The sequence below is a fragment of the Triticum aestivum genome, chromosome 5B (assembly GCF_018294505.1).
Source record: "Triticum aestivum cultivar Chinese Spring chromosome 5B, IWGSC CS RefSeq v2.1, whole genome shotgun sequence".
NCBI lineage: Eukaryota > Viridiplantae > Streptophyta > Magnoliopsida > Poales > Poaceae > Triticum > Triticum aestivum.
In genome coordinates, this window is record NC_057807.1 from 176,642,861 (window position 1) to 176,714,949 (window position 72,089).

The 72,089-nt window shown below is 47.0% G+C and overlaps 1 protein-coding gene and 1 long non-coding RNA gene across 6 annotated transcripts; both read right to left on the bottom strand.

Annotated features, from left to right (window-relative positions):
- Window positions 1–8,309: 8,309 nt before the first annotated feature.
- On the bottom strand, window positions 8,310–23,468 carry LOC123115884 (uncharacterized). The gene is made up of 3 exons (XR_006456798.1): window positions 23,260–23,468; window positions 22,983–23,189; window positions 8,310–8,546 (listed from the first exon to the last, which is right to left on the bottom strand). It is a non-coding gene; the product is annotated as an uncharacterized lncRNA (long non-coding RNA).
- Window positions 23,469–24,751: 1,283 nt separating this feature from the next.
- LOC123110949 (uncharacterized) lies at window positions 24,752–57,060 on the bottom strand. 5 transcript variants are annotated; one of them, XR_006453879.1, is made up of 8 exons: window positions 56,612–57,055; window positions 56,438–56,517; window positions 54,514–54,574; window positions 36,646–36,703; window positions 25,862–25,919; window positions 25,705–25,777; window positions 25,309–25,609; window positions 24,752–25,011 (listed from the first exon to the last, which is right to left on the bottom strand). XR_006453879.1 is itself a non-coding variant. In XM_044531607.1 (7 exons), the coding sequence occupies exons 1-7, from the start codon at window positions 56,957–56,959 to the stop codon at window positions 24,919–24,921; spliced, it is 771 nt and encodes a 256-aa protein (XP_044387542.1). In that variant the 5' UTR covers window positions 56,960–57,054; the 3' UTR covers window positions 24,752–24,918. The 5 variants fall into 5 exon arrangements, 3 of the variants coding, with proteins under 3 accessions (XP_044387542.1, XP_044387541.1, XP_044387543.1); XR_006453878.1 differs by having other exon boundaries at window positions 25,705–25,919; window positions 56,612–57,060; XM_044531607.1 differs by lacking the exon at window positions 25,309–25,609 and having other exon boundaries at window positions 56,612–57,054.
- Between the last annotated feature and the right edge of the window lie 15,029 nt (window positions 57,061–72,089).

The window sequence follows — 72,089 nt, forward strand, 5'->3', positions numbered from 1 at the left end:
TATGCATCACACTCATGTGCATGAGGATCTCTTGCTGATGTACATATTGTTTGCAAGAAGAACTCATGATCATGAAGGTACATTTCCTATATTCACACCATTTGCTCTGATGCATATAGCCAAGATACATGTAACTTATTGCTTGCTCTGTCATGATTATGCCCTCGCATGCTCTTATGTTCCATATTTACATGATTGCATACATGTTAGGGGGAGCCTATGCATGTTACATGTCTTTCCAAAGCTTTATTTTCCTTTCTCTGTATCTTTATATAAAGCTTTGATGTACGTTGTCATCAATTACCAAAAAAGGGGGAGATTGAAAGCACAAGTGCTCCCTGGGTGATTTTGGTAATTAATGTCAACATATCTCTTGTTGGACTAATACTTTTATTTAGTGTATTTCAGATAAGTCCAACAGTGGAGTGGCATGGACAACAGGATGTGGAACCCCTTCAAGATGCTAAGGACAAAGGATGCTCAAGCCCTCATAGCTCAGGACTCCACATTTTATATTTTCAGTGATCCAAGATCACATTGAGTCCATAGGAAAGCCAATACTATTAAAAGGGGATGATGTGTTGCTTAATGGCTTGCTTGCTCAAAGTGCTTAGTGATAAGCTCCAAATCCCTCGGCTACTTTCTCATATCCACATATGTCCCAAACCAAAAGTCAAACTCGGCCCCACCGATTTGATCTATCCGGCGCCACCGAGTTCATTTGACATAGCCACTGCCAGAAACCCTAATCAATCCGGTCTCACTGATGGGTCTCGGTCTCACCGAGATGGTCTTGCAAACTCCCTGTTGCCTATTGCAATATTTTCAGTCTCACCGAGGAGATGTAATCGGTCCCACCGAGTTTGCTTGACCAACTCTCTGTTTTGCTTATTACCAAATCGGTCCCACCGAGTTTGTGTAATCGGTCAAACCGAGATGAGGTTTTACCCTAACCCTTGCACATCGGTGCCACCGAGTTGATCATATCGGTCCCACCGAAATGCCTAATGGCCACATTATGAACTAAATTGGTTCAATCGAGTTTTTTGATTCGGTCCCACCGAGTTTGGTAAATTGTGTGTAACGGTTAGATTTTGTATGGAGGCTATATATACCCCTCCACCCTCTCCTCATTTGTGAGGGAAGCCATCAGAACATGCCTACACTTCCCGCATTTATTTGTTGAGAGAGAGAGAACCACCTACTCGTGTGTCGAGGACAAGATATTCCAATCCAACCATATGAATCTTGATCTCTAGCCTTCCCCAAGTTGCTTTCAACTCAAATCATCTTTCCACCAAATCCGATCCTATGAGAGAGAGTTGAGTGTTGGGGAGACTATCATTTGAAGCACAAGAGCAAGGAGTTCATCAACAACACACCATCTATTACCTTTTGGAGAGTGGTGTCTCCTAGATTGATTAGGTGTCACTTGGGAGCCTCCGTCAAGATTGTGGAGTTGAACCAAGGAGTTTGTACGGGCAAGGAGATCGCCTACTTCGTGAAGATCTACCCTAGTGAGGCAAGTCCTTCGTGGGCGATGGCCATGGTGGGATAGACAAGGTTGCTTCTTCGTGGACCCTTCGTGGGTGGAGCCCTCCATGGACTCGTGCAACCGTTACCCTTCGTGGGTTGAAGTCTCCATCAACGTGGATGTACGATAGCACCACCTATCGGAACCACGCCAAAAAACTCCGTGTCTCCAATTGCGTTTGCACACTCCAATCCCATCCCTTTACTTTCTTGCAAGTTGCATGCTTTACTTTCCGCTGCTCATATACTCTTTGCATGCTTGCTTGATATGTATTGTGAATGCTTAAATTTGTGCTTAAACTCCACCTCAACTTGAAAACCCTAAAATCTGCCAACTTTGTGTGTTGAGGGTCTATTCACCCCCCCCCCCTAGACACCTCTTCTCGATCCTTTCAGCTGCCACTTTCTTCTTATCGACCCAGTCTCATGCTGCTTTTCGGCCGTCCTGGGCCATGGTTGAGTTATTTCAGTAATGTCCAAGATCTGAGTTGTAAAGACCATTTTGGTGGCTACTGATTTATTTGCCGATTTCTTGCAAGGGTTCAGATGATCATTTTCCTACGGTTAGAACTTGAGAGGTGATGAACCTGCCATTTAACGGGTTCCATGTCCGAAGATGAGGATAATGGTATGCCTGCCAGAATATTGCACCCGATAAAACCTATGGTCACACGGAGAAACAATATGACCCCGCTCCATTCCGCAAAGGATCCGGATCAAGAAAACAGTAATGGAGGAGCAAGACTGATGATTGTTGCATGAACCACATGGTGCAGATACCCCGGACAGTCTGAGTCAGTGAACAGATCACCATCAATATTCACCTGTGAGTTCTACTCAATTTTGGTAAGGGACCCATGTCGAGACAACCCGCTCAGTTATTAGTATATGCTCAGATTGGTCAGTATCGAATATCTGGGTCTGGCAAGTCCGACCAAAGGTCAACTCAATAGCTTAACCTCAGTGACCATGGTGAAGCATCGCACAACCTACTATCCACATGGATAACCTGACAGGATGAGCAATCAGAATGTTGAATGACAGTCTCGAAGCATGTGCCCTCACTTACGTGAACCATGGATAGCCTGTCGTGGGCAAAATTCATCTGTCAGAACCACCATCAGTCAAGTCTGAGGATATTATCATATAAGGTCATACCCCTTCATGTTGGCCATGACAAGCCATAGTCGCGCATTTGGTATAGATATGATACTCCAGACAGTGGAACCAGTCAGGACGATTCAGAAATTCCTATGATATGTCAGAATCTGTCAGGAAACGTTTATGCCTCAATTCACTGTTTGGAACCAGAAGGACCTGCATTTAGTGGAGAAACCCAATGCAAGGCATCAAAGCTTGGGTGTGCATTAGAACAATACGGTCACCACTTCATGGAAGGTTATCAGTACAGACACAAGAATCAGGGATCACTCTCAGATTTGTGAGACGGTCATATATTGCAGTCATGATAATCTATCACAGTCAACTAAGTCAGCAGATATAAAAAGAATTGGAGCCAGTATAAGCATGAACATATGAGGTAAGTATGTCAGATACGGTGAAGCAGACCACCCCATATCAAGGCAGTCAGTCAGATCCAATTCAGTGGGAATATTGTATGAGAATGAGTAAAAGAAACCCGAGTTGGAAACGGTTTCTTCAAGTCAGAAAAATTATATATCCCTGAGCAACCAAATCTCGAGGACGAGATTTCTTTAAGGGGGGAAGGTTCGTAACAACTTGGATTTTTGCCCTTTTCTTTTTCTGAGGATTTTCTTGGATTTCTGGTTTTAATTTGCTTTTTCGTGGTTGTGTGGTTCTGAAACATGGGAAGATCATGTCTTCCTAGGTTTTCTAGTGGCTTGTCATCCCGAAAACCATCCCTAGCTCATGTCATTTCCATCCTAGCCCAAATCCCAATATTCTTTTTATTAGGAATATTCCTTTTTTGATAAAGGAATTATCATATTTACCCTAGGTTGTGAAGCAACCTTTCTGTCACTCCTAAAATCTCCCCGGCAACGGCGCCGGAAAAGGGCCTTGATGACCCACAATTATAGGGAATCGATCGTAGTCCTTTCGATAAGTAAGAGTGTCTAACCCAACGAGGAGTAGAAGGAAATGACAAGCGGTTTTCAGCAAGGTATTTTCTACAGGCACCGAAATTATCGGTAACAAATAGTTTGATAGCAAGGTAATTTGTAACGAGCAAGTAATAGCAACGGTAAAAAAATGTAGCAAGGTCGCCCAATCCTTTTTGTAGCAAAGAACAGGTTGGAACGGTCTCTTATAATAAGCAAAGTGTTATTGAGGACACACGGGAATTTCATCTAGTCACTTTCATCATGTTTGTTTGATTCGCTTTCGCTACTTTAATAATTTGATATGTGGGTGGACCGGTGCATGGGCGATGTTCTTACTTGAACAAGCCTCCCACTTATGATTAGCCCCTCTCTCAAGCATCTGCAACTAGGAAATAAGAATTAAGATAAATCTAACCATAGCATTAAACATATCGATCCAAATCAGCCCCTTACGGAATAGCACATAAACTAGGGTTAAGTTTCTGTCACTCTGGCAACCCATCATCTAATTACTACTCCATAATGCATTCCCTTAGGCCCAAAGATGGTGAAGTGGCATGTAGTCGATGTTCAAATAACACCACTAAGGGAATCAACAACATACATATCATCAAAATATCAAATGAATACCAATTCACATGATTACTTATGACAAGACTTCTCCCATGTCCTCAAGAACAAGTAACTACTCAGAAATCATATTCATGCTCAAGATCAGAGTGGTATTGAATAGCATAATAGATCTGAACATATGATCTTCCACCAAATAAACCAACTAGCATCAACTACAAGATGTAATCAACACTACTAGCAACCCACAAGTACGAATCTGAGGTTTTGATACAAAGATTGAATACAAGATATGAAGTAGGGTTTGAGATGAGTTGGTGTTGTTGAAGATGTCGATGAAGATTGGCCCTCCCATGATGAGAGGGTTGTTGGTGATAATGATAGCTTCGATTTCCCCCTCCCAGAGGGAAGTATCTCCGGCGGAGTCGCTCCGCCGGAGTGCAAAAGTGCTCTTGCCCAAGTTCCGCCTTGAAACGGAGGCGCTCCGTCCCAAAAGTTCTCTCTTTATTTTATTTTTTCTAGGGCAAATGGGCTTATATACCAGAAGATGGGCACCGGAGGTTGGCCGGGGGCCCATTGCCCACCAGGGCGCACCGGGGGGCGCCCTAGTGCCGAATGGGCATCTGGGTGGCCCCCTCTGGTACTTCTTTTCTCCAATAATTTTATATATTCCACAATAAATCTCCGTGAAATTTCAGCTCATTTGGAGATGTGCAGAACATGTATCTCTGACGTAGCTTTTTCAGGTCCAGAATTCCAGTTGCCGACAGTCTCCCTCTTCACGTAAATCTTGCATATTAAGAGAGAAAGGGCATTGGAATTGCTTCATAATGTGTTATATTGATTAAAAGCACTATAAATAGCAGTGGGAAAACATGATGCAAAGTGGACATATCAACTGCTTGTGCAGGTTTTTCTACAATAGCTTCAATAGTCTTTTCCTTGTCTGGGGTGTTTGGAGCTGTATGATAAACTTGGTCCTGCATATTGTTATCTTCTGTGTTTTCACTGTCCTTATCTTCTTCTAGCTCTTGTAGAATGTGAAAGTTTTTCCAGTTTTGCACTTATGTTTTCTTGTCCATGTTTCCCTGCAATACCAACAAGCTCTTACATCTATAGGAAATGGTACTATGTATTTGTCCTATGCTGGTCCTTGAACTTGCAGAGAATTAGCAGGTTGCTTGTAGTGAGCCTGATATCCTCTTCATTTGTAAATTGGTTGTTGATGTACTTTTCTGGCTGCTGCAGCTTTTTCATACACTTTGGCATACTAGTATGCTTCAATAATTCCAGTAGATTTCTGACCACAAACCTCATGTTTAATGTCAGATCTGAGTCCACCAATGAAACAGCTTAACAGAAAAAAATTGTAGACATGGATGATCTCTTTTGGCCAAAGCTACACATTGTTCAAAGTTATCAATGTATTGGGCCACTGTATTTGTTTGCTGAATATTTTTCAACAACTCTACTGCTTCATGGACACTGGCTTCTGAAAATATGTCAGCCAACATCTGACAAAATTGCTGCCATGTCACCATTTGCCATGGAACACAAATATTTTTCAGCCAATTAGAAGCTCTTCCCTGTAAGTGACCTATTGCTAGATTTTCCCATTGTTCACAAGGAGTACCTGACATATCAAAGAACTTTTCACATGCTATCAGCCAACCTATAGGATCTCCACCACTGAACAGAGGTATTTCTAACCTTGGACCTTTTACGACTGCTTTAGCAAAGTAAGAGGGCCCTCCTAACTGTGTGGCATATTGATTTCTTTGAGCCACATAAAGATTTCCAACAGCTTGATAAACTGGTGGCATTCCTTGACCAGTGGTTGTCATGTTTATATATTGTCCAGTAATAGGATTGTATGTGTGTGGAGGTGTGTATAATGGAGCACTGATGGGAGCAAAATACCCACTATTCCCAGCAAATCCTAATGTATGAGCTTGCTCTGCACTAGTGGTGTTACTAGCAGATAACCTGAATGGTGGCTGCTCTTGAGCTTCTTTCTGCTTTTCTGTATTCACCTTTATGCTCTCTATAAACACACTACCACTTGGCAACCCTGTGGTTAGCCCTTGCATCTGAGAACAGGGTATATTCCTGTGTGTTGCAAACTCTCTTTCTAGATTTCTCTCATGTTGAGAGTGATTTGGTGTTGTTATATCTGGCACACTGTTTATCACTGTTGTTGTTGGGGCTGTTTGAACTCTTGTTTGCTAATCAGAGACTTGAGTGTGAGGTATTGGAGTAAATGCCTCTGCTTTCTGATTACTGATCCTCATGTTCTGTAAAATTAATTGCAGAGTTTTTTGAAAGTCTGAATTCATATCTGCCAACTTCGCCTTAGCTCTTGGCATTGTTACCATCTCAGCCCTCAATTGTGTTACTTCTTGTTTCAGATCTTGTAAATCATCTAGTTTGGCTCTAAGATCTACCACCTCCTTCTCTACTTTGTTGACAGTGATCTGCACCTATGGCCCTAGAGTCTGCCATTGCAATTTTGGAATTCAGTTGACAAACGAAAACACCTGTAGATCCACCAATTGATGCCCGTAGAACCTTGACACACGAACATCTTCATAGACCGGGATTTTACCACTAGGAGGATGTCTCCCAACAACCGTCTTGGACTCGAGATCTGCGCCCGAATTTCACCGCCATCGTGTCGCCTCCATCTGAAGCGCTCCGCCGCCGTGAACAGGGAGCGACGGGAAGGATTTTACGAGATATCCCAACCTCCTGCTCTCCTGTGTCTGAATCATCGTCGTTCGTCGTTGCCAAGGACACGATCGGCGTGCTCATACCTTTGTGTGAACCGGATCACCAAGAATTATTCGATCTATTCGAATTTAGCAAGAACAGAAAGGATTCATGATCGAATTTGATACAAGTGCCAGTGTTGAAGGGCAGATACCCTGGCTTACAATACCAGACTAGGGTTCTAGCTAAACTATAAAATGGGGAATTACATCTTAGCATTTATCTCATGTGATCTGGGCTACTTGTACTCTGTCCAGCTCACCGCGGTAATAACCCACTACAGTAATAAAACGGTTACAAAACAGTAGAAGGTTTGAATCTACTGATGGACGGTGAGGAATCATCCGAGCCGTTGATTTCCCTGAAATGCCATCTTCTCATCTACGCCATTGCTTGACTGAACTTGCTCTGGTGCTGATCTTCAAAGCTCGTGGTTTAGGGCCTGACACCCGGGTGAGGAGAAGAATCTATTTTTCTGATATGCTCTCCACCGGAGGTGTCCTTCCCCAATGATGGCAAACCGGAGTTGGCCCTACCCGTCGTCAACCTCATCGGCAACCTCGTCCAAGAAGTCGTTCGCCGCCAGATCGCCCACCTCGCCGCCCAGCAGCCACCACTGCCGCCTGCCGCGAAGATAGAGCAAAGGTAAGAATTTCACTGTGTCCAAACTTCGTTGGATTCAGTCTCTACTTGAAGGATTGCATAGGCGCTGTAGTAAGTGGTCGTGCCTGCGCTGCTACTGCCTTGTGTGCCATTTAGATTGAAGTTTGGTTGGGTGTGAGCGCACGGGAAGAGGTGAGCAACTCCAAATCAGATGCTTTCCAAAATTGCATTTTCAGATAAGCTGAGTGGCATTATGTAGTGCTAGATCAAAACTCATGTTTTTTTGTTACTTTAGGTAGCATACTAACAATTTTAAAAAATGTGAACTTTTTCAAACAGTTTCTAAAGCATCAAGTATCCATTTAGAGTATCAAATTCATATCCAATTTGTGTTGGGAAAACCGCAAAGAATATTGTTGCAATTAAATTTAATACAAGTAATATGGTCTATGCATGCCCAAGAAAACTATCCTTGTGAGTTGAGCTATCTGAATATGCAAGTTTCCACATACTCCCTCTGTTCCGTAATATAGGCCGCTGGGGTATTTGTTCCAACCAGGTGAAAATGGGCAAATGGACAGTTATACCCCTAGTTCAAATTTGAACCAGCTCGTCTTCTACCCCAGCGTCTTCCACCTCCGCCCCCGCCCTCCACCTCGTCCTCCCCCTCCGCCTCCAGCCCCGCCCTCCACCTCCGCCCCCGGCCCAGCCCTCCACCTCGACCTCGACCTCGACCTCCACCTCCTCCACCCTCCACCCCCGCCCAGGCGCTCCTCCTCTCCCACGCCTAGGGGATCCTCTCCTACGCCCGCACGCCCAGGTGGTAGGCGAGTTGGTGCTCTGCTGCCGCCCGCTGGTGGAGGCGAGCTGCCACCCCCGCGCGCCCAGGGGTTGTTCCTCCTCACACACAGGTGCTGCTGCCGCTGAATTACTCACCGTTGCGCAGGAGCTGCTCGCCTAGGTTCATCTCCTCGCCTACTACTTGCTCTGCATCAAATTGATGATCATAAAACAATATGATGATCATAAACTGGGACTTGCTCATCTGAGTAAACAATTTGATGACCATAAACGAGAGTAATTCAGAGAGATATTTGCTGCCAATAATTCGAGACAGTAATTTTCCAATAATTCGAGACAGTAATTTGCCAATAATTCAAGACAAGAGTAATTCAAGATATAATTGCTTCTAATGATTCAAGTGATACTCCATCATTATTTGTTCAAATTATTGCATAGTGTATAGACTTGCTACTAAATTTGGCATAATTTTCAAATTATTGTACACTATACAGTGTACAGACTTGCTACTAAATTTGGCTAATGATTCAATGTGAGCAGCATTGTACATATACTGGGAGTATACTAATGGAGTATGAATTAACCTGCACTGTGCATAAAGTGCAAATCAAGAGTATATGAATTAACCTGTACTACATCAACGTGAGCAAATTGTGGCAGAAAGCCGAAAGACATCAATCTAGAGCAAATCCCTACCATCTGATGAGGACATGACTACCATGTATACGACCAAAAATATTGCATACATGTGTATTTGTGAGGTGATTTCTAATGCAAACTATGCAATAATTTATTTATGTCATCCATGACAAAAATACTTCACAAACTTTTATGTCATTTCCAATTGCAGGTATATGGTACATTTGTACAATCCACATATGAAGATAAGGGGAAAAGAGATGTTTAAGTGATGTTCAAAAAGTCCTCTCACGTCACTTTTGGGCCAAGAAACATAGAGTCCAAGTCTCTCACGTTCTGGATTCAGATTTGGACTTCACAAACACATCTGATTCAAAACACCAAGAACTCTTTCATACGAACTCCAAATTGGGTGATTCTCTTTTTGTTGGAAAGTAGATTTCATGCTCTTTCCAACCCAATGGGAATCACTTTAAAATCTGTCTGGAGCGTTGAGTTATGGACGAAACAATTTGATGCTGCAGCAGAATCCGAGTCAAACTACAAGTCCAAAGGTGTTACGTCACCTCCACTTGGTCCCATTGGCCTTGTACGACCTAGGGTTAGTTTTAGGCTGCCTTGGGACGTCCTCCCACCTCCTTGACCGCCACCCCTTGCTCCTATATAAGTAGATCCATCTAGTAGCTTTTTCTTTGGGGATTTGTTTAGTTAAAAGTTAGCCATTGCAACTTCGTGTACTTCATTTGTGTCCAACGACCAGATCAAGACCGCTTACGGCTCCCCGCCTTTATCAATACTTCATATATACTCGCAATATTCAGATTGCTTTTATCATATTCTTGCTTGTTCTTCGATTGCTTGCAGGAATAGACCTTCGTGGTCAGGTTGATTGTGCTCTGGCGTGGTCAATAACCTCTCGGAGTTGGTTTAGTGATTGCTAAGGCGCAACGTCGTGCATGTTTGTAGTCGGATCGTCAAAGTCATCTTCACCAAATCGATAGTTATCATCTCATCGAAAGATCGGGACACCTCGCCTCTATCAAGTGGTATCAATTTTCAGGTTGCTCGGTAGTCATCCCTAGTTTAGATTTATTTTTTCTTACCTATTGTCCAAGAAAAAACCATAAAAAAAAGTTAGATCTATTCATCCTTTGTCCTAGCCAGTCTGAGCCTTTGCAATTTTCTTTTCATTGTTTGCATTATTGAATTATCGGTTGCATCGTCGTGTCGAGTTGCTGGTCTTAGTGTCTAGTTCGTCTAGAGTTTTGAGTTCTGTTCACATTAGTCACGTCGCCGCTGCATCATTATCCCTTCCGCTGTCCACCACCCATCCATCAATTCTCATCATGTCCAACCCACCGTTCATGGTCATAATCATAGTTGAGGTCGTTCACATCTTCGCTTGATCCAATCTGCATCTTATCTAGTTTTTTTTTGGAAAGAGGGAGAAAAAAAGACGGAAAAAAGAGAGAAAAAAGTCAGAGAAAAAAAAGAGAAAGAAATAGGAAAAAAATTGTGAGGGAAAAAAAGAGAGAGAAGAAAAAAATTGTGAGGGAAAAAAGAGAGAGAATAAAAAAACAAAATTCGGATCTATCTATTCTCAATCTCGTAGTTGAATTCGGATTGGAATCTGTTTTGTGCACTGTTCAGTAAAACATGCATAACTTTCTCATACGAAGTCCGTTTTGGCTCCACGAGTACTCAAATGAAAGCTAGCGACGAGACGCATCTAAATAGTTGCGGAAGCTAGTTCCATATTTGGCACCTCAAAATAGGTCTTTTTGCCCTCCGAAGTTCGCGAACACAGTTTATTCTAGTTTTTCAAGCCAATTTTAGAATTTTTTGACTCCTCATATCAACTCGGAATTGAGTGATTCTTTTTGCATTAGAAAGCTTGAGTTAGTAGCATTCTTTGAAAAAAAAATTATCAGAAAATTGACTCAAACTTTTCAAGAGGAAAGTTGAAGAGAGAGTTGTTGTATATCCTGCTTGGTAGTTGTTTTTCATCATTATCTTTACTGCAGTTGTGATCTTCACTTATATCTTGTTGTCCAGAGCTACTTAGTATTCTTCATTGATGCTAGTTGTTCTACGTCGTGACCTCATTAGTGTTCTAGGCTCGCGTCTCTAGTCCGGTCTAGCCTAGGACCAGCACAGTACCGTCGTTGAGCGTTTATTCAACATTGCATCTTTGAATTGATTATTGCTAATTTTTTGCTACCATATATAGCCAACCCAGCTCCACATATTTCTACACCGTGTATACATACATTCCCCTGGCAATCGCTTTACACAATCTTCAGAGTTATTTGACACTGCTGGTTGCCTGTCACCACCTGTTGCATGGTAAGAACTTGTAATATATTGATATTTGCTATACTGTGAGCGTTTTACCACCACATCCTAGTAGTTCATAGGAACATTATTTTCGGATTTTGTTTCTTGTTTTCTACTAACTATGGCAGGTTCCGGAGTTGTTAGTTCTTGGGCTTCATCGATCGTGGGAGATTTTCCATCACCTAAGAAAATGCAACAACCGTCACAAGAGGAGCAACAACATCAGAATGCACATGAGGTTAATGTTTCCATGCCACCATTTACTGGTCGTTTTAGGCCTGATTTATATATTCAATGGGGGTACGAAATAAATGCTATATTTGCTTCCCACTCTTTTGATGAGCATGGAAAATTTCAAGTTGCGGTTAGTACTTTCAGTAGCTTCGCTTTAGTTTGGTGGAGTGAATACTGTCGGTTAAACCATGATTATATACCTACTACTTGGGATGGTTTAAAACATGTCATGAGAGATAGATTCGTAGATGTTTATTATACTCATGGCATGATTAAAAACTAGAACATTTAAAATAAGGTAGTGACACTGTAACAAAATATTATGATGATTTACAAACTACCTTGTTGCACTCATTTTTAGAAGAAAGTGAAGAAGATTTTATGGATAGATTTTGGGGATGATTAAACCATGATATTCAGGAGATACTAATTCATAAAGAGTGTTATCCTATGGACCATTTGTATCGTCTTGCTTATAAAGCTGAATAGGAAATAAAACGACGGGTTACCCACAAGGAGAACAAGTGCACAGTGCACATTCCAAGTGTTGATATAGATGTTTCTTCAACTACTAGACGTACTATGACAACCACATCCGTTGTTACGAGGACTACGTCATCTCCATCGTGTGACACATCACCATCGAGGGTGTCTGCATCATCTGAGTTGATCATAAGAGGTAATGACAAAGGTACGCATTTTCCACTTTCACGCAAGAATGATGCATGCCTAGTTAACTTGAATACATCATGTGTCGAGTTACCTGTTGATTTGAGCACGCCACCTAGTTTAGAGAATCATGTTACTATCATGAATGCATCATATGATCAAACAATTGAAATACCAATAATTTTGAGTGCGCTCATTGAATTAACTGTTGATATCAAAGAACCATGTGAATCAGGAAATAATTCAGATTTGGATCAAATACATTTTAAAATAATTGTGCCAATGTTTAATCATTTTAATATGACCTCTAATCTTGGTGATCATTATGTGTCAAATGACTTATTGCATGTTTTCTTATTTAAGCATGTTGTAGCATGTAAATTTGATGCACGTAAGGTTTATTCACCAATGTTTGGATGGTTTAATGATGAATATTGTCAATCTTTTGATATGAATAAGAGCTTCACTTATATGTGCAAACTGAGTTGCAATATTTTCATCCATTCTACTTATGATAATATTTTGGCTTTATATTTTATAATCTATGAAGGTTCCTCTTATATACATGGGTCATATGTGCAAAAATCAAGGGAAGTGAAAATGGATGACATATACATATACAACATGTACACCTTGTCTCTTTTGTTAGCCACATTTCAGATTAAGCAACGCCGAGGACGGCTTTGTTTTCAAGAAGGGGAGGATGATGAGGACATGACTACCATGGATACGACCAAAAATATTGCATACATGGGTATTTGTGAGGTGATTTCTAATCCAAACTATGCAATAATTTATTAATGTCATCCAGGACAAAAATACTTCACAAACTTTTATGTCATTTCCAATTGCAGGTGTATGGTACATTTGTACAATCCACATATGAAGATAAGGGGAAAAGAGATGTTTAAGTGATGTTCAAAAAGTCCTCTCACGTCACTTTTGGGCCAAGAGAAGATAGAGTCCAAGTCTCTCACATTCTCGATTCAGATTCGGACTTCACAAACACATCTGATTCAAAACGCCAAGAACTCTTTCATACGGACTCCAAATTGGGTGATTCTTTTTTTGTTGGAAAGTAGATTTCGTGCTCTTCAACCCAATTGGAATCACCTTAAAATCTGTCCAGAGCGTTGAGTTATGGACAAAACAATCTGATGTTGCAGCAGAATCCAAGTCAAACTACAAGTCCAAAGGTGTTACGTCACCTCCACTTGGGCCCATTGGCCTTGTACGACCTAGGGTTAGTTTTAGGTTGCCTTGGGACGTCCTCCCACCTCCTTGCCGCCACCCCTTGCTCCTATATAAGTAGATCCATCTAGTAGCTTTTTCTTTGGGGATTTGTTTAGTTAAAAGTTAGCCATTGCAACTTCGTGTACTTCGTTTGTGTCCAACGACCAGACCAAGACCGCTTACGGATCCCCACCTTTATCAATACTTCATATATACTCGCAATATTCAGATTGCTTTTATCATATTCTTGCTTGTTCTTCGATTGCTTGCAGGAATAGACCTTCGTGGTCAGGTTGATTGTGCTCCGGCGTGGTCAATAACCTCTCGGAGTTGGTTTAACGATTGCTAAGGCACAACGTCGTGCACGTTTGTAGTCGGATCGTCAAAGTCATCTTCATAAAATCGATAGTTATCATCTCATCGAAAGATTGGGACACCTCGCCTCTATCACCATCCCACTGAACAGGAGGTCAACTATCAGGTCACTGGCTTGGCAACTCGAATGCAGCCCTACCACACTGCATAGGAAGTTCATGCTTATGTTGATAAAAAAGGCATACAAACTGTGTGAGGCCAGATCTCAAGGAAAAGAACAAGAGGGATAGGATCAAATTGTGTTTGTCAATGCTCGATGAGACAACAACAGAAACTGAAAGACCGAAATTCAAAACAATGCACAACATTGTGCATATCGACGAAAAATGGTTCTATATGAAAAAGAAAAACAGAAACTATTATCTGCTCGATGAGGAAGAAGAGCCTACGAGAAGTATACGAAGTGGCAGTTGTATTGGAAAGATCATGTTCTTGACAGCCGTTGCTAGGCTAAGGTGGCACAATGAAGGAAATGTGACCTTCTCTGGGAAAATTGGTATTTGGCCGTTTGTGAAAGAAGTTCCCGCTCAGAGGAGAAGCGACAACAGGCCCAGAGGAACAATGGAGAACAAGTCCATAAAAGTCAATCAGCAAATAATGAGAGAGTTCATGATAGAGAACCTACTGCCAACAATACAAGCAGCTTGGCCTGAGAATGATGCTGGACAAACCATCTACATACAACAAGACAACGCTAAGCCCCATATCTTGCCTAATGACCCAGAATTTGTAGCAGTTGTCGAAAGAACTAGACTGGACATCAAAATAATCCAACAACCTGCCAATAGCCCTAATTTGAATGGGCTTGACCTTGGGCTCTTCAATTCGTTGCAATCTCCAACAGATTGTCTAAGCCCTAGAACACTTCAAGATCTGATCAAGGGTGTACTAGATGAATTTGAAAACTATGAGGTTTATAAGCTGAACAGAGTTTTCTTATCTCTACAAGCTTGCATGATTGAAATTTTGAACCACGCAGGGGGAAATGGGTATAAGATACCACATGTCAACAAAGAAAGGCTTGAGAACTCTGGATGCTTGAGATGCTTGTGATGGATGGTTGTGATAGAGGCTTGAGATGCTTGCGATGGAGGCTTGAGATGCTTGTGATGGATGCTTGTGATGGAGGCTTGAGATGCTTGTGATGGATGCTTGTGATGGAGGCTTGAGATGCTTGTGATGGATGCTTGAGATGCTTGTTGTGATAGCCTGGTTTATTAGGGATGATAGACTACTCATATCAATAAGGAATTCCTTCTTTTCTGGGAGCCCATTCCGACAGAACTCCAAAGTTAAGCGTGCTTAGCTTGGAGTAGTTTTAGGATGGGTGACCGACCGGGAAGTTGCTCCCGGGTGCGCATGAGTGAGGACAAAGTGCACAGAAAAGACTAGTATTGATCTGTGGGGCCAGTCTAGATCCTGCCAGGAGTAACGACCACTAGCAGGTGTGTCCGAAGCGTTACAAGTTGGTATCAGAGCCGATCCTCGCGGTTACACGGATGTTTGCGGACAGGTGCGCATTCATGTTGTTCATGACGTTTGTGACCTGCGTGGCACACGACATGGCACATGTACCGGACTGGATGCACAGACGTATGTGCCAAGAGGGAACGTTCATGTGGCCCGACGAGGACGTCGGTTCCTCTAAGTGGGGGTGTATGTGATAGCCTGGCTTATTAGGGATGATAGACTACTCATATCAATAAGGAATTCCTTCTTTTCCGGAAGCCCATCCGGACAGACCTCCAAAGTTAAGCGTGCTTAGCTTGGAGTAGTTTTAGGATGGGTGACCAGCCGGGAAGTTGCTCCCGGGTGCGCATGAGTGTAACACCCCTGTGTAATGATGCTACAGTAACCCCTGGAGTTAAGTTAATCATTTTGCTAAATAGGTGTTTGATCATCATTGTCTCATCTCTCTTTTAAATTCTAGTTGAATTCAATTTCAAATTATGAGTGAATTTCAAAATGCTCACACATGAAAACTAAAATGTTCATCATGTGGAACATATTCTTCTGGTAATATTGGTGGTGGACCAACATTTTTGCAAAATGTCTAAGTGGCCTAAAGTAGCTAAAACAGAAAAGCTTTAAAAAAAGAAAGGAACCCCCCCCCCCTCAACTGGGCCGACTGGCCCAGCTGGCCGCCGCGCCCCCCATGGGCCTCAGCCCACCTGGCAGCCCAACAGGCCATCTGGCCCACTCCCCCTCCCCTGTCGTCTCCCACCTCCCACTGTTCCCCCGACCCGAGTCGCTACAGGCGCCGTCCCCGCTGAACCCGCCTCCTCGGCGACGCCTGGGCGAGGGGATAAGGCTTGCGCCTCCCCGACGCCTCGGCCCCCTCGCCTCCCACTCGCCCACTTGCCACTCCCCTCTCCCTCGTCACTCGCTCTCCCCTCTGTTCTCCACCTCACCGAACGCAGCCGCCTCCGCACCACTCCGGTCACGCGGCCACCGGTGTCCCCGCGCCTCCTCTTGGTGACCAGAAGCTCCGCCGACGACCGGTACTCCCTCTCTGACCACGAGCTCGAGCTCGGCGCCACCTCACCGACCGGATCGACGCCACCTTCCCCGTTCGGTCGCCGTCGTCTTCCTCCACTCCGGCCACATCTGCGCTCCTAAGCTGTCGCAGGCTTTTCGTAGCCGCTCGGTGAGCTCCTCCCTTCCTCCATTCTTCTCCTCGCACCGCGTGGTTCTCCCTAGCTAGCTCGTCGCCGTTGCCGTGAGCTCGCCACCGCAGATCACCTCACCGTCGTGGCCACCATGGCCCGAGCTCGCGCCCGAGCTCGTAGTCGGGCTCCTGGAGCTCGTAGGAGCACAACGCCGCTCCCCGCATCGCCTAACTTGCCCTGCGTCATCGTAGACACCAACGGCCGAAATCCGGCATCCGCTCCGCCGCTAGCCATCGCCGTCTCCGGCCGTTTCCGGCCAAACCGCCGCGACAGATTGATGCGCGGGTGAGAGCCCGTTTGAAAGAACCTAACCGCGTGCCAAATGGTGCCCCCTAGCGTGTTTCCGTTGACTCTGGCGACGCGCCGCCGCGGTTTTGGTCGCCGGAGCTCTCTCCGGCGCCGGCCGCCGACGTGGCACACCTGGGGCCACCCCTTGGGTCACTGCCAGTGGGGCCCCTAGTCCCCTGTTGACCAGTTGACCTGGTCAACTATGCTGACTGGGCAGGCCCCAGCCACTGACGCGCGGGTCCCACCGCTTAATCCTCTAACTAAAACATTTTAATAAATAAACTAATTAGTTTAGTTAATTAGACAATGACAGGTGGGCCCAGTAGTTTTACTAACTAAATTTAGATTAGTTCGAACTCTTTTTAACCCACTGTCTATGACAGGTGGGTCCCCCGTGTCAGTTTTGACCAGTCAACCGGACTGTTGACTCCTGATATCACTCCTACATTGTGCTGACGTCATATTCCATTTCTGTTAATATAAATAATTCTAGAATATGTTTAAAACTTAGAAAATCATATAAAATAATCCGTAACTCGGATGAAAATGTTTTCTATATGAAAGTTGCTCAGAAAAATCCAACGAATCCGAATACGTGGTCCGTTCATCTGTCACATGCCCCTAGCATGCTGAACATGGAACATTCCCCCTCCGGTCATCTGTTTGATACAGGTCCGGAACCGGGAAAACATTCCCGGTTGAATTCCCCCTTCACCTTTATCGTGTAGCCATACGTTAGGTCACACCGGGCACATCATATTGCCATGTTATGCTTTGTGATGCTATGTTTGCTTTATATTTACTGTTTCTTCCCCCTCTTCTCTCCGGTAGACCCTAAGACCGATGCTGCCCCTGTGATCGACTACGTAGGAGCACAACGCCGCTCCCCGCATCGCCTAACTTGCCCTACGTCATCGTAGACACCAACAGCCGAAATCCGGCGTCCGCTCCGCCGCTAGCCATCGCCGTCTTCGGTCATTTCTGGCCAAACCGCCGCGACAGATCGATGCGCGGGCGAGAGCCCGTTCGAAAGAACCTAACCGCGTGCCAAATGGTGCCCCCTAGCGCGTTTCCAATGACTCCGGCGACGCGCCGCCGCGGTTTTGGTCGCCGGAGCTCTCTCCGGCGCCGGCCGCCGACGTGGCACACCTGGGGCCACCCCCTGGGTCACTGCCAATGGGGCCCCTGGTCCCCTGTTGACCAGTTGACCTGGTCAACTGTGCTGACTGGGCAGGCCCCAGCCATTGACGTGTGGGTCCCACCGCTTAATCCTCTAACTAAAACATTTTAATAAATAAACTAATTAGTTTAGTTAATTAGACAATGACAGGTGGGCCCAGTAGTTTTACTAACTAAATTTAGATTAGTTTGAACTCTTTTTAACCCACTGTCTATGACAGGTGGGTCCCCCGTGTCAGTTTTGACCAGTCAACCGGACTATTGACTGCTGACATCACTTCTACGTCATGTTGACGTCATATTCCATTTCTGTTAATATAAATAATTCCAAAATATGTTTAAAACTTAGAAAATCATATAAAATAATCCGTAACTCGGATGAAAATGTTTTCTATATGAAAGTTGCTCAGAAAAATCCAACGAATCCGAATACGTGGTCCGTTCATGTGTCACATGCCCCTAGCATGCTGAACATGGAACATTCCCCCTCCGGTCATCTGTTTGATACAGGTCCGGAACCGGGAATGTTTTCCCGGTTGAATCCCCCCTTCACCTTTATCGTGTAGCCATACGTTAGGTCACACCGGGCACATCATATTGCCATGTTATGCTTTGTGATGCTATGTTTGCTTTATATTTACTGTCTCTTCCCCCTCTTCTCTCCGGTAGACCCTGAGACCGATGTTGCCCCTGTGATCGACTACGTCGACGACGACCCCTCCTTGCCAGAGCAACCAGGCAAGCCCCCCCCCCCCTTTGATCATCCCGATATCGCCCATTCCTTTCTCTCATGCTTGCATTAGATTTTGCTATTGTTATTGTTTGCTCCTATTCTGATGCATAGCCTGCTTTTGTAACCTGCTTATTGTTACCTTACCGGCTTATCCTAAACTGCTTAGTATAGGTTGGTTAGTGATCCATCAGTGAGACCCACCTTGTCCTTGTTGCTCCTGCTTCATCATCGAAGACCCGATCAACGGGATCGAAGACCAGGCCCCTTCACCGCACATCACTTTCCCCTTAGTTGCTCGACACTACTGGGTTACTATCGAGTGCCGAGGGTGAGACCTCTATAGCACTTCTAATGTTAACCCTGTAGTGTAGCTATTCGGTCGTGGTCATCGAGGGTGATTCCGCCTTAACCACTTCCGATATGACTCTGTCATGCAACCCCTCAAGTGTGAACCTCGGGGGTGATTCCTCTTACGTTCACCTTGATGATTACATTGAGTGGAATTCACCGGGGGTGATTCCTCGGGTTTTCCCCTTGATGTTTGGACATACGGATACTTAGACTTTACAACTGTTGCTTGGAAAGGCGGGTCGACCCTGAGGGGTACCCGCGAGTGATGTGGAGACGGGTTGACCTGGAGGGTACCCGAGAGCTGAATATGAGGCGTGGTCGGGCATTCTTAGCCCTTGCCGCAAGTCCTCGAGACGGGGCAACGGGGTCACATCTTTCGTGAGTCTCTGCTTGTTACCGCGCGTTCCTAATCCACTACAATTTGGATATTTGATCCGAGGGGCCTCTGGCCTGATAGCACTAACCATCACGTGGGCATAGTATGGGCGTTCTGCGTCGTATGCATCAGCCGAAGCTTATTAGACGTCAGCGACTGAGCGGCGCATGCCGGGTTGGACTGGTAAGCTCCTACCTTTTTTAAGGAGGTAGCTAGGTCTGCTCACCGGCCGCCCACGCAATGTGCGGGAGTTCCCGGGGAGATGGCCCATGACCCCTGGGGGCATAGGTTTAGTCTGGCGTGCTGACCTCTCTATTAAGCCTAGGTCGGGTTGTAGTGTATTGTTTGGCCGAGGCCGGGCATGACCCAGGAAAGTGTGTCCGGCCGGAGTTAATCGAGTGTGGTGGGTAAGTTGGTGCACCCCTGCAGGGAAGAAAACATCTATCGATAGCCTGTCCTATGGTAACGGACACTTGGAGTTGTATCCCGATCGATACAACTAGAACTGGATACTTGTGATGAGAATTGGATGGTGATGAGAATTGGATTGTGATGACAACTGGATAGTATGGCTCTGGGATTGCTTTCTCGTAGGGAGTTGAGAAAGGATCTCTGGCCGAGGTTGATAACACTACTACTACTTTACTTTATGCTACTCTACTCCCTCCTGTTGCTGCAAGATGGTGGTTTCTAGAAGATGCTAGTCTTCGATAGGACTAGTCCTTCTCTCTATTCTGGCATTTCTGCAGCCCAGTCCACATATACAGCCTTCCTTTGATAATGTTGCATCTGTAGTGTAGATCCTTGCTTGCGAGTACTTTGGATGAGTACTCACGGTTGCCTTGCTCCCTCTTTTTCCCCTTTTCCATTCTTCTCGGATGACGCAACCAGATGACGGAGTCCAGGAGCCAGATGACACCTTTGACGACTGCTACTACCCCAAGGGTGCCTACTACTACGTGAAGACCGCCGACGACCAGGAGTAGTTAGGAGGCTCCCAGGCAGGAGGCCTTGCCTTTTCGATCGTTGCTACTTTTGTGCTAGCCTTCTTAAGGCAAACATGTTTAACTTATGTCTGTACTCAGATATTGTTGCTTCCGCTGACTCGTTTGTATTCAAGCTGATGTATTCGAGCCCTCGAGGCCCCTGGCTTGTAATATAATACTTGTATTATTTTAATTTGTGTCTAGAGTTGTGTTGTGATATCTTCCTGTGAGTCATTGATCTTGATCGTACACATTTGCGTGTATGATTAGTGTATGATTGAATCGAGGGCGTCACAATGAGTAAGGACAAAGTGCGCTGAAAAACTAGTATTGATCTATGGGGCCAGTCTAGATCCCGCCAGGAGTAACGACCACCGGCGGGTGTGTCCGGGGCGTTACACTTGTGATGGATGCTTGTGATGAGGCTAGAGATGCTAGTATGATTGTTGCATCCTTGTGATTATTTGTAAGTCCTTGTTATTTTTGAATTGTGTTGGAGTATGATGATTGTGATCATGAATGTGTCCGGGGCGTTACAAGTTGGTATCAGAGCCGACCCTCGCGGTTACACGGATGTTTGCGGACAGGTGCGCGTTGATGTTGTTCATGACGTTTGTGACCTGCGTGGCACACGACATGGCACATGTACCGGACTGGATGCACAGACGTATGTGCCAAGAGGGAACGTTCCTGTGGCCCGACGAGGACGTCGGTTCCTCTGAGTGGGGTGTATGTGATAGCCTGGCTTATTAGGGATGATAGACTACTCATATCAATAAGGAATTCCTTCTTTTCCGGGAGCCCATTCGGACAGAACTCCAAAGTTAAGCGTGCTTAGCTTGGAGTAGTTTTAGGATGGTTGACCGGCCGGGAAGTTGCTCCCGGGTGCGCATGAGTGAGGACAAAGTGCGCTGAAAAACTAGTATTGATCTGTGGGGCCAGTCTAGATCCCGCCAGGAGTAACGACCACCGGCGGGTGTGTCCGGGGCGTTACACTTGTGATGGATGCTTGTGATGAGGCTAGAGATGCTAGTATGATTGTTGCATCCTTGTGATTATTTGTAAGTCCTTGTTGTTTTTGAATTGTGTTGGAGTATGATGATTGTGATCATGAATGATTGTGATCATGAATGATTATTTGTAACTCCTTGTTTTTTGAATTGTAACACAAAAGGTCTCATTTGAATTTATTAACAAAAAAGATTCATTTAGATTTAATTAATGGAAGATGCTTGAGAAGAGAAGAGAAAAGAAGAGAGAAAGAAGAGCAAAGAAGAGAGAAAGAGGAGTACTCCATTAGTGAAAGAGAAGAGGACCTTTAGAGGAGAAGAGAAGAGAAGCTCTAGAGGAGAAGAAAAGAGAACTTACTTAATCTGATCTGATCTGATGAGGAGAGAAGAGAGGAGTAGCTTAGTTTTAATTAAATGAAAAGGTTTGGTTAACAGAGAAGAGAAGATTCTGATAATATGGAGGTCATCGACACAATGAAGAACGGAGGACAGTCTACGGGAGCGGCTGCTACAATTTTTGAGGATTGTTTTTCTATGGCCTGTGATTTTCCTCAAACCAGTTTTGAACATTGTAACAGGGAAGCGAATAAAGTAGCTCATGAGCTTGCTAGATTAGCAAAAGGTTCCATGACTAGGGATTGGATAGAGGAGCCCATGGAAGATCTTGTAACTCTCTCGATAGACGATGTAACAATTATTTATAATTAATAAAGTTTCAAATTTGTTTTTCAAAAAAACAGAGAAGAGAAGAGAATGACACAATATTACCGGTCCCAGTTCCAGTACTCCACATATTTGACATGGTATTTGACTGAATTACTAAATGACCATAAACACAATTTCATCAGAAACTGCCAACATAAACACTTTACTGAAAAAGAAGAGAGTAAGAGAGGACAAATGGTTCAGATAATTTTAAGTTAATTGGAAGAAATGGTTTTAGTTTATCTTAATTTTACTGAAAATTTTAAGTTAACTAAAAGAAAAGGTTTCAGTTTATCTTAATTAACAGGAAAATGCTACAGTTAAAAATATAAAAATGGTTTAAGTTAATTTTAACAGATCTTTATATTGACAGTACAAAGTATCACTGTCAATTTCATTCTTTAAACAGGTTGTTGCAAGAGAGATAATTCTAAGAAGTCAGAAAATGCCTGAAGATACTAAAAATGCAAGATAACTCCTGAAGCTACCGAAGCTACTGCACCAAAATTAACACAAGATACTGACATCAGCAGCCCAAGATTAACACAAGCTACTGACAGTACCTCTATTAATCTCCTTTCCAACTGTAGATCAAACAAGCAGGCCTACTACATCAAAGCTACTCCAAATCAGTGCAAATCCACACTGGAGTAATTCAGATTTACTGCAAATCTGCACACTGGAGTAATTCAAATTTACTACAACTACTCTAAATCACTGCAAATCAGTGCTATTGCTACTGCTACCTCCAAATCAGTGCAAGGGGCTGAACTGAATGTACTCCATGCTTTAATCCATGAAAGAAAGGAGTTGAATTGAACCAGAGGAGAAAGAGTACCTTTGGCGGCGGCGCCGTCACCGTGGATATGACCGCAGACTCCGCTGCTCAGGTGCCGCTCCACATCAAGCGCCGTTGTGTCGCCGGGGTGGCTTCAATACTTGAGATGCAGCTCCAGATCCTCCCGCTCGGGCTCCAGCTCCTCCCGCCGTCGTCTTCACGCCCGCGCCGGCGCTGCTCGGGCTCCGCTTCAGCGACTCCTCACGCCTATCCATAAGCAGATTGAGGACTGGCACACTCAGATCTAGCATCAGCGCACATGGATACAGCTCCTCACCCAGCAACGCGTCGCCGACGAATAAAAATTGCAACTTTGTGTGAACCAGGGTGGTGGGGAGCGGTGAGCAGCGGCGCGGAGCAAGATGCCGCCGAGAGGGAGAGAGAGGGCGCATCAACAGGGAGAGAGCGGCGTCGTGCGCGCGTGAGAGAGGCGACTGGTGGCCGGCGCGCGCGCGAGAGAGAGAGAGAGAGGGGGGGGGGCGAGCGGGGGCATCGCACGCGCGAGAGAGAGCGGGGGCGAGTGGTCGGTGGCGCCGGGCGAGAAAGAGGGGAACGTGTCGGTCGGGGGTAGAACGGAAAACTCGGGGAAAATTATAGCCTACGAAAGTTTGTTCGTCAAATCACATATTTCAGAACGGAAGGAGTATATACCAGTCATGCATGATCCCATGTCCATATCGCTGCGTAGGCGGCTAATTTTGACTTTTGGGAAGCTCACTTGGCAGAAGATTCATATGAATGAGAAATACACATCAGATATATTCTTAGAACCTGACTAAATCAATTGTCTGTAATACAAGAACCTGATATATGTTCTGTTTATGAATGATCCAAATGTTCCTAAATTACTCATTGCACGTTGTAACATTGCAAGGAGTATTTGTTACAGTAAGATTCTGCCATTTAGTCAGCACGCATAGCAAGGACCATTTAGTCAGTACCTATAGCATTTTTGAACATTTAATCTTGTCTGGTTGTTTGTCTCCAAAATGTGACCAAAATCTGGAGTAACAATATTACAGTGAATTTCAGCACTGAATTTTGTCTACTCCAAATCTTGTCCGGTTGTTGTAATTCGCCAAGGAGTATATATTGATTGTTTCCAAAATCTTCTGATCGTTTCCAATATTACTGTGCTGAAATTCAGTCAAAAAATATTTATTGTTTCCAAAAATTGACTGATTGACTGTTTGATTGTTTCCAAAAGTAGTAGGTCATCATGATCTCCTGATTGACTGTTTCAAAAACTAGCGGATCATCATGATCAATTTCTTGATTTCCTGATTGAATGTTTCCAAAAACTAGCAAATCATCATGCCATCCCCAAGAGTACCAACAGCAGAGGCGGGAACTCGGCGACGAGCTCAGGCTCGGGTGGCGATTCCACCAGCAGCGGGGAAGGAGCGACTCCACCAACACCCTGGGCGACTGAATCACACAGGTGAGCGGTAGCACGAGTGAAGGTCGTGCGGCGTAGGTTGGCGCCGAAATCACACGGGTGGGCGGCGGCGGTGGAATCACGCACATTGGCGCCGAGATCGCGCGGGTGGGCGGAGGCTGGTGGGCTGCGAGCGCTGGAATCACCAGCACGGCGGCGGAATCCGACAGCGCAGGCCCCTAGCAACGCACGGGCGGAGGCAGAAGGACGGAGACCTGGCTGTTTTGTCAAGTCTTTGGAAGTATGAGGTTACTTTTGCAAAACATTCGTTGTACTGTGCGCCTGACAAGCTTTACCGGATGGAGGGAGTAGCTAGCTACCCCACATGCTGTAAATTGTAAATTTAATATTCTTGATCGACTTCAAGCTGAAGGTCAGACATCTGGGGTTCAATTTTAGAGAAAAAAACCGGATAACTCTACTCAAGATGCTGTAATACCGTAGTTCTATAATATATAAATAGTACTCCCTCTGTCCCATAATATAAGAGCATTTAGATCATGCGAGAGACATAGATACAGCAGCCGAGCGCAATGTCACTCCATCCGTCTCCCACCTCGTCTCTGGAGCAGTGGCGGCAGCGATATATGTCTGCCACCAATGACAATGCATGTTACACGGTGCAACACAAATACTTCACAAGGTAAAAAAATCAGAAATTAACAGAAAATATTCTACTCTGGAAAAAAAGAACGAGAAAAATTACTTGTCTTATAAGGTTATGACATTAGTCTGAAAGTTTCTCAAAAAGAAATTATTCTGACAAGATCTAGCTATAGCAGTCTTTCAGCTGAACATATCAATGTTATGTGCACTTGTTCTTTTAGTTGAAAACCATACAGGAAGCCCGACAATAAATTTTACCGGAAACAGAGAAAAGAACATTACAAGCGCGAGAAATAATGCCTGGGAGTAGAGTAGGTGTGATGCCTCCAAACGACTCATGCATTGTTTTTGTGTTTATCGGTTCACGCCATATTCAAGAAGGAACGAACAAATGGATGAATGCTTGGGGACATTAGTAGGATATAAATTTATAGTTTAAGAATCTAGAATACAGCTGCAAGGACTAAAGAAAGTAGCAACACAAAATGCATGATGAAAAGGGCAGCCCGGTGCATGTAGCTCCCGCTTGCGCAGGGTCGGGGAAGGGTCCGACCACTTTGGGTCTATAGTACGCAGCCTTTCCCTACACAAAATGCATGATGAAAAGCTAAAGAAAAAAAATATATCATTTGTCTTTATTTCTTCCAAAAATGTAAATAAAATGTGACAAACCGGTACCTTCCCACTATCCACGGTGGCCATTAGAGCAACATGTTGTCTGTCAAAACGAAATTCATAGAAGTAATACGTCCTGCAAAATATTATCTCATAAAGCAATTTAACTACAGAAGCCATTGCCTTTTGTAATATTCCCTTGAAAATTGAGAGAAATAACCTGATACCCTCCTGATCCTTAACTTTAATTGTTCGAGCTGAGTATATTTTTGCACCGCCTATGAAATGAAACAAATAACATAATTAACATATTAGGACAGTCTATAAAGCATTTCAAATGAGTATATCATGTTAATTGTTAACACTATTGTCAAGAGCTGAACTACTATACCTCACAAAATTCAAAGATCAGAAACTAGTCCCGAATTAAGAGGGGATCTACCACGGGTTCTATTTCTTGGAAGAGGAAAGTAGAGCCAAACCACTCCAGTGGTGGCTAGGCTTTATCACAATTACAACTCGATGCCCGATCTGTCTGGAATCACTGGCTAAATAGCATTACAGTCCAAAGGCTCGGTAAAACTAAAAAGAGAGGGATGACAACGACATCACAGGAAACAGTAAATGCCGGGTAAAAATAACTAAATGGAGCCGTGGGGATCCTGCACCTGCAGCGTCCTCTTCTTATTCACTTGCTCACCAGTTCGTCAAGGTCATCACAGCCGTTGATTTTGGCCTCGGACGATCTCATAGCTTCCAGCTAGTGTCGGACGAGGAACAGAAAACAGAAGGTGTCGCTTTTGTTCAGGATTCAGAACCATGTGCGCGCTAGAAGATCAGCTTGTTTTCAACACGTGAAGAGGAAAACCTTATGGATAAACACTGATAGCACCTTGAGGTCTGGGTATAAGATTGCTGTTAAGTGTGGCCATGATCATCCAACAGAGGAAGGTGGGGAGTGGGAATCAAATCAGGTCCAATATGTTGCCTTAGTACACTGACATGGAATGTTGAGTGTAACTTGCAACCGTCAGGGAGTAACAGTTTGTATGAAGTGTTACCTATCTTCTCCAGTATTCTAAAGGGGGCATAGAACTTGGAATGGAGCTTCAGATTTCTTTGAATACTGAGATAAGTGTCTCTAATGTTGGATCTTTAAGTAGACCATGTCTCCAACAGAGAATTCTCTTTTCTTCTCTCGTCACCAAAGTGTTCCATCATTGTGCTTTGAGGAGGTTGTCCTTGATGGCCTGGTTTGCTAATTCCCTATTATGGAGGAGGTCAGGGGAGTCTTCAAAGATGAAATCATGCAAGGTGGATTCAACTATCAGAGGGGGTGGGAAGCCATAAAGTGCCTGAAAAGGTATCATCTGCAAGGAAATGTAAAAAATACCATCGTACCACCACTCAGCTAAACTGCTAAAGCTAGGCAGGAACGCCATGTCTTGGGTTGCTGGAATGCCATGCATCTCAAGTAGTTCTCCAAGCACTGATTTACTCTTTCTGCATGACCATCAGTTTGTGGATGGTTGAACTACAGAGATGGAGCTTGACTCACAGGGATTCAGAAAGTTTCTGCTGGGGAGAGCTTGTGAAGATTTTTTTTTAAGGGAGCTAGTGAAGATTTATCTGACTGCAGGAAGCCCGTGGAGCTTGAAAATGTAATCAGAGGTTCTAGCAACTGTTTGGACAATAAGCGGGTGCTTCATGGATAAAAATTGTGCATATTTGGTGAATTTGTCTTACCACAACCAGACAGAAACTCGCGTCCGCTCCCCCCGCGTCGCCCCCGCTTGGGCGGGATCGCAAACCCTAGCCGACGGGGGCTCCCCTCCTTCCATCCCTCCCTCCGCCGCCGCCGAAGGACGCCGCCGGCCTATAGCTCAGGGGCTGACGGCGGTGTCGGGGGCCTTCCCTCTCTCCTGCACCATGGGGGCGGTGCGGAGCCCCGCGGCATGGGTGTCACGGCCGATCTGGCCTTGGTGGCGCCGCGGGCCTGCCTTCCGGCGGCGGCGCGGCAACTGCCTCGGCCTAGGGCGGCGATGGTGGCGGGTGCGGCGGCCGGCCCTGCTTTGGGCAGCAGCCTTGGCGGCGTTCGGCGGCGGCGGCCGGGTCTGCGGCGACAAACCATCTGACCTCGGATCGGCGGTGGCGGCATGGAGGGCCTGGTGGTTGGGTCGGCACCATGCGTGTTGTGCCCTCCGGACAGATCTGATCCGGCCGTTGCGGCCTGCTCGATGTGCGGCGGCTCAGATCGGCGGCGACCCGTGCACATGATGCTTGATGGAGGTTCTTCGAGCGGATTCGGGTGAAAACCTCGTGCTCGGCTTGATGCCAAGACCGGCGTTGGCGGCACCCTTTTGTGTCATTACCTTCTTGAAGGCATCGCCGTGGAGAAGCTCCAGACCTCTATCCGCTACCTCCGGGGGAAACCCTAGATCAGTAGATCGGATGGTGGCGGCGCGTTCGTGTCGTTTCCTCCTTTGGGGCGTCATTCTTGGAGGCGTACACGGGATCGAGGGACCAGTGGGCGGCTTTTTTGGTGGAGCGGTGCTTCATCCTACACATTGATGACGGCGGATCTCGGCGGCGTGGTGCAGTGGAGACTCGGCGCCTGATGCGCGGTGATGGACTCGCGCAGGAGGCAGTTGTCTGGCGTCATGGTGGCGTCGATGGCAGAGTGGCCTGACAAGGTAGAAGCCTCAATATATGCTCTGAAGACGGACCTGTGGAAGATGGCGGCGACGACACATGTGAGTGCGTCAGACCAGTTTATGCCCCAGGCCCGGTATGTGGCTCGGCTGGGGCTTCTGGCTTTTGATGATAGGCTTAGGTGAGTGGTCCGGGTATTTGGCCCAGGTAGCACCTCTTCATCATATGGATAAAAGTAGTGGCATATGTTGCCAAGATGGCGGATTCAGACATATTGTTGTAATACTTTGTAAGGTCCTCGAGAATAATTAATAAAGTGGTCGTATGCATCTCCCAGATGCAGAGGCCGGGGTTCATCCTCCTTTTCTAAAAAAAACAGGATGAGGTCCTTATGGCAGTCCCTCTGCAAAATCCATGCTGATGTGATGACAAGCAAATTCCAGGGTAAGTAGTGTGTTCTGCCTTATTAATTTGGCAAACGGGGCCTGCCAATGGAATAGGAGGTGTATTCTTTGATAAGTTGCGCTCTCTCTCTCTCTCTCTCTCTCTCTATATATATATATATATATATATATATATATATATATATATAATAGGGAAAATCCATCCTACCACCCGGTGGTAGTTATCCCATATGTCTCATATACTACCATGTGGTAGTATATATACTACTTTATCATTTTAAATATATTCGTATACTCTATCTAAGATATTTCCAAGCAAGTTACATGAAAAAATTGCATATGGGCCCATAGTTTTTGTTATATTTATGAAATACGTACATATTTGTACGTAAAAAAGAGCATGCTCAAAAAATGGTATATACTACCTAAAAATTAGTATATATACTACCAAATCATTGTTACATACTACATACTACACGTACATACTCTCGATTTCGACAGATACTATATACAATATACAAAACACAAGTGGTGGTAACTACCACTGCTTGTAGGAAACATTTGTCATATATATATATATATATATACATATATATATATATATAGAGAGAGAGAGAGAGAGAGAGTGATCTCTCCATTCAGATTTATGAAATACATGCAAGAGTTCCTGCATCAGTATAGTATACTTCCAACCATAATTTAATTTTATGTATCTCAAGACCCTGTTTTCGAATGTGTAATTTGGGCGAGAAGTAGGGCTAACAAGTTCACTGATTAGTCTTTGCATTTAGTGCCAGTGGTGTAGACCTTGAACACTAATCAACCAGGAGAGCACCGCATGGAACCATTTAAAGCAGATTAATTCAATGGGTCAATTCTAGAGGGGAGAAGCGATCTGCCACTTCTCCATGTAAAGACAAGATTGTGCGCCCGTCCTGGTTATTATTCTGCATACATACAACTAGCCTTCGGAAGCGGTACACCTCGAATCTGAAGAGAACTTCAATCTCTGCCAACACAGCCAAGTCCCACGGATAAGAGATAATCTGATCGATGGATTTAGGACTACCGTGAAAGGACAAGGAAAAGGGCAACTACTAAGGCTGCTCACAGTGGGGAGTATCATACACTTGTATCATGCATATGATATGCATGATACTAGTTGCATGATACTAGTAGTATATCATAAGACGATGATAGGCGCCGGTCGCCTGATCCTAGCCCAGATCGGTCGCCTCCCAGCCCATTCGATCCCGCCTTCTTATTGTTTCTTCCCCTAACCCACTCACACGAGCACCGCCCCCTCGCACATGCGTTCAGTTAGGTGTAGCTCGCCATGGTGTTGGAATAAGGTCTCTCCGGGCTTTCCCTACCTCGACGACGTCAGATCTGGCGCCGACGAAGAGCATGTGGGAGTCGTGTTCCCAGTTCTGTTGGTTCCCTTCAGATCTTGGCAGTTCGTGTGTCCTTTAAGGAGAGCTTATGGCTGGCTATTGGTGTGGCGACTTCGACATCTTCTTCTCTATTGTTTTGTGGCTTGGTCCTGTTTCTCCAACCCTCTGTGCTGATGGTGATGGACTGCAAGCCTGTTCTGCGTGGGGTGATGCTCCAGCCGATGCTACTTCAACGACTTTTAGATCTCGTCTCAAGGGGCGAGTGGCTATTGCGGTCTTCAAAACGTGGTATGGCGAGGGCGTTCGCAGGTGTCACCTTCCTTTGCTGATGGTTCAGTACAATTTTCAATCTCCGGCAGGCGGAGTACAATCAGAGGAAGAAGACTACTATGCTTTATAATGTAATTTTATTTTGTACTGGTCGTTCTACGTCTAGTTGTCTATCCATTGTACTGGTCTTTGTTTTTCTCGATATTAATCAGATCTAAGATGCCTTTGCATGTTTTTATTAAAAAAAGGTGTAGCTCGTCATCGCCACCTTGAACCATTGTCCCAGCAGCACGACTCGGTTGTAACATCGTCTATCATTGGTTGCAGCAACTCGACTCATCAGTCGCAGCTCGCCATCACCGCCTTGTACCACCGTCACAGCAGCACGATCTCGTGCTTGTAGCACCACCTCCTCCTGTCGCCGGTTGCAGCCCGACACCCCGTTTTCGCAGCATGAGCGCGGCCACCGTCGTAGCTCCCCGTTGCACCGGTCCCAGCATCTCTTGCCACCAGAACCAGCACTACCTCCCACCGTTGCAGCATCACGTGCCGCTTGCAGCTTGTCATCGTAGCTTCCCGCGTGACTGGTTGCAACTCCCAATGCAGCCGGTTCCAGCTCCCTGCGCCGCTGGTCATAGCATTCTCGGCTCCACTGCACTCCACGTCACGGCTTCCTGTGTCATTGGTTGCAACTCCCGACACAGCTGGTCCCAGCTCACAGCACCACTTGTTGCAGCACCAGGTCGTCGGTCCCTCTACCCACCACGCCATCGGCTGCATCACACGTCATCGTTGTTCAAAGCTAACGGCGGGCATGGTCACATCGCCGTGGTTGCCGAGCTAGGCAAGATATATTGGGGGTGGGGGGGGGGGACTTTTTTTTTCTAATTTAACCTCCTTAAAAAAAATCTTCATGTAATTTGACCTAGGCTGGAGGGTCGTGGCCCCTGCAGCAATCAACATAGCTCCGCCCCTGCCCTTAGTGCCGCGGTCACTGCTCTCAGCACTGCCGCCCCCGTCCCCTGTTCTGATGGTTCCTGTGGCTGATAATGCTAATGATTCTATCAAATGATCAAAGAGAAGAGCTACGTCCGACAATCCAGCTTGGAAGTATGGGTTCAGGCCAGATTTAGAGAGGAAGGTCCAGCTTGACGCTCCATCAATGTTTTCGAGTCGATGAGTCGACGGGTCGCTCGGAGGGGGCGACTCTAGACTAGTCGTGACTAGTCCAGACTCATGGTCGACGAGTCGACATGGCGACGAGTCGACGTGAGTTAAGCAGCAGGCAGTCAGGGGAGGAGCACAAGTGCACAGCAGCAGCAGCAACAACCAGGGGAGGAGGGGAGGAGCACACCACCAGCAGCAGTAACCAGGGCCAACTGAGAGATGGGCCACTAGTTATGCACTTCCCTGTGGCCCAAAAGCCCATCTAGTAGCTATATACTCCTCCTGTGACCTAATCCACCATCCACACTCCCTCCCTCACCACAGCCGCCACACATTCTGCTGCCACTCTCTTGCCACCAGTCCACCACTTCTCCTCCCAGCGATGGATCTCTCAACTCCCCCGCAGCAGCTCTCTTGCCACTCGCTCCTCCTCCCAGCCCGCTCTTGCCGCTGCAGCTTCAGCAGCAGCAGCAGTGGCGGCCAGCGCTGCAGCGGGGGCGCAGAAGCAGCAGCAGCAGCAGCAGCGAGGCAGCACAGCAGCAGCATCAGCAGCACGGCGGCGGGAGAGTGCTCCAGATCCAGACTAGTCGAGACTAGTCGCGCGAGTCGCTCGACTCATCCCAGAAGTCGAGTCGAGAGGCTGAGTCGGCCCTGGAACTGCGACTCGTCGACTAGTCGCGACTAGTCGAGCGACATCCATGCGCTCCATATGTTCGATTTATAAAGTACCCCCCCCCCCCCCCCGCGTTTCGCCTTACAAAAACATTGCTCCAAGCACGAACGAGGAGAAGGTCGGGCACCCACGAGTTGATCCAACACAAGCGGCGGGAGAAGAGAAGCAGCAACGACGGACAGAAAGACAACAGCGGCGGTGCAAGATTGGAACTTGGCACGAGTTGCGCGTGCAAAAAATAACCTAGGGCTATGATGCCATGTTAGGAAATATGCAACTTGTATTTCCAGGTCGCCATGGGCCAATATATATACATGTACAGGTGCGGTAAATATGAAGGAAACCCCTTATACAATGGGGATATACACAGCAAATATATACAACTACAACATACCTCTCCACCATTGAACTACTGGTTCGTTCAGATACGAGACTGTAAATCCCGCCCTTTGTTCCAAGGAGTCCTAGCAGTGTCAAAGTACTGCCCAATGGTTTTTACACAATGTTTAGCATCATCCCCTTGAAATTCTGGTATGCTGAACTTGGCGGGTTTAATAGTGAAAATGTTCCTTCTATTATCTACATGACTGTGGCCTCTTCCTTTAGTATTTTCTGCCCAATTTCAGAAACTTTATCTAGTGGTGATGCTCTGGTTTTTGGTGATGAGAGTGTACATCTGGTTGTTGGGCATGGTGTGGATGTCTGTATGGCGCTCTGGTTGTGGTGTCCACATTGCCTTCTTTCCCACTGGGTTCATGTATAACTACAGTCACATCTCAATATGGTTTTGTGGCAGGTGCAGCTGTACGATTGATACTGCCTTGTCCGGGGGAAAGGGTGATTTCCCTGCCATGATTTGTTATGCCAGGTAAGAGTTGGGCCACTTCTTCAGTAGATTTTTTTTTCCTAGGAATGCTTGATCAGAGAAGAACATGTCAAAGCTGGACTGGATTTTGGAGAAACTGCTCTGCAAGGTGGAGAAATTCTTGTTGACTAAAGTTGCAAATCAATGAGTTCCAGCTTGTCAGCAGTACGTTGCAGTTTGAACATCCAATTGGAATAATTTGAGTTCAAGGACCTTATTGTCTGCTGAATCAGATGATTTTGCCCTAGGGAACAGCAAGGGTATTAGAAGAAAGCAGGGAACTTTCTCACCTTTACTATTAGGAGATCAGGGTGGGCAATGGGGGATTTGGCAGGTGACAGCCAGCTAGTGGCAACCAGACTTGCACAACCCAAATCCTGCGCTGCTAATCGACCGCCGCCAGCACCGGCCGTCACCAGATGGTGCACCGGAGAGGATGAGTGGGTGGGATTTTACAATGAAGAGATGTTCTTTGGCGACGACTCCCAGTCCAGACCCGCATCTGAGCAGTCTACAGCTCTGAATCGCCAGCAAAAACACTTAGCTGCCGGGATCTGAGACAAAAGGGGGAGAACTAGCTCCACTCGGCCATCAAATCCATCTTGCCATCGAGGAATTGAAATATCTGGTGCCAATTGTCAAGATCTGAACTATTATGTGAGAGCCTGGCTTAATAGGAATGATAGACTACTCATATCAATAAGGAATTCCTTCTTTTCTGGAAGCCCGTCTGCAAGGAACTCCAAAGTTAAGCGTGCTTGACTTGGAGCTATTTGAGGATGGGTGACCTACTGGGAAGTTAATCCCGGGTGCACACGAGTGAGGACGAAGTGCACAAGAAAGACTAGTGTTGGTCTGTGGGGCCAACCTAGATCCCACCAGGCGTAATGGACGGGAACCGATGGCTATGGCCGAGGCGTTACAATTGGTATCAGAGATTCAAAGCCGACCCTCGCGGTTACACGGGCATGTGCGAATCAGGTGCGTGAGCATGTGGCTCATGGTGTGTGTGGCCCGTTGTGGCACACGGCATGGCATATGTACCGGACTAGACGCACATACATGTGCCAAGAGGGAACGTTCCTAATGGGCTGACGAGCACGTCGGTTCCTTTGAGTGGGGATGTATGTAAGAGCCCGGCTTAATAGAAATGATAGACTACTCATTAACAAGGAATTCCTTCTTTTCCAGCTTTAGCTTGGAGCAATTTGAGGATGGATGACCGACTGAGAAGTTGATCCCGGGTGCACACGAGTGAGACAAAGTGCGCAAGAAAGACTAGTATTGGCCTGTGGGGCCAGTTTAGATCCCACCAGACAAAACAGCCAGGAACCAGTGGCTATGGCCGGGCGTTACATATTATAACTCACAAAATCCATAGATTCACAAACAAGCCCGGAATTTAGAGGGGATCTAGCTAGGGCATCTATTTCTTGGACAAGGAAAGTAGTGCCAAACCAGTCCAGTAGTGGCGGCTAGGGTTTAACCCAAATTACAACTCAATTCCCCATCTAGAATCACTGGCCTTATAGCTATTACAGTCCAAAGTTTTGGTAAAAGTAAAACAAGAGAGGGATGGCAACGACATCATGTTGAACTGCAAGTAGCGGTAGAAGTAACTAAATGGCAGTTGTCGAATGTCCTGCATCAACAGCATCCTCTTCTTAGTCACTTGCGTACCGGTTCATCAAGGTCATCACATCCGTTAATTCTGGCCTTGGACGACCTCAGAGCTTCCAACTAGTGTCAACGAGGAACAGCTAACTGAAGGTGTCGCTTTTCTTCAGGATTCATAATAGGTCCTGACAACTATATGTTGGGCTTCACCTTTTCTACATAATTAAGTGTAGGGAATGTTGGAGGAGCAACTTATATTTATTGCATAGCCCAAGGGGAGAATATATACTACAAGGGACTTGGAGTACAAGGAAGAAAATCGAGAGTAAAACGAATATGTAAGGGGACCTAGACCAATACTAATAATACTTAACACCCCCACCCCCACACAGGCAAAATAACAACACCACCATCACCTCCTCTTCCACCCATCAAATGCAAAGTGTATGAAATAGCAATGCATTTGAAGAAGTGTAACACCAAAACAAATAGCGAAAAATGAAAATCCACATCTTGATAGTGTCGTTGTAGCATACTAGCATGGAATCTTCAAAACCCTGTTGAGTCAAGCCAAAGTGGGATAGAAGAAGCATGTCATAAAGATCGTATCACAAGAACTTGGCGGCGGAAGAAAGCTGGACGGCAAGAAAATTGGCGTTGATCAACGACAATGCAGAATGAGACCACATAAATTCTACAGAAGAAAACCAGGACTAGAAAGGCCATAGAAATTGTACAAAAAGAACCAACGTGTGACTCAGCGGCAGCAGCCTATTAGGGAGGAGACGACGTGGACCAGGAAGAGGTGGGGCGGCGGGTAGCTGGTGGACGGGAAAAAACAGGGCATAACGCGCTGGAAAACTGCGGCAGTGGCGTCATGGTGGAGAACGGCACATTGGAAGGTCACGGGTATCGGACTGAAACAAGGTGTGAATTGGGGCGTCGATCTGGACCAGCCAACAGAGGGTGTTAATGTCGTGATCTACAGTGGGGGTGTCCTGTTACTGGAGAGGCGAAGAACCGAGGAATCGAGTAGGAGAGGCGGCTGAATCTTGGAGATGTGATGCAGGAGCGGTGGCCCGATTTGTCAGAGGAGCCCGGTGGTGTATAGCAGTATAGGGCAATGGTCGGCCCGACGCGCAGCTATTTGGTTGGAACGGCCAGATTTGATCCATCTAGGGAGGTCGACGGAGACCGAGAGAAAGTTCAATCAGGGAACGGATGGAGTCGAGCCAGGAGACAACCCTGGCTAACTTCGTTCAAGAGAAAAGGAGATTGGTACAGGAGAGAACGTAGAGACTGAAAAAATCGATCAAAATTGGAGGGTTGCGGTGTCTGGGGTAAAACCTAGGGCTCTGATACCAGGTTAAGAGGACCAATGTGTCTGTATTGCATAGCTCAATGGGTGAATATAGATTACAAGGGACTTAGGGTACAAGTGAAGAAATCTAGACTAGTATGAATACGTAAGGGGACTTCAGCCAATACTTATACTCCTTAACACAAATTATTTACCAAAGTTTTTCAACTCATGTTCATCTAGGAACATAACTATTTTACGAGAACTATTGCACTGCACAGTTACGCAATTATAAAATGTCAAACATAAGGCAAAATAAAGAATGTAACCCCATTAGACAACTCATGAAAAGCAGTTAGTTATGTTTGCTATTTATTTTGAACTTCTATGCACACCAAGCAAAACTTTACAACACACCAATATGATTATGGTAATAAATCAATTTCAGTAGTAAACATAATATGTTGATCAGACCATCAATCAACATATTTAGAGTGACATCCCACAGCAAGCTAAGGCTAACATTAAGTGGTTCTTTTGTCTACTAAGTTCTTTTCATACCTTGTCTAATATTTGGAAGTTGTAAGTAGTCCAGGGCAACTTTCATTTAAAAGCACATTAAAAAAATGTTGCGACTTTCAAGCTAAGATGATAGAAATTACCAGGTACAAATAACTTGGACGCCTCCTTTAGAGTGCCCAACTCTGTTATATCTTTGGCCTGTGAACAAATATCCGCGTAAGAACATGAGGATTTTCTATTTTCGTAATATCTGATAAAAGCACAAGCCTTCTAAGTAATAAGGATAAAGTGGTACAGAATAGCATGATCAATAGTAACACAGTTAGCATATGTTCATAAAAGCTTTTTAACCCACTATTTGTTTTAACATAATTAGGAGAGAAGAGAAAAATAATGACAACTTCGACGGAAGATGGTCATTCATGTTTAATACGATCATTGAGAGTCTCGATTTGAGGAAGATTGACCTCACTGGCAGACAGTTCACGTGGGCGAACACATTGCCGGTTCCAACATATGAGAAGTTGGACAGAGTGATCACCAGCATAGAGTGGGAACAGAAGTTCCCTTTGGTAACGGTTCAGGCGCTTCAGAGAGCAATTTCTAATCATACACCGTTACTGGTTGACTCTAGGGAAGCGACCCATGTGGGAAACAGAACCATTTTCTCTTTCGAATTAGGATGGTTCGAGAGGGAAGGCTTCATGGATCTCATTGCTAGAGAATGGGCCAAGGAGTCAAGTGGACATTCCAATGTCGATAGGTGGCAAAATAAAATTCGACACTTGCACCAGCTCCAAAGTGGGATTTATGAAGTGGAAAAAGAGACTTACACAACTCATAAATGAGTTAGATTTGAAAGCTGAGTCTAATGTTCTTAATGTGTCGGATCGAACTGTTAAGAATGAGGCTAAGCAGAAGTAGCGTGCTCTTCTTAGAGAAGAAGAGATGAAATGGCCTCTCAGAGCGAAGGTGACAAAGGTCGTCCAAGGTGATGACAACACCCAGTTCTTCCACATGATTGCAAATGGGAAGCATAGAAAGAAGAAAATAATCCAACTAGAACAGGATGAGGGTACGATTGTAGGGCATGAGAACCTCAAGTTGTACATCTCCAATTATTATAAGCAACTTTTTGGGGGGCCCGAAGATAATTTTGTGTCACTTGATGAGGGCGCAACAGGGGACATTCCACAACTCAACACAGACGAAAACGAGATTTTGTCTGCCCCATTTACGGAGAAAGAGGTGTTTGACGCGATAACACAGATGAAACAGAATAAGGCTCCTAGACCTGATGGATTTCCAACAGAGTTTTACAAGAGATGCTGGCATATCATTAAGGGTGATCTTATGCCTATGTTTCATGACTTATTAACGGACAGTTACAGCTATTCCACCTAAATTTTGGAACAATAATGTTGTTGCCAAAGGAGGAGGAGGCGGTCACATTGAGCAGTTTAGGCCGATATGTCTGCTCAATGTGAGTTTCAAAATCTTCACCAAGGTTGGCACGAATAGGTTGACGCGGATTGTCCATTCGATGGTGCAACCATCTCAGACTGCTTTCATGCCAGGAAGACACATCCTAGAAGGGGTTGTTGTCTTACATGAAACTCTTCACGAGATCCATTCGAAGAAACTGGACGAGGTTATCTTCAAAGTGGATTTCGAGAAAGCGTATGATAGGTCAAATGGCCCTTCCTCCAGTAGGCCCTGCACATGAAGGGGTTCGATGAGGCCTGGAGGAAACAGGTGGACTCCTCCATTCAAAAAGATAGTGTTGGGGTGTAACGCCCCGGATCCGATGCGCCATGTGTCTGTCAGTTATTCGCCTTCGTTGCCATGTCATTTGCTTGCGTGTTGCATTTTATTATGTCATCATGTGCATTTCATTTTGCATACGTGTTCGTCTCATGCATCCGAGCATTTTCCCCGTTGTCCGTTTTGCAATCCGACACTCCTATGTCCTCCGGCGTCCCCCTCTTCTCTCTTTTCATGTGCGGGTATTAAACTTTCTCGGAATGGCCCGAGGTTTGCCAAGCGGCCTTGGTATAGCACCGGAAGACCGCCTGTCAAGTTTCGTGCCATTTGAAGGTTGTTTGATACTCCAACGGTTAACCGGGTAACCGCAAAGCCCTCTTTGAGTTGCAGCCCAACACCCCTTCCAAAGTGGCCCAAAACCCACCTAACTCCCCTCCATGCTCTTGGTCGTTCGATCACGATCGTGTGGGCAAAAACCGCTCCTCATTTGGACTCTCCTAGCTCCCTCTACCTATAAAACTAGCCCCTCCCCCGAAATCCCGCAGTCTAACCCTAGCCCCCCCTCTCCTCGCGCCGCCGGACGCGTCCGCCCGCCGACGGACATGTCCGCCCCGCCGACCGCAGCCAACCCGCGCTCGACACCTGTCCCGCGCCGCCGCCTCCGCCGTCGGGCCCGCAGCCGGCCCGCGCGGCCCGCGCGCCCGCGCCGCCGCCCGGGGTCGCCCACCGCCGCCGCCGCCGACCGGCCGGCGCTCCCCTCCGCCTCCGCCCGGCCGGCGCCCGCCTCCACCACTCGGCCTCCCACGCCCCGCGCCGGCGCCCGGCCACCTCCGCCGCCCTTCGGTCACCCGGCGCCGCCGCGCCCGCGCTTTGCGCCCGGCCCTGCCGTCGGCCATCTCCGGCACCGACCGCGCCGCCCAGCCCCGCGGTCTCCTCCATCGGCGCCGCCCCGCATCTCCGCCGCGGATCCGGCGCCTCCTCGGCCTCTCCGGCCTCCTCCGCGCCCAGATCCGCCCCTTTCCGTCTCCGGCGCCGCCTCCCCGTCAACTCCGGCGAGATCTCCGGCCAACATCGATATCCGTGCAGAAGGTTGACTTTCCCCTCCCCGAAATGCCTAAGTCCCAGATTTCTTGCATAATCATGCCTTGTTTGACCTGCTATATCTCTGCATCCGTAGCTCCGTTTCGTGCGTATAATATGTCAAATTGTTCGTCTCGACGAGTAGATCATTTCATTTCATTGCATCATTTTCATTTGAGCTCATCTTGATGCCCGAAATGATGTTGAAAGAGTGCATGTTGATGTTAATCTGCTAAAACTGTTATAACGAGCTCTTTTGTCATTTTTGCCATGATTGATGTGTGCATCCTATGAGGTTGATGTCTTCATGTGTTTTGAACTATGCTATGTCTTCTTTACAGAGGTGCTTACCATGTATTTTGTGATCAATGTGGTGACTAGCACAAGCATGCAAATTAGGCTTCGTGATGTTGCTGATTTCAGTCCCTGTTCTGCTGTTATTTTTATGCCATGTAAACTTGTTGCTACAGAGATATCAATGCATAATTTGAGATACTTCAGTAAGGGTGTTTTGAACATGTGGTTATGCTCTATCCATTCATGCCCTTGTTTGCAATTATGGAGTAGTCTAGCATGTCATTTGAGTGCTCTACTTTTGCTTCAAAATGTTTCCTGGCAGATTGTTTACTTGTTATTCAATTTAGCCAAGCTTGCTATAGTTGATCTTTACATGCTATGGACTTGTTCTTGCCTTGGTGTGTTTCACAAACATTCCTTCTTGATGATGCTATGCTTATATTGTCATGCAATGACTTGTGGTGAGTGGTTCAAGCTTGTTAACTGGGGTTCATGATGTTGCTGTTTTGCTAGGCTGAATCTGTTATTTCGTGATGCTATATAAACATGTTGCTACTAGTCATTCTATGCATAATCTGGAGATGTTCACTAAGAGTGTTTTGTTCTACATGCCATGCTCTATCCATTCATGCCCCTGGTAGCATTTATAGCTTGCTGTAGCTTGTTCATATCTTGCTCCAAAGTTGCTAAATAATGTTGCTGTCAGCCTGTTAACATTAAGTTCAGTTGTTTCCATGTGTTTTCCTAGTGATCCATGCACCCTATGAACTTGCTCTTGCCATGCTTAGCTTCATAAACATGTCTTCTTGCTGTTTGTTGCCTTGCCATGCCATGTATTGCTCTGTGGTGAGTGGTTCAAGCTCACCAACATGCCTACTTATTGTTGCTCCTGCCATGTATGAGTCTGTATATAACTTGCTATGTTTACATGGGTGCCATCATATCTTCTGATCCTTTTTGGCTTATGTTCAGTAAGGGAGTTTTGTTCTATGGGATTAGTAGATTCATGTCATGCCTTTGTTTGCCATGTTAAGTTCCTGTAACATGTTGTTTGATAACTCTAAACATTGCAATCTGATGTTAATTCTGCAAACCCTGAAACTATTATTATTTGCAATCTTACCATGTCTGTTTGAGCATGTTCTAGTGATTTCTGAAGATAGCTCAGTGTTCATGTTTTGTTATGCTTTACCTGTACATCATGCCCATGTTTTTTGTTATTATGTTGAGGTCTTGTAGTTTGTTGTTTTGATGCTTGCAATATGCCTAGTTGCTGTTATGGACAGATTATTGCTATGACTTGTATAGTGTGTGTGTGTTGAACCGTTGCTCCGTTTTGAGTGTGCTCTATATAAAACTTGCTTGTTTTCGCATGTAGCTTCATATTATCATGTTGCATCCTTGTTTTGAAGTGTTTGCTTGATGTTTGGGTGCATTTTGCATCAATGCCATGTTTAACTTGTTTTGCTCATATCTTCTAGGCCGTAGCTCCGAATCTAATGAACTTTATATGTAACTTGACTAGATTCTCGTGTAGATCATCTTGGTGCATCTTAACTTGCTGTTTAACAACTTGAACATAAGGTTTATTCAGATCTGGACCAATTTCGAAATTTGCATATGAGGACTTACCGGAATTGTTATATGTTGTTTCCGGCCTCATTTAACTTTGCCTTGATGTGTTGCTCTTGTTTCCATCGTCTCTTGCCATGAGTAGCTTCATATAGCCTTGTCATGCATCATACTTGTTTGTGCATCATGTCATGTTCATGTGTGGTGTGTTTACCTTGTTGTGTGCTTCTTTTCGATAGTTCCTGTTTCGTTGCGATCGTGAGGATTCGTTCGTCTACGGTTGGTTCGGTTTCATCCATTCGTCTTCTTCATGGACTCGTTCTTCTTCCTTGCTGGATTTCAGGCAAGATGACCGCTACCCTGGATCTTACTACTATCATTGCTATGCTAGTTGCTTCGTTCTATCGCTATGTTGCGCTACCTATCACTTGTTCATCAAGCCATCCCAAATTGCCATGAACCTCTAACCTTTGACACCATTCCTAGCAAACCACTGTTTGGCTATGTTACCGCTTTTGCTCAGCCCTTCTTATAGCGTTGTTAGTTGCAGGTGAAGTCGAAGATTTCTCCATGGTGGACAGGATTTTGGTTGGATATCACAATATCTCTTATATTATTAATGCATCTATATATTTGGTAAAGCGTGGAAGGCTCGGCCTTATGCCTGGTGTTTTGTTTCACTTTTGCCGCCCTAGTTTTCGTCATACCGGTGTTATGTTTCCGGATTTTTGCATTCCTTACGCGGTCGGGTGATTTATGGGACCCCCTTGACAGTTCGCTTTGAATAAAACTCCTCCAGCAAGGCCCAACATTGACTTTTACCATTTGCCTCACCTAGCCATTTTTCCCTTGGGAGTCGCGCTCTCGAGGGTCATCTTTATTTTATCCCCCCCCCCCCCGCCCGGGCCAGTGCTCGTTGTGAGTGTTGGTCCAACCTGAGCGATGTCCGGCGCCACCTGGGCAACCAGGGTTTATGCCAACCCGACGTCTGGCTCATCCGGTGTGCCCTGAGAACGAGATATGTGCAGCTCCTATCGGGATTTGTCGGCACAGCGGGAGGCTTTGCTGGTCTTGTTTTACCATTGTCGAAATGTCTTGTAAACCGGGATTCCGAGTCTGATCGGGTCTTCCTGAGAGAAGGTTTATTCCTTCGTTGATCGCGAGAGCTTGTCATGGGCTAAGTTGGGACACCCCTGCAGGGTATAATCTTTCGAAAGCCGTGCCTGCGGTTATTGGCAGATGAGAATTTGTTAATGTCCGGTTGTAGATAACTTGACACCAGATCCGAATTAAAACGCATCAACCGCGTGTGTAGCCGTGATGGTCTCTTCTCGGCGGAGTCCGGGAAGTGAACACGGTTTCTGAGTTATGTTTGACGTAAGTAGGTGTTCAGGATCACCTCTTGATCATTGCTAGTTGACGACCGTTCCTCTTGTTCTCTTCTCGCTCTTATTTGCGTATGTTAGCCACCATATCATGCTTAGTCGCTGCTGCAGCCTCACCACTTTACCCCTTCCTTTCCCTTTAAGCTTTGCTAGTCTTGATACCCATGGTAATGGGATTGCTGAGTCCTCATGGCTCACAGATTACTACAACAACAGTTGCAGGTACAGGTTTATCCGATGACCATGACGCGAGAGCGATGCTTGCTTGCGTTGAGTTCTTCTTCTGCTTCTTCGATCAAGGGATAGGTTCCAGGTCGGCAGCCTGGGCTAGCAGGGTGGATGTCGTTGGAGTTTCTGTTTGTGTTTCATCCGTAGTCGGATGGTGCTCTGATGTATTGTGATGTTGTATTCATGGGGCATTGTATGTCGCTTGTATGTATCCCCATCTATTATGTAATGTTGATGTAATGATATCCACCTTGCAAAAGCGTTCCAATATGCGGGTCTATCCTTGGTGGGACCTTCGAGTTCCTTTTGGATAGGGTCGCATATTGGGCGTGAGAAATTGGTATCAGAGCCTCGACCGACCTTAGGAGCCCCCTTGATTGATCGTGTAGTTTGGCCATTGTCGAGTCTAGAAGAAAACTGTTTTTGGAGTCTAGCTATATCGGAGAGTAGGAATTCTTTTTACTCCTCAGTCCCTTCGTCGCTCTAGTAAGGAATCTTGACGTAGGTGTTTTGAATTACTCCTCTTCCCTTCAAATTTTTTAGGTTCACGTAGTTGGTTTTCCGATCGTTGTTCCCCAGCTCTTTTGATCCGGTGCATTTCTCGTCAAGTTGACTCGTGCTCTCTTCATCTTTGAGTTCAATCCTCAGTTGTTTTCTTTTCCCACCCGCCCCCCTTTCTTCTTCTCGAATCCGGAGTCCGTAATCGAGTATCCATCCTACTCGTGCGAAGCCTTTGTTTTCTTTCAACCGGTGTTTTTTCTCTTCAAGTTATTCGTCGATTTCCCCTTTCAAGTTGCCTTTGTTTTTCCCACCCTCCCACCCCTTTTTCTTCCCGGAGCTTGAATCTTTTTCGAGCATCAATTTCATTCGTGCGGAGTCTCTTCAGTCTTCCCTCAATTATTTCAACCGGTGAATTCTCGTCTCGGTGGACATTCTTCAGATTTTTTTTCTTTTCCGGTGGACTCAATTCTAGTTTTTCGTTGTCGATCGTATTCTTTCCCTCAGCTCAAATATTTCCCTTTGCTCGTTCGCCTCTCGCCAGTTTATCCTTCCGGAGTGCTCAAGATATCTCAGGAGATTCGTTTGTGTTCGAATTGATTCGAGGTTGTCACCTCATTCAAATATTTCAATTGTTCCGGTGCAGCATCTATCTATTCAACAATCCTTTTCAACGGTGTTATCTCTTCAGTGGGCCCTAACCCACAGGTCTTTTCCCAGGATCTTACCTGACTCTTCTAATTTCCCCGGAGTCATTCTCAATTCTTTTCAAGTGTGGCGTAAGAATGGATTTCATCAGTCAGATGCCTTTTCCAAGATCGATTTCAAATCATTTCATTGTTGGCTCAACCTTTTCGGTTTTCATTCTCCTGGAGTATCGCAGTAATTTCGATGGTGTTTCTCGTCGATCGCAGAAGAGTTTTTTCTCTAAATCTTGCCCGTTCTCCCGAAGTTCCGTGGTTCTAGCTTCATGTTATCCTCGCGAATTATTCTATTCGTCAGATATTCTTTTCTTTACCATCCAGAGTATGTCAAGAGTTGATTTCTGTTTCTTTTCACCGGAGGCCATAGTTCCAGAAAAATTCTTCGTCCTCACATTTCAGCTATCGTTCTCTATTTATTCCGGTGCTTCGTTCAAGTGTTCTTTAATCAGCTCATGATCTCTTTGTTCTTGTGCATCTAAATCCTCTCTGGCTTATTGGTTCTTCTAATTCTTCCCGGTGATTCATTCTCTTTCATCAGTCATTTTGAATTCTAACGGTGGTTCTTTCGGATTCGTTTTTCCTGTTCACCATATCAATCCATTCGTCGTTCTTTCAATCCTACCGGTGGTTCATGAAGTCCTTCTCAAGTTTGCGATATGTCAATTCTCAATCATTTTCAAGAAGAATAAGTAGTATGCAAAATCCATTGCTTGTCATCAATTTAATTTGATGAAGGATAAGCATACAATAAATCTTATTCTTATTTCATTAGAGTAATTAATCCCTTCCTTCGAAGTTTGTTCTTGATGAATAAATTCTAGTTCCAAGTGTTTCATCTTTTCTTTCCGGAGTTCATCTTTCCTCGGCCATCTCGTCGGAACCTCCATCTAAATCACCGCAAGGCTTTAATCTTATTCTTTCGTCCTTTATTCTATCTCATCATCTTTTTGTCACCGGAGTTCTTCATGGTGGTTCTTCATGGTTTTATTCATTGTTCAAGAGTTCGTCAAGTATCATTCCATCCTCTCAAGTTCTTGTTCTATTCTTTCGATGTTTCAGACGGAGTGCTGTCTAAATCTTTTCAGTCTTATTCGTTTTTTTTCTCATTCTAACCACTCCGGTTAGAACGAGTTGTTTCATCGTCTATCTGATTCCGTGAGCTTTCGATTCTCGTCAATCTCGTCGTTCCTCTCTTCTTCTCGAGTGCTCTCGATCCTTTGTTTTTTCTCTTGAGTTCTTACTTCATCTCATCCCTTTTCCTTCCGTCTCGGTCCTAAGATCTCGGGACGAGATCTCTTGTTAGTAGAGGAGTGTTGTAACGCCCCGGATCCGATGCGCCATGTGTCTGCCAGTTATTCGTCTTCGTTGCCATGTCATTTGCTTGCGTCTTGCATTTTATCATGTCATCATGTGCATTTCATTTTGCATACGTGTTCGTCTCATGCATCCGAGCATTTTCCCCGTTGTCCGTTTTGCAATCCGGCACTCCTATGTCCTCCGGCGTCCCCTCTTCTCTCTTTTCATGTGCGGGTATTAAACTTTCTCGGAATGGCCCGAGGTTTGCCAAGCGGCCTTGGTATAGCACCGGAAGACCGCCTGTCAAGTTTCGTGCCATTTGGAGGTTGTTTGATACTCCAACGGTTAACCGGGTAACCGCAAAGCCCTCTTTGAGTTGCAGCCCAACACCCCTTCCAAAGTGGCCCAAAACCCACCTAACTCCCCTCCATGCTCTCGGTCGTTCGATCACGATCGTGTGGGCGAAAACCGCTCCTCATTTGGACTCTCCTAGCTCCCTCTACCTATAAAACTAGCCCCTCCCCCGAAATCCCGCAGTCTAACCCTAGCCCCCCCTCTCCTCGCGCCGCCGGACGCGTCCGCCCGCCGACGAACATGTCCACCTCGCCGACCGCAGCCAACCCGCGCTCGACACCTGTCCCGCGCCGCCGCCTCCGCCGTCGGGCCCGCCCGGCCCGCAGCCGGCCCGCGCGCCCGCGCCGCCGCCCGGGGTCACCCGCGCCCGCGACCGGCCGGCGCTCGCCCGCCGCCGCCTCCGCCTCCGCCCGGCCGGCGCCCGCCTCCACCGCTCGGCCTCCCGCGCCCCGCGCCAGCACCCGGCCACCTCCGCCGCTCTCCGGTCACCCGGCGCCGCCGCGCCTGCGCTTTGCGCCCGACCCCGCCGCCGGCCATCTCCGGCACCGACCGCGCCGCCCAGCCCCGCGGTCTCCTCCGCCGGCGCCGCCCCGAATCTCTGCCGCGGATCCGGCGCCTCCCCGGCCTCTCCGGCCTCCTCCTCGCCCAGATCCGCCCCTTTCCGTCTCCGGCGCCGCCTCCCCGTCAACTCCGGCGAGATCTCCGGCCAACATCGATATCCGTGCAGAAGGTTGACTTTCCCCTCTCCGAAATGCCTAAGTCCCAGATTTCTTGCATAATCATGCCTTTGTTTGATGTGTGCATCCTATGAGGTTGATGTCTTCATGTGTTTTGAACTATGCTATGTCTTCTTTACAGAGGTGCTTGCCATGTATTTTTGTGATCAACGTGGTGACTAGCACAAGCATGCAAACTAGGCTTCGTGATGTTGCTGATTTCAGTCCCTGTTCTGATGTTATTTTTATGCCATGTAAACTTGTTGCTACAGAGATATCCATGCATAATTTGAGATACTTCAGTAAGGGTGTTTTGAACATGTGGTTATGCTCTATCCATTCATGCCCTTGTTTGCAATTATGGAGTAGTCTAGCATGTCATTTGAGTGCTCTACTTTTGCTTCAAAATGTTTCCTGGCAGATTGTTTACTTGTTATTCAATTTAGCCAAGCTTGCTATAGTTGATCCTTACATGCTATGGACTTGTTTTTGCCTTGGTGTGTTTCACAAACATTCCTTCTTGATGATGCTATGCTTATATTGTCATGCAATGACTTGTGGTGAGTGGTTCAAGCTTGTTAAGTGGGGTTCATGATGTTGCTGTTTTGCTAGGCTGAATCTGTTATTTCGTGATGCTATATAAACATGTTGCTACTAGTCATTCTATACATAATCTGGAGATGTTCACTAAGAGTGTTTTGTTCTACATGCCATGCTCTATCCATTCATGCCCCTGGTAGCATTTATAGCTTGTTGTAGCTTGTTCATATCTTGCTCCAAAGTTGCTAAATAATGTTGCTGTCAGCCTGTTAACATTAAGTTCAGTTGTTTCCATGTGTTTTCCTAGTGATCCATGCACCCTATGAACTTGCTCTTGCCATGCTTAGCTTCATAAACATGTCTTCTTGCTGTTTGTTGCCTTGCCATGCCATGTATTGCTCTGTGGTGAGTGGTTCAAACTCAACAACATGCCCACTTATTGTTGCTCCTGCCATGTATGAGTCTGTATATAACTTGTTGTGTTTACATGTGTGCCATCATATCTTCTGATCCTTTTTGGCTTATGTTCAGCAAGGGAGTTTTGTTTTATGGGATTAGTAGATTCATGCCATGCCTTTGTTTGCCATGTTAAGTTCCTGTAACATGTTGTTTGATAGCTCTAAACATTGCAATCTGATGTTAATTCTGCAAACCCTGAAACTGTTATTATTTGCAATTTTACCATGTCTGTTTGAGCATGTTCTAGTGATTTCTGAAGATAGCTCAGTGTTCATGTTTTGTTATGCTTTACCTGTACATCATGCCCATGTTTTTTGTTATTATGTTGAGGTCCTGTAGTTTGTTGTTTTGATGCTTGCAATATGCCTAGTTGCTGTTATGGACAGATTGTTGCTATGACTTATATAGTGTGTGTATGTTGAACCGTTGCTCCGTTTTGAGTGTGCTCTATATGAAACTTGCTTGTTTTCGCATGTAGCTTCATATTATCATGTTGCATCCTTGTTTTGAGGTGTTTGCTTGATGTTTGGGTGCATTTTGCATCAATGCTATGTTTAACTTGTTTTGCTCATATCTTCTAGGCCGTAGCTCCGAATCTAATGAACTTTATATGTAACTTGACTAGAATCTCGTGTAGATCATCTTGGTGCATCTTAACTTGCTGTTTAACAACTTGAACATAAGGTTTATTCAGATCTGGACCAATTTCGAAATTTGCATATGAGGACTTACCGGAATTGTTATATGTTGTTTCCGGCCTCATTTAACTTTGCCTTGATGTGTTGCTCTTGTTTCCATCGTCTCTTGCCATGAGTAGCTTCATATAGCCTTGTCATGCATCATACTTGTTTGTGCATCATGTCATGTTCATGTGTGGTGTGTTTACCTTGTTGTGTGCTTCTTTTCGATAGTTCCTGTTTCGTTGCGATCGTGAGGATTCGTTCGTCTATGGTTGGTTCGGCTTCATCCGTTCGTCTTCTTCATGGACTCATTCTTCTTCCTTGCGGGATTTCAGGCAAGATGACCGCTACCCTGGATCTTACTACTATCATTGCTATGCTAGTTGCTTCGTTCTATCGCTATGCTGCGCTACCTATCACTTGTTCATCAAGCCATCCCAAATTGCCATGAACCTCTAACCTTTGACATCATTCCTAGCAAACCACTGTTTGGCTATGTTACCGCTTTTGCTCAGCCCTTCTTATAGTGTTGCTAGTTGCAGGTGAAGTCGAAGATTTCTCCATGGTGGACAGGATTTTGGTTGGGATATCACAATATCTCTTATATTATTAATGCATCTATATATTTGGTAAAGGGTGGAAGGCTCGGCCTTATGCCTGATGTTTTGTTCCACTCTTGCCGCCCTAGTTTCCGTCATACCGGTGTTATGTTTCCGGATTTTTGCGTTCCTTACGCGGTCGGGTGATTTATGGGACCCCCTTGAGAGTTCGCTTTGAATAAAACTCCTCCAGCAAGGCCCAACATTGACTTTTACCATTTGCCTCACCTAGCCCTTTTTCCCTTGGGAGTCGCGCTCTCGAGGGTCATCTTTATTTTATCCCCCCCCCCGGGCCAGTGCTCGTTGTAAGTGTTGGTCCAACCTGAGCGATGTCCGGCGCCCCCTGGGCAACCAGGGTTTATGCCAACCCGACGTCTGGCTCATCCGGTGTGCCCTGAGAACGCGATATGTGCAGCTCCTATCGGGATTTGTCGGCACAGCGGGAGGCTTTGCTGGTCTTATTTTACCATTGTCGAAATGTCTTGTAAACCGGGATTCCGAGTCTGATCGGGTCTTCCTGGGAGAAGGTTTATTCCTTCGTTGATCGCGAGAGCTTGTCATGGGCTAAGTTGGGACACCCCTGCAGGGTATAATCTTTCGAAAGCCGTGCTTGCGGTTATTGGCAGATGAGAATTTGTTAATGTCCGGTTGTAGATAACTTGACACCAGATCCGAATTAAAACGCATCAACCGCGTGTGTAGCCGTGATGGTCTCTTCTCGGCGGAGTCCGGGAAGTGAACACGGTTTCTGAGTTATGTTTGACGTAAGTAGGTGTTCAGGATCACCTCTTGATCATTGCTAGTTGACGACCGTTCCTCTTGTTCTCTTCTCGCTCTTATTTGCGTATGTTAGCCACCATATCATGCTTAGTCGCTGCTGCAGCCTCACCACTTTACCCCTTCCTTTCCCTTTAAGCTTTGCTAGTCTTGATACCCATGGTAATGGGATTGCTGAGTCCTCGTGGCTCACAGATTACTACAACAACAGTTGCAGGTACAGGTTTATCCGATGATCATGACGCGAGAGCGATGCTTGCTTGCGTTGAGTTCTTCTGCTTCTTCGATCAAGGGATAGGTTCCAGGTCGGCAGCCTGGGCTAGCTGGATGTCGTTGGAGTTTCTGTTTGTGTTTCATCCGTAGTCGGATGGTGCTCTGATGTATTGTGATGTTGTATTCGTGGGGCATTGTATGTCGCTTGTATGTATCCCCATCTATTATGTAATGTTGATGTAATGATATCCACCTTGCAAAAGCGTTCCAATATGCGGGTCTATCCTTGGTGGGACCTTCGAGTTCCTTTTGGATAGGGTCGCATATTGGGCGTGACATGGGGTTAAGGTGAATGATGACATAGGTCATCATTTCCAGATGCACAAGGGCTTATGACAGGGAGCCCCGATGTCTCCTGTTCTATTCAACATAGTTGCGAATATGTTGGCAATTCTTATCGGTCGGGCTAAAGAAAACGGCCAAGTAGAAAGACTAGTTCCGAATCTTGTGGTTGCAGGAGTGTCCATACTACAATACGTGGATGACACAATTATTTTCATGGAACATGATCTTGCAGAAGCTAGGAATATGAAGCTAGTGCTTTGCTTATTTGAACAACTGTTGAGACTGAAAATTAACTTTAACAAGAGCGAATTGTTCTGTTTTGGGAGGGCCAAAGAGGAACAAGATGCATACAGATAGTTGTTCGGATGTGAAATGGGCTCCCTACCGTTCAGTTACCTAGGGATACCAATTCATCATCGCAAACTATCTAATAAGGAGTGAAAATGCATTGAAGATCGATTTGAAAAAAGGCTAAGCTGCTGGAAGGGCAAGCTTATGTCTTATGGGGGCCAGCTTGTGTTGATAAACTCAGTTCTGACTAGTTTGCTAATGCTCCTTTTGTCTTTCTTTGAAGTACCTATAGGGTACAAAAAAGACTAGACTTTTATCGATCTCACTTTTTCTGGCAATGTAATGAAGTTAAGACGAAATACAGATTGACGAGATGGGATATAATTTGCAAACCCAAAGAACAGGGTGGGCTAGGGGTCGAGAACTTAGAAGTAGATGCCTACTTAGCAAATTCCTATTTCGGTTGTCTGTTGAGACTGAGGGTACGAGGGTACAAATTTGGCGTAACAAGTACCTACAATCTAAGACATTGGCCCAGGTTACCGCGGGGTTATTGAGGATGAAAGAAACCTTTTTTCAAAGAGTGAAATTTATCATTGGTAATGGTAACACAACTAGATTCTAGGAAGATGCATGGTTAGGGGAGACGCCTTTAGCCCTGCAATACCCCATGTTATATAATATTGTACAACGTAAGAAAGCTTATGTTGCTATAGTATTACAAACGGTCCCTCTTAATATCTAATTTAGGAAATCTCTGGTGGGGGAATGTTGGAACTCGTGGTTGCATTTGGTGCGCGGGTTGATGGACGTAAACTTTTGGACCAACCAGATGCCACTCACTAGAAATTATCTAGCAACGGTAGTTTTTCACGGTGAAACCTATGTACTTGGATTTAATTGACTCTGGGCCAATCTCGAGATCACTTCATATCTGAAAGATTAAAGTTCAGTTGAGGATTAAAATTTTTATGTGGTTTGCCCACAAGGAAGTGATCTTAACCAAGGATAACTTGCTAAAGCGAAGATGGGTGGGTAGCTCTCGATGCTGTTTTTGCGACCATGATGAAAATATACAACACCTCTTTCTCGATTGTCCGCTAACCAAACTGCTTTAGCGTACGATTCATATAGCCTTCAACGTTAATCCTCCCACTAGCATCAACACGTTATTTGGGACGTGGCTAAATTGCGTGGAATCCAATATTGCGAGACATATTCGAATAGGAATATGTGCACTATTTTGGGCTATATGGAACTGCAGAAATAATATGATCTTTAACGGGAAATTTTTTACCAACTTTTTGCAGGTTATCTACAAAGCCACCGCTTGGATCTGTACGTGGTCATTACTCACTCCCGCGGACTCAAGGGAGCTTTTGGTTACTGGGTGCAACCGGTGGGAGATGGTACCACGGGCTATCTTCAGCTGATTTGGATGGCGAGCTAATAATAGGCTAGGTGTTTAGTCATCATAGCCTATTTTTTTGCCGAATGTGGCATCTTTTACTTTGCATTTTTTTACTTCGTTCAGGCTCCTTTTGTGAGCCAATACTGGACCTCAGACTTTGTCTTCGTACTTTCTTAAATAAAATGGCTGCATGCATCGTTCTCACGCACAGGTCGGGGGCTTTCCTCCTTTTCAAAAAAATCCACTATTTGTTTCATATGTGGCATATAAAATGCTATGACTACCTATATGCCCACGGAATAAGGGGATCAAGCGGGTAGCCTATAGCTCCACAGATAGAAAAATTCCATTGTACTTTTAATAAATAAAGATAGGTAGGAAAGACGTAGGGCTTTTTCCCATCCAAGGGCCTGAACATGTGTAAAACCACTATATCACCATCATTGGATGAGCTATCCCTCTCTCTACAATCTTCCATGACAACATTATTCATCGACATTTGGTGCCCACCCTAGGTCCCCAACGGATATCTTCCCTCTCTTCCAACACTCTTTCCAATTGAAATCACGTCCATGAACCTCGAGCCAATGGCCTCACCCATCCACAACCTCGACAAAGAGGGATTTTCCGTCAACGATATAAAAGCAGAAGAAGAGATCGACTTCGGTACTTCAAACGAAGAACCTCCGACCGAGAGCCCAGTCCACTGTCCTGGGCTTCCTACTCCTGGCGTCGAGAGGGCAAGGAGCTCAGCAATGGAGTGTGAATCGTTGGAACTGCCTAAAGTGCCTAGCTGGCGACCACCAGGCAAAATGCGGATCCTTCCTAACACAACTCCGACGACCAACGGGGACAAAGGGCTCATGATCTTAGCTATCCGCGATACAACAACTCCCCCACCCAACATCACCTACCCACGTCTTATGAAGCTACCACCGACCGCCTCGACTCTTAAGACTCCCATGCCGCCCGATGCCCGTCTTCAGCCCAGGTCGTGCCGCCCAACCACCGGTGCTGCTCGTCGCCCCCAGCAGCGCCATGGCTGCCACCTCACACCAAGCGCCGCCATGCCACGGCTGGCCATCGTCTTCACCGCTGGCGACGTTGCCACCAGGTTAGGGTCCCTTGACTATCTCAGAGGAAGTCAAAGATTTGGGCTGAGTCAAATAGTTCCTGGGCATAGAAGTGACCAGGTCTGCCAAGGGAATTGCACTATCTTAGAGGAAGTATACTTTAGATCTACTAAGTGATGCAGGAATGCTAGGATGTCGAATGGCCTCGACCCCAATTGAGCAAAACCACAAAGTGACAGCTTGAGAAGAAGTGGATAAGGAGAGATATCAAAGATTAGTTGGGAGGTTGTTCTACTTATGTCATACATGCCCTGACATTGCCTTTGTAGTAAGTGGTAAGAAGATACATGCATGAACCTACGAGTGATCATCTTGAAGCGGTGTATAGAATTCCAAGGTACTTGAAGGGGGCACCAGGAATGAGACTCTTATTTGAGAGTAACAAGCATCTCGTGGTCGATGGGTACCATGGGAAAGTTGCCTAGATGATTGTAGATCAACCTCATGATTTTGTGCCTTTGTTGGTGGAAACTTGGTATCATGGAGAAGTAAGAAACAAGTTGTGTGCACCTCAACTGTCGAGGCCGAATATAGAGCTATGGCTCAAGGGCTAAGTGAAAGGTTGTGGACAAGAAATTTATTAGAAGAATTGAAGATATTGAAGACTAGTTGTTTGAATGTGTGGTGTGATAACAAATCAGCAATCATACATATCAAAAAAATTAGTGCAGCATGACAAAACTAAGCATGTGGAAATAGATAGATTCTTCATCAAATAGAAGTTAGATGCTGGGATCATCAAGATAAAGCATGTGAGTTCAGAGCAACAGATTGCAGACTGCTTGACAAGGATTAGGAACTAAAGTATGTAGTCTGGCGTGCGACAAGGTGAGAATGATAGATATCTATCACCCCTCTTGAGGGGGGTGTTGAATGGAGCCCCATATTTTGCAGGCCAGGCCCATTCCAATGAGTGGCCGCCCTAGACCAGGAGGTGCACGATGTTGTGCAAGACACATCCGCAAGAGCCATTGACTCGGCAGGCCCCTCCTCTGCTCAACACAAAACAACCCCAATGTTAAGCAAAACACCTCCCTCACGGCAGCGACCAATTGATGGACCACGCGTAACGTGCGTCACATGCAATGTCGGCCTGGTGTGAATTAAATGCGCCAAAGGGGGAGGGGGGCTGATATATTTCGTACAAGAGAGTTGCATGTGTATTTTGGTGGGCTTTTTTCTGCGTATTTTTTCTTTTAGAATTTTTTCCGTCCTATTTTTTCCTTCGGTTCAGTCGATTTCTACCGTGGAAAAGAACAACGCCCGGGTTGGAGACGGGGACGCCACGGCATCGCCGGCGAAGGTGAGGAAGCAAATTGACAGGTGCGGGTGGGGGCCTCTTAGTTTTGACCGCCGTTCAGATTAGACAATTGGTCGAGCTCAAGACGGGGACGTTGCGGCTGGCCACAGCATCACCTACGAGGGGCAACAGCTTGCCAGGACCTCGCAGGAGACGGGGACGCTGCAGCGGCGGAGGCAGGGAAGCAGCATGACAAGTGCAGGTGGGGACTTCTAGTTTGGAGGAGGTGGAAGCGGGGCAAGATCTGTTTTTCTAAAAGATCTATATATGTAATTCCGAAACCACACGGGCTGGTCGCGTGCACCCCAGTTAGCAGTGCCCTTAAGTAAAAAACAGTTGTGAAAAATGGCAAGTTCCTCGACATACCTCTAGGAATGTGATCTTGAGCTGATTAGATGGCTTGATTACCACGCTTACAAGTTCTAACCTACATTAAAAACAGGAAGAAGGTTCTCTGCATTAGGCATATTCGAATGTAATCCTCTATTTGTAAATAGTTGCAACCCACTGCCTATTTTTCTTAACTGTGCAAGCAACATGCATGCGTGCGACATCATCATTATGTCATCTCATGCATGTTGTGTGAAGAATTAGTTAGAGATGGCGCTACGCATTGATTGCATAAGAGCAAGTACAATAGTGGGCTTATAGCCATGTCATTTTTGCCTATGTGGAGGAGGGAGATGTGAAAAAGTAAGGGGAGTTGGCTCTCATGCAAGAGCCTAGCTATATTCGCATTTCCAGGTAAATGCACTAATGTGAAGAAAGAGATAGAGAGAAGATGGAAAAAAAAGTACTACCTCATAGCCCACATTATTGTATGAGTACCTATAGATGGGTGGCTATAGATGACATGGCAGTTCCTTAGAGCATCTCCAGCCGCGCCCCCAACAAGGCCCCCTAGGCGACTTTTCGGCCGCCGGCGTCAAAAAATCGGCCCAGTCGCGCCCAAGGGCCCAGTTTTCGCCGGCTCGGGCTGAAATTGGCGCCGGCGGACCCAACCCGAACCCGGCGCGCCGGGGGGCGCTCGGGGGCGCCGGGCGAATCGTTTTTGGCGCGAATGAGCCGCGGGCCAGCCGCGTCAACGACTCGTCTCTCTTCTCGCTCGTTTCCCGCGGCGAATCAATGCCAAAGCTGCCGCACGCTGCCGCGCCGGTCAGCCTCCATTGATGCCTCACGGGCGGCGCAATGAAGACCGGACGACGCGCGTCCCCTCGCCCGCCACGCGTACACGCGGCGGCCACGCGTACGCGGCGCCTCCGCCTATATAAGCCGACCCCCAACGCGCCGGGGACACGCATAGAGCCTCCAACGCCGACGCGCCATTTCTCCCCCTTCCTCCCTCTCCTCTCGCCGTCTCCAGTTCAAAGCATGCCGAGCGCTTCCCAGGCGACGGCGCGGCGGCGAACGGCTTCCCAGACGATGACGACGGCGACTACACGCGGTTCTACAGCCTCCTCGGCATGTAGAATTGTAAGGGCGGCGGGCGGCGAGGAGCGGCGAGGAGCAGCCTAGTAGTTTTTTTCTTTTTTGTAAAATATGTTTAAATATGAACGAACTCGCCGAAGTTTGGTTGAATTTGCGCCGTGTTTGTGCCGTAATTAAAATTTTCAAAAAAACGTGGGCGCCGCGACTGGGGGCATCACGCCCCAGCGCGCGGTTTAGCGTCGGTGCGCCCCTAGGGGGCGATTTTTAGCGCCTCCTGGGGGGTCAACGGCTGGAGATGCTCTTATAGCCATCGGTTGGCTATATTATTAACCATGCTATCATGCCATCTCATGCATGTGGTGTGCACAACTGACTGAAATTGAAAAGAGTAAGTGGAGAAAGCATGTGCATAGAACTATTGTGAAGAGGTCTAGGGTAATCACAGGCCGCGTATCCAAGATCTTAAATCAATTATTTAAAAGAAACTCTAGATTGGTTTCAGAACTTTTTTGGATGAGCATAGCAAATGAAAGAGAACACCATATATCAACACTTGAGAGAAAAAAAACTCATTAAATCAGTTTAACTTACCCGCAAAAAAAATGTTTAACTCACGGACAAAAATCTCGAACGATTAAAGTACTAACTTAACATAATTTGTGTTTGCGGTGCGGTAACAATATTTCGTAGCTAGGAATCTAAGCTTTCACGCAGGAAAGCCCAGAGAATAATATAGTTCCTTTACTTTCCTAATTTTCTAACCAAAATTTATAAGTTTAAACATTAAAATATAAACATTTCACACAGCTCTAAATGCAACAGGTCTGTAGCTGGTAAGTCGAAAGGGGCCTTACTTACCTACCTATCTGGAGATGCGAACCGAGCTGCGTACGCCCTGACCTTGGCCTTGTCGCCATAATAGGTCATGGCGGCGCTGAAATCCTGAAATGCAGCCGAAAACAAATCTTGAGCTCACCCCAAGATTGCTATGAAAATCTGAAGCAGGGTAGGGAGAAAAGTAGACGAGACCGGTCACCTCGGGCTCCAAGATGTCATCGAAGGACGGCGGCACGCGGATGGAGAAGCCGCTGCCGTAGTACTGCGACCACGACCTCGTGTTTGCGATGCCGACCAGCAACGAGGTAGCCCCGCCGTTTGGAGGGTGAGGCGTCGGTGAGGGTGACGCCGAAGGGAGCGCCTCATCTGCCGCAGTAGCGGCGGCGGGGCTCATTGCGGCTGCGGCAGCGGAGGCGGTGTAGACAGCGAAGTCGCGGCGTGTGGCGTCGCACCGGTAGAGCGGGCGCGCGGGGCTGGGTTTGTGGCATAGCCGTGGTGGCTTTGGATAAGGAGGCGAGGGGGCGAGGGGAAGCAGGGCGGGGGTCATGGCACACCACGCCCAGCGGACACTCACGGGAGTCGGAGGTCGGTCTATCCGTGTGAAGAAAGAACGCACTCTTTGCCACCATCCAAATTGTTGGGAAACTCACGGACCGATTAGAGCGGTTGCGGCCCGACTTGGCTCCGAACGTTCCCCCCATTAGCCTGTGGGAACTGCTCTGCTCTATCAACATATGTTTCGCTTCATCAAATTTATTTTGGAGCATTTTCATACAGAAGTTGCAACTCTATGAAAAAGAATGTTTGGCTTTCATATAGCTTCAGCTTTAAGAATGGGAAATTTGGTGAAAAAAATCTATTTGGTTGGATTGGTGGGGAGAAACGTAGGGGGTGGGCTTTATTAATTTAAAGCCGGACGTCCCTGACGTCTATGTTCTAAAAAAAGAAACGTAGGGGTACCCACTTACTGGTGGCAGTGGTGTGTAATTTCTGCCCAACTCCCGCTTCTAGAATTTTTTAGAGCACCCCCTGAAGAGTTTCACAAAAAACAGGGAGTTGTACCTCATATTCTAGTTTTTTTTTGGAGCGGCATATCGTGGAGCTACCCCGTTTGGCTTCTGTTTTGTGGAGCCGAGCTGAATTTTAAGGAGCGGAGCAGTCCCAAACATGGCAACGTATCCCTGGGAGTTAGGAGCTGGAGTAACTAGTTGACGAGTGCCTCTTGGGGAGCCTCGCAACGATCACTTGTAGGAGGGTTGAGCGCGCTCCTTGGCGCGTTTTCTGCCGTTGTCATGTGTTGTGCCCTGGGCGCTCCCTTCGGCCTTCGGATTTTACTTTTTTTCGTGCTTTTGGGCTTTTAGATGTTTTTTTTTACTTTTTAGATTTTCATCGGTCTTTCTTAGCTTTTCGTTAAAAAGAAATTAAAAAAAGATTTGCGCAGAAAAAACACGTTTTTCTTTTTGTTTGCTTTCTTAAACGGCACGGTTTTGCTTCCACCAGAGGCGTGGTTTTGTTTCCATGAGAGGCACGGCTGTACCTCTCGAAAAGGGGGAAAATGTGTTTCACATTTTTTTCGTCCATGAGAGGCATGGTTTTGCTTTCTGCGAGAGGCACGGTCGTGCCTTTCAGAAACGAAAAAATGACGATTTTTTTGTTTTTCGTGAGATGCAGGGTTTTGCTTCCGCAAGAGGCACGGTATTGCTTCCATGAGAGGCATGGCCCCTTGAAAACGGCAAAAAATGTGTTTTTTTCCTTTCCTGAGAGACACGTTTTTGCTTCCGCGAGAGGCACGATCGTGCCTTTTGGAAACGAAAAAATGCGTTTTTTTTCTTTTTTTTCCGCGGGAGGTACCGATTTGCTTCCACAGAGGCACGGCCATGTCTCTCGGAAACGTCTTCCAAAAAGAGGGGAAATGCTCCCGGTTTGGTTTTTTTGTCTGGTTTTTTTGTGAAAAAAAGTTTATAGAAACCTATCAACATGGGAGATAAAACGTTTTAAATAAGTGGATCTACAGAGTAGCGTTCTGCTCTGCTCCCACCCCTCCCTGCGCTGTCAGCCACTTCGGTCGTGGCGGCCACCTCCCCCGTCGCTGGCCGCTCGGCCAGCGCCGCCACCATTCCGACCCCATGGGATGCGCCCACTCGGTGCGCTCCAGTGGCTCTGCCCGCTCCAGCTCGCGTGACAGCAAAGGATGGGGTCAGCCCGCTTCCATACCAAATATGCGCCCGCCGAGCGGTCCGTCGGTGGATCTGGTCCCTCCGCCGCCCCTCCGTCAACGGCTATCCCCGGACCTCCGCCGCGTATCCTGCTTCGGGGGCAGTGCTCCAAGGCTGCGGACGACCTCTCCATGCCGGATAATAGTAGGGATCGCCAGATTGGGCAGCCTCGTCTAAAGTCCATCGTGGTCTTGCCGTCGCCCCGCGTCGACCACACCCCTCCGAGCCTTGCTGATGGATGGACTCAGATCCTGTCCCGCAACGTGTGTCGCGACGCCGCACGGGCCCATGCCTCCCCTGCACGCCCACGACGCCCCCGAGGCCAGCGGCCCTCCTTCAATGCGTCCGCCGGCCACGAGGCCTTCTTAAGGCGCTTCAGGGGGCTCTGTTTCCGGTGCCTCAGCTCCAAACATGCGTAGACTGCAGAGATCCCATCCACTTCATTGAGTGCAAGCTGTCGGGCCAATTCGCTAAGGATTGCCCTCAAGTCCGGCGAGGTCGTAGCGGTGTGCCGGTACTTGCTGTTGGCCGAGGTCCGGTCCGCGAACGCCTCCACTTCCCACGCCGCCTCCGCCTGCGCCGGCCATGGACTGCTGCTACCACACCGACCCCTCGCGGCGTCCGAGGGACAGCCACCAGGTGGTGATCGAGTCGCCGGAGATGGAGAATCAGATGTTCCTCCAGCGCCGCCACGCCGTCCTCCTGGTCTCCATGGTGGAGCGGCATGCGGCGAGCCCCATGTCAGTTGGTCGCGCCTTCGAATCCATGCTTCGCACTCCAGCCCACCTGCTGCGGGTCACCAGCCACGAGCCCGAGGACTTCCTCGTCCACTTCGAGCTACCGGCGCATCGGGACAACGTTGTCTGCCTAGACTCCATCAACATCGACGACGTCGTCTTCACCATCAAGCTGTGGCATGAGGATGACCACATCGACCATGAGGATTTCCTTCTCCACGTCTGCGTCATCATTGGGAAGATGCCCATGAACATGTGGTCCGTCAAGGGAGCGGCGAAGGTGCTCGGCGACAAGTGCATCATCGACCGGCTCGACAGTTGCGCGCACGAGTGCGGCCACATGCGGACCTTCGTGTGTTGGGTGTGGGTGTATGACGTTGCCTTCATCCCCACCAAGCACACCATCAAGCGGGCGGCGCACGGTGCCGGCCGCGTCGAGACCATGCCCGGCTACTCGCCGCCGAGCCGTGAGGTCCTCCCTCCTCGTGTCCGGTGCAACGTCATGCTCATCCATGTGGACCACGTCGAGGACTAATCACCGATGTCGCCGCGCTCTTCACACTCGGGCCTAAGCGACATTCCCTCCTCGGGGTCTGAGGACGATCGCCCGTTCTCGCGGGTCTACCCGGGGACGTGGTCGATGCACGTCGAGGATGGCTAGGGGCAGGGCAGGCGTCATCCCTCCCCCCCTCCCCGTGGTCGGCTCCACTGGTTGTGGTGGGCTTCAGATCGGTGCACGTCGGGACCACGACGATAACGACAGGCTGCAGCGGCCGCTGGTCCTTGAAGGACACGCTTCTGGGCCGCGACCATGGTGGGCGCGAGCAGCCGTTGCGGAAGGACAACGGTGGCCCAGCGCGTCAGCGGAGCAGGACGCCCGTCAGTAGGCGCCACGGCAGAGCAAACCGCCACGCCGGTAGCAGCTTCAAAGCCACTCCGCCCTTGCCGCTATTGTCAAACCAAGCCAAGCACATGGCACCGGGGGCGGCCGCGGCCCCCGTTGCGGTGGTGGAGGCCAGTGACCCCGTCACCGACTTCTTTGACTTGGCGGACCACATGCCTCTCCCGCCCGTCCATGCTGACAGCAGCCAGCACGAGATCGACCAGACCATCGCCAATACGCTTGCTACCCCGCTCGAGTTCACCACTGGCCCCTCGGTTGCTACCTGCCGTGCTATGCCATCGACGGCCTCCACTGAAGTTCAGCTCGGCGCGATGACGCAGCAGGTCTAGCAGCTTCAGCTCCTCACCAGCGACATAAATGAAAGGCAGAACAACCTCTTCACCGACACCCCCGCTCCACTCGTGTGCCATCCCCCGGCTCGACGCGCATCTGCACAGCCCAAGGCCTGGGCCAGTTCGGGGCCAACCAGGCAGAGCGCGCGGCAGGCAGGCCACAGCTCCAATGTGCCTGTTATGCAGCGCGCTTCCCTGCTGCTGGTCAAGAAGCTTGGCATGATTGGGCCAAAGGAGGCCATGACTACGAAGGTGGCAAAGGCCCTCATCAAGCGCTTCGATGAGCTGCTGTCTAAGGAGGACATCTCTATCATCGCCAAGCTCACCCGCCTCAACCCGGAGGCGTTGCGCATCGCCGGCGGCATGTCTGGCCCAGATGCTGCTCCTGAAGCCGTAGTTTAGTTATGTTAGTCGACTATAGTACTTTCTTCAGTGTTAGTTTTAGTCTCCGGTAGCGATTGGCCTTAAGCCGAGTTGAGTTAGGTTCCATGTTAGTTCCCAGTTTAGTTAGCTTCAGGATTAGAGGATCGCTTTTGTGCCAGAGGATCTTGGGGCCTATTGGTGGCCTCTGACTTGCCCCTAATAAGATGGCTATCTATCTGTATCACCCCTTCATCAATAGAATTGTGATGCTGCTGGAGAAATTGCTTGTGCCCAATGAATAACACCCAATTCTCCCTTATGTCCTGGAATGTTAGGGGTCTGAACTCACCAGCGAGGAGAGCTGCGGTCTGTGAACTAGCTACATCACATAAAAATTCAATCCTCTGCCTGCAAGAGACGAAGCTGGAATCCTGGTCGCCTAGCATTGTGCATGAACTGGGAGGAAACGGGTGGTGGATGGTTGTGCGGTCCTGCTAGCCGTGGGCACTAGAGGAGGCGTGGCGATCCTCTAGGAGAAGGGAATCGTGCAGCTAGACACCCATGTCGTGGGTTGTTTCTCGATCACTCCTAAGGTCACTATCTTGCAGAGCTCTTACTCATTCTGGCTGACGACAGTGTACGGCCCAGTCAACGATGGGCGCAAAGACGCCTTCCTGGCGGAGCTGATCCATGATACCCCGCCCCAGGGTGAGCCATGGGTAATTGTTGGCGAGTTCAACATCATCTATGAATCCAGGGAAAAGAGCAATCTCAACCTAAACCGTCACATCATTGGCATGTTCAGAAGGGCAATTGACACCGCAGACCTGAAGGAGATCAAGTGCAAAAATAGGCGATTCACCTGGTCAAATGAGCAGGAGAATCCAACTTTTGTGAGCATTGACAAGATTTTCTACAATGTGGAATGGGAGAGCCTCTTCCCCTCTCTCATGCTGATGGTCGCCTCGACCGCCTGCTCCGACCATTGCCAGCTGCTGCTATCTGACACCACCGTGCCGCTGAGGAAGGCCACATTCAAATTTGAATCTTTTTGGTCGTGTTTCTCGCGCTTCAAGGAAACAGCGGAGCGTGCATGGTAGCGGCCAGCTGCGCCCGGCTGCCCTTTCGTGATACTGAAACTCAAGCTGAAGCAGACTACATTTGGCCTGAAGATTTGGGCTCGATCATTGTTCAGTGATGCAAAAGTTAGCTCCATCTTCCTGCTGAGGTGGTGCTTAGGTTGGATATCGCCTAGGAAAGTGCAGACTATCACCCGCTGGATTCTGCCTCCGCAAGCAACTCAAACAACGGATCGTGGGGCTGGCTGCGATCAAGCATGCACGCAAACGCCAGGCTTCCAGGGTCTCCTAGCTTCGCGCCGGAGACGCCAGGACTGCTTTCTTCCAAACAAAGATCAACTCTAGAAGGCGCAAAAAATTCATTCACTCTCTGCAATCCGATGCTGGGACGGCCATTGCACACGATGACAAAGCTGCCATTGCACACACCCACTTTCTTCATCTGCTTGGCACAGCCGCGCCCGTGGCTGCTCGATCAACTGGGATTCCATTCAAATGCCATCGGTTCAGAATGCTAGCCTCGACAACCCATTTACTGAAACTGAAGTGTGGGCGGAGATCATGGCTTCCCCCACTGAAAAGGCACCAGGGCCGAGCGGTTTTTCTGGAGCTTTCTACAGATCATGCCGGTGCATTATTAAGCAGGATCTCATGGCGGCCTTCAATCACTTCTACAACTTAGCTAAGGCAATTTTTTTGCCCTCAACTCCGCTATGATCGCTCTGCTGCCGAAGAAGGACGGGACCACATGCAGTGGCGGAGACAAAGGGGGGCGAGCAGGGGCCTGGCCCCCCCTATCGATCGAGCAAACGTTGACCAGGTTGTTTGTAATTAGCCATAACAAATGTGATTACGTGTACTTGCCCCCCCCCCCATCTCTCAACTGTATTGCAGAAAAAAGAAAAAGGCCCATAAGGAAGCCCACTCATGACTGGATGTTTCCATCGGCTGCTACTAGCCCTAGCGTTTCTCAGAAAGAAAGAAAAAACTTGCTAGCCCTAGCCCTAGCGTCTAGTGCGGTACCTTTCCCGTGATTATGAATGTCTTGGGCCGCAGCCGCCCTTCTCCCTCTGTCGCCTGTTGCCGCCTTATCGCAATCAATTTAAATCGTACGATGGTGTCGCAACGGCGACCTAGCAATCCATATGGCTGCACTCATCTCCAGCCAACGAATTAGGCAACTACGGAACTACCCAAGGTTAGCACTGTGTATTACGGTCTACCACTACTAATCTCTCTCAGTTTTGATCTTGTACGTGTCAAAAATATTAATGAGATTTTTTTTTCTGTTATCTGACATGTGATGCTAATTTTGAAACTTTCAGTTTAGCAATTATGAACAGAAAAGCGCTGTCAAACACCATTAGAATAAACTCATATCCGGAGCACTTGAGTTCTAGAAGTAAAATGAGAGATGACAGCATTGCATGCTAATCTACATTGAAATAAAAATAGCAGCTAAGATTTATTTTCATTTTCTTTTTTGCATTTTATTAGCGATCTTTTTTTTGACCGTGGTTTTATTAGCGATCTTAGAGGTAAGTTTAAGCTAATACATTTCTTTTTTAGAATTTTTTTTTACATATTTGGTGGTGATTTTATAACTTGAAGTGGTATATTATAACAGTTTTTTTTTTTGCATCGGATTTTTTTGACTAGCTTGGCTTGGCCCCCCCTATGTCGAAATCCTGGCTCCGCCCCTGACCACATGCATGGCTGATTTCCGATTGATCAGCCTCATCCACTCCATTGCAAAATTGATCGCCAAGATCCTGTCCATGAGGCTTGCCTCTATCATCAGCATGTTGATCTCCCCTACGCAAACTGCATTCTAGTGATCAAAGTGCATCCATGATAGTTTCCTCTATGTGCAAAACATTGTCAAAGCTTTGCATCGGCGCAAGACGCCTGCGCTCCTCCTGAAGCTGGATATTGCCAAGGCGTTCGATAGCATCTCCTAGGAGTATATCTTCGAGCTCCTCCAAAGAATGGGCTTCCCACCATGATGGCGGGACTAGACCGCACTCCTGCTCTCGACATCTTCGTCATCTTGCCTCCTGAATGGCACTCTAGTCGTCAGTATTGCTCACCGGCGAGGGTTGTGACAGGGAGACCCCCTCTCTCCACTGCTATTCATCCTCCGCATCGACCACCTGCATCACTTGTTGGAGGCGGAAACTCTGTCCGGACAACTTTCTCCGCTACCTGGCACGACCGTGCGCATGCGTACAAGTCTATATGCAGACGATTCTATGATCTTCATCAACCCCACAAGGACGGAGATCGACGCACTCCATAGTATCCTTCATCTCTCCGGCGAGGCCACAAGCCTGCACGTCAACTTGGCCAAGTCCTCAGCGGTCCTGATCTGCTGTGGTGACCTCGACCTCAACATCGTCCTGCATAACTTTGGTGGCATCGTAGCATCACTGCCCATATCATACCTAGGCCTCCCTATTGGTGCAATATCTGTCTACCCTGTGTTTTTGAGATTGTTGATAGAAACATATATGGATTGATTTTTTTGCTAGTGCATACACAAAGAAAATGCCCATACACAACCGAAGAGAATGTTGTCTCTGGTGCTGAGTTCGAGAAACTTCACTGAAGCACATCTGTGTTGCAGAGAAGAATGAGCTATATTTGTTCAAGTGTTAGAGTCAAAAATATTGATATGAAGAAATCGACCCCTCGAAAGTTCTACTGAAGCAAAGCTTTTGTTTCGGTACTATCATCCAAAGAAATTGACTGCAACGATGTAAGTTGAAGACAAAGTGAAGACGTATGGTTGTTCTTCTTTCATTCTTTCGAGTCATAGGACCTCCATACTATAAAGAGGGGTATAGGTTCTCGATGCTTAGATCCACTGTGATGCTTAGCCATAACCTATGAAAGATGCGAGAGAAATCTCTTTGTGCTCCGAGCAAATACTTGCCAGCAGGAGACTGTGATCTTCTTCACTGCAAGAGATTTGCCTCAGACCGAGGAGTTAGCATTTCTTGCTCTACAAGAAATGTTACCGTTGTGCTCAAATCCGACCATTGGAATCGTGTCGTTCGGCCACTAGTTGAGCCTGATGTCTAATTTGGTCATTCCCATCTGGGAAGGCTGCGGCTATAAATCCATCCCGCTCCAACTTTGTCTGTTGGCTGCTCCGTTTGAGATTTCTAAGAAGATTGATTTGAGCAACCCCTCTCTGAGTGATTTGAGTTTAAGATCCACCGAGAAAAAAAACCAAGAGCCCAAACTTAGACAGTGGTTTAGCATCACAACAGTTCTGTTGTAGGGTGGAACCCTAAGTGAAGATCTTTCACGAATTGGAGGGGGAATCCCCAAGAACAAGATGAACACAAGAGGGAAAACAAGAAGAACACCCAAGAACAAGTCCAAATCACACATCCACTAGACCAACAAACACACAAGATCCACAAGGTACATGAACAATCAAAGGGAAACAAGATACATGGTAGAGTTCATCCCAAATCCTATGAAGGAGATGAGGGCTTGATGATCCTATGATGGGGATCCTTCCCCAAGGAGGAGGTCTTGATATTTGGTCACTCCAAGAGGAGGTATTGATCTCCTAGTGGAGTGGATCCATGGATCAAAGCTCACAAATGTCTATCAAATACTTTGCTATCCCTCTAAATGAGCTAGGGAAGGGGTATATAAAGCCTAGGGACGAATTGGGGGTAAAATGAGGGTACATGGGTCATTTGCCCTTAGTGCACGCAGGCACAGCCGGAGGGGTCCGGGCACCCGGGGCAAAGGGGTCCGGGCACCCGGACCGGACAAAGGCCGGCGCAAGGAGGGGGCCGGGCACCCGGACCGGACAAAGGCCGGCGCAAGGAGGGGGCCGGGCACCCGGGGGTTGATCACCCGGGCACCCGGGGCGGCGGCAGGCTCCAGACGAGGTGGGCCGGGCACCCGGGGCCGAACGGCCGGGCGGCTGATGGGGGGTCGGGCACCCGGGGTTGGTGGCCCAGGCACCCAGACGGGGCCGAGCGGTCTCCAGCAGTGGGCCGGGCACCCGGGGCCCATATGGCCGGGCAACCGGGCGGCTACAGTCGGCGCCAGGTGAGGGCCGGGCACCTGGGGCCTTCCAGGCCGGGCACCGGGGCTGCTCAGGTGCGGCTCCCAGCCGGTTGGCCGGGCACCTGGGGGCAGAGGTGGCCGGGCACCCGGGGTGTCCAGTGCCTCCACGACTTGGTGCCTCTCGCGTCCTTCTTCCATCCCTTCCTTCTCCGTGGTCGCCTGTGTCTCCGTCCTAGCATCTTCATGATCAACTCCTTGGTACCTAAAAAGGCACGACATTTTTATTTGAGGTAGGACCCAACTCTCATATGAATTTGAATGCACCTCGAAGAGGAAGGAGTTCACCTCGTTCTCGATGGTGCCGGCACGTGCTCTTGTCATCGGTCCTTGATGTGCTTGACGAGTTGTAGTAGAGTCCATGCTGATGAACGAGGGATGCTCCGCATCATCTCCCCCCCTTTGGGAGAGATCCGTCCACGGATCGTGATCTTCATCACCATGGGAAAGAGAGGGCATCGCCGTGTAGGAGTGGACAACCACCAAGCACTCATCATCGTCAACCTCGAAATGCTCACTCTCCGATGTCGCACCGTCTTGTGATTCCTTCAAAATTAGCAAGTACAACAAACACTTGGAAAAACAAATGTGGTTAGCATTAGAGCACAACCAAGCATGCGAGAGGTGATTCACCAAACAAGTGTTGTCAACAAGCATAGCATATGGTGTGACAAGGGGGTGTGGCATGGCATGTAAGCACATAAATTGAGCACATGGAGAAGCATCATGGAAACAATCATGCAAGGGTGAGGTAAAGGTGCTAATATGTGGAACAAGTGAACAAGCATCTACCCCATTGTCATATCAAGCATGCATAAGACTCTCAATGAACGGTCTATGGTAGGCATAAGAGTCATTCATAACACCCAAGAAGATGATATGACTAAACACATGCAAGTGCAAGACAATCCAAGCATAATGTGTTGGAAATATGGCCTAGAGGCAATAATAAAAGGATTATTATTATATTTCCTTGTTCATGATAATTGTCTTTATTCATGCTATAATTGTATTATCCGGAAATCGTAATACACGTGTGAATACAAAGGCCATAATATGTCCTTAGTAAGCCTCTAATTGACTAGCTCGTTGATCAACAGATAGTCATGGTTTCCTGACTATGGACATTAGATGTCGTTGATAACGGGATCACATCATTAGGAGAATGATGTGATGGACAAGACCCAATCCTAAGCATAGCACAAGATCGTGTAGTTCGTTTTGCTAGAGCTTTTCCAATGTCAAGTATCTTTTCCTTAGATCATGAGATCGTGTAACTCCCGGATACCGTAGGAGTGCTTTGGGTGTACCAAACGTCACAACGTAACTGGGTGACTATAAAGGTGCACTACAGGTATCTCCGAAAGTGTCTGTTGGGTTGACACGGATCGAGACTGGGATTTGTCACTCCGTATGACGGAGAGGTATCTCTGGGCCCACTCGGTAATGCATCATCATAATGAGCTCAAAGTGACCAAGTGTCTGGTCACGGGATCATGCATTACGGTACGAGTAAAGTGACTTGCCGGTAACAAGACTGAACGAGGTATTGGGATACCGACGATCGAGTCTCGGGCAAGTAACGTACCGATTGACAAAGGGAATTGTATACGGGGTTGATTGAATCCTCGACATCGTGGTTCATCCGATGAGATCATCGAGGAGCATGTGGGAGCCAACATGGGTATCCAGATCCCGCTGTTGGTTATTGACCGGAGAGCCGTCTCGGTCATGTCTACGTGTCTCCCGAACCCGTAGGGTCTACACACTTAAGGTTCGGTGACGCTAGGGTTGTAGAGATATGAGTATGCAGCAAACCGAAAGTTGTTCGGAGTCCCGGATGAGATCCCGGACGTCACGAGGAGTTCCGGAATGGTCCGGAGGTAAAGAATAATATATAGGAAGTGCAGTTTCGGCCATCGGGAGAGTTTCGGGGGTCACCGGTATTGTACCGGGACCACCGGAAGGGTCCCGGGGGTCCACCGGGTGGGGCCACCTATCCCGGAGGGCCCCGTGGGCTGAAGTGGGGAGGGGACCAGCCCCTGGTGGGCTGGTGCGCCCCCCTGGGCCCCCCTCTGCGCCTAGGGTTGGGAACCCTAGGGGAGGGGGCGCCTCCACTTGCCTTGGGGGGCACTCCACCCCCCTTGGCCGCCGCCCCCCTAGAGATCCCATCTCTAGGGCCGGCGCCCCCCTGGGGGCCTATATAAAGGAGGGGGGAGGGAGGGCAGCCGCACCCTGAAGTCTTGGCGCCTCCCTCTCCCCTGCTACACCTCTCCCTCTCGCAGAAGCTCGGCGAAGCTCTGCCGGAACTCTGCTGCATCCACCACCACGCCGTCGTGCTGCTGGATCTTCATCAACCTCTCCTTCCCCTTGCTGGATCAAGAAGGAGGAGACGTCATCCGCTCCGTACGTGTGTTGAACGCGGAGGTGCTGTCCGTTCGGCACTTGGTCATCGGTGATTTGGATCACGACGAGTACGACTCCCTCAACCCCGTTCTCTTGAACGCTTCCGCTCGCGATCTACAAGGGTATGTAGATGCACTCCTATCACTCGTTGCTAGATGAACTCATAGATGGATCTTGGTGAAACCGTAGGAAAATTTTTATTTTCTGCAACGTTCCCCAACAGTGGCATCATGAGCTAGGTCTATGCGTAGTTCTCTATTGCACGAGTAGAACACAAATTTGTTGTGGGCGTAGATGTTGTCAACTTTCTTGCCGCTACTAGTCTTATTTTGCTTCAGCGGTATTGTGGGATGAAGCGGCCCGGACCGACCTTACACGTACGCTTACGTGAGACAGGTTCCACCGACTGACATGCACTAGTTGCATAAGGTGGCTAGCGGGTGTCTGTCTCTCCCACTTTAGTTGGAGCGGATTCAATGAAAAGGGTCCTTATGAAGGGTAAATAGAAGTTGACAAATCACGTTGTGGCTTTTTCGTAGGTAAGAAAACGTTCTTGCTAGAACCCTATTGCAGCCACGTAAAAGATGCAACAACAATTAGAGGACGTCTAACTTGTTTTTGCAGCAATTGCCTTGTGATGTGATATGGCCAAAAGTTGTGATGAATGATGAATGATATATTGTGATGTATGAGATCATGTTCTTGTAATAGGAATCACGACTTGCATGTCGATGAGTATGACAACCGGCAGGAGCCATAGGAGTTGTCTTAATTATTGTATGACCTGCGTGTCAATGATTTAACGCCATGTAATTACTTTACTTTATTGCTAAACGTTAGCCATAGTAGTAGAAGTAATAGTTGGCGAGCAACTTCATGGAGACACGATGATGGAGATCATGATGATGGAGATCATGGTGTCATGCCGGTGACGAAGATGATCATGGAGCCCCGAAGATGGAGATCAAAGGAGCTATATGATATTGGCCATATCATGTCACTACTATATAATTGCATGTGATGTTTATTATGTTTATGCATCTTGTTTACTTAGAACGACGGTAGTAAATAAGATGATCCCTTATAATAATTTCAAGAAAGTGTTCTCCCCTAACTGTGCGCCGTTGCTAAAGTTCGTCGTTTCGAAGCACCACGTGATGATCGGGTGTGATAGATTCTTACGTTCACATACAACGGGTGTAAGACAGTTTTACACATGCAAAAACACTTAGGGTTAACTTGACGAGCCTAGCATGTACAGACATGGCCTCGGAACACAGAGACCGAAAGGTCGAACATGAGTCGTATGGAAGATACGATCAACATGGAGATGTTCACCGATGATGACTAGTCCGTCTCACGTGATGATCGGACACGGCCTAGTCGACTCGGATCGTGTAACACTTAGATGACTAGAGGGATGTCTAATCTGAGTGGGAGTTCATTAGATAATTTGATTAGATGAACTTAATTATCATGAACTTAGTCTAAAACCTTTGCAAATATGTCTTGTAGATCAAATGGCCAACGCTCATGTCAACATGAACTTCAACGCGTTCCTAGAGAAAACCAAGCTGAAAGATGATGGCAGCAACTATACGGACTGGGTCCGGAACCTGAGGATCATCCTCATAGCTGCCAAGAAAGCATATGTCCTAGAAGGACCGCTAGGTGAAGCACCCATCCCAGAGAACCAAGACGTTATGAACGCTTGGCAGTCACGTGCTGATGATTACTCCCTCGTTCAGTGCGGCATGCTTTACAGCCTAGAACCGGGGCTCCAAAAGCGTTTTGAGCAACACGGAGCATATGAGATGTTCGAGGAGCTGAAAATGGTTTTCCAAGCTCATGCCCGGGTCGAGAGATATGAAGTCTCCGACAAGTTCTATAGTTGTAAGATGGAGGAAAATAGTTCTGTCAGTGAGCACATACTCAAAATGTCTGGGTTGCACAACCGCCTGTCCCAGCTGGACATTAACCTCCCGGACGAGGCGGTCATTGACAGAATCCTTCAGTCGCTCCCACCGAGCTACAAGAGCTTTGTGATGAACTACAATATGCAGGGGATGGTGAAAACTATTCCTGAAGTATTTTCAATGCTGAAGTCGGCAGAGGTAGAAATCAAGAAAGAACATCAAGTGTTGATGGTCAATAAAACCACCAAGTTCAAGAAGGGCAAGGGTAAGAAGAACTTCAAGAAGGACGGCAAGGATGTTGCCGCGCCCGGTAAGCCAGTTGCCGGGAAGAAGTCAAAGAATGGACCCAAGCCTGAGACTGAGTGCTTTTATTGCAAAGGGAAGGGTCACTGGAAGCGGAACTGCCCCAAATACTTAGCAGACAAGAAGGCCGGCAACACTAAAGGTATATGTGATATACATGTAATTGATGTGTACCTTACCAGTACTCGTAGTAACTCCTGGGTATTTGATACCGGTGCCGTTGCTCATATTTGTAACTCACAGCAGGAGCTGCGGAATAAGCGGAGACTGGCGAAGGACGAGGTGACGATGCGCGTCGGGAATGGTTCCAAGGTCGATGTGATCGCCGTCGGCACGCTACCTCTACATTTACCTACGGGATTAGTTTTAAACCTCAATAATTGTTATTTAGTGCCAAGTTTGAGCATGAACATTGTATCTGGATCTCGTTTGATACGAGATGGCTACTCATTTAAATCCGAGAATAATGGTTGTTCTATTTATATGAGAGATATGTTTTATGGTCATGCCCCGATGGTCAATGGTTTATTCTTAATGAATCTCGAACGTAATGTTACACATATTCATAGTGTGAATACCAAAAGATGTAAAGTTGATAACGATAGTCCCACATACTTGTGGCACTGCCGCCTTGGTCACATTGGTGTCAAGCGCATGAAGAAGCTCCATGCTGATGGACTTTTAGAGTCTCTCGATTATGAATCATTTGACACATGCGAACCATGCCTCATGGGCAAAATGACCAAGACTCCGTTCTCCGGAACAATGGAGCGAGCAACCAACTTATTGGAAATCATACATACCGATGTGTGCGGTCCAATGAGCGTTGAGGCTCGCGGAGGATATCGTTATGTTCTCACTCTCACTGATGACTTGAGTAGATATGGGTATGTCTACTTAATGAAACACAAGTCTGAGACCTTTGAAAAGTTCAAGGAATTTCAGAATGAGGTAGAGAATCAACGTGACCGAAAGATAAAGTTCCTACGATCAGATCGTGGAGGAGAATATTTAAGTCACGAATTTGGTACGCACTTAAGGAAATGTGGAATCGTTTCACAACTCACGCCGCCTGGAACACCTCAGCGTAACGGTGTGTCCAAACGTCGTAATCGCACTCTATTGGATATGGTGCGGTCTATGATGTCTCTTACCGATTTACCGCTATCATTTTGGGGATACGCTCTAGAGACAGCTACATTCACTTTAAATAGGGCTCCGTCTAAATCCGTTGAGACGACACCGTATGAATTATGGTTTGGGAAGAAACCTAAGCTGTCGTTTCTAAAAGTTTGGGGATGCGATGCTTATGTCAAGAAACTTCAACCT

What these genes read in the sequence shown, in the direction of transcription:
- LOC123110949 (XM_044531606.1), bottom strand. Translation starts at nt 56,959, where the DNA reads ATGACCCCCGCCCTGCTTCCCCTCGCCCCCTCGCCTCCTTATCCAAAG. An exon ending in CGGTTCGCATCTCCAGATAG is followed by an intron (nt 54,575 to 56,437) that starts GTAGGTAAGTAA and finishes TTTTTAATGTAG; the next exon opens with GTTAGAACTTGTAAGCGTGG. An exon ending in GTCCAAGTTATTTGTACCTG is followed by an intron (nt 25,920 to 36,645) that starts GTAATTTCTATC and finishes TTCATTTCATAG; the next exon opens with GCGGTGCAAAAATATACTCA.